At 42.0% G+C, this 72,089-nt stretch overlaps 3 protein-coding genes and 1 pseudogene across 4 annotated transcripts; all 4 read right to left on the minus strand.

The window, feature by feature from the left end:
- Nucleotides 1–11,338: 11,338 nt before the first annotated feature.
- Nucleotides 11,339–16,248, minus strand: LOC311123578 (annotated as a pseudogene). The gene is made up of 2 exons: nucleotides 15,776–16,248; nucleotides 11,339–12,362 (listed from the first exon to the last, which is right to left on the minus strand). The product of its transcript is annotated as an uncharacterized misc_RNA (transcript).
- A 4,971-nt stretch (nucleotides 16,249–21,219) lies between these two features.
- On the minus strand, nucleotides 21,220–27,835 carry LOC311123583 (uncharacterized protein; the record flags this gene model as incomplete). Its single annotated transcript, XM_084197821.1, has 2 exons — nucleotides 27,284–27,835; nucleotides 21,220–21,300 (listed from the first exon to the last, which is right to left on the minus strand). The coding sequence occupies exons 1-2, from the start codon at nucleotides 27,827–27,829 to the stop codon at nucleotides 21,220–21,222; spliced, it is 627 nt and encodes a 208-aa protein (XP_084053947.1). The 5' UTR covers nucleotides 27,830–27,835.
- Nucleotides 27,836–28,008: 173 nt separating this feature from the next.
- On the minus strand, nucleotides 28,009–43,942 carry LOC311123574 (uncharacterized protein; the record flags this gene model as incomplete). The annotated part of the gene is made up of 3 exons (XM_084197815.1): nucleotides 43,539–43,942; nucleotides 35,735–36,163; nucleotides 28,009–28,127 (listed from the first exon to the last, which is right to left on the minus strand). Exons 1-3 carry the CDS (start codon nucleotides 43,918–43,920, stop codon nucleotides 28,009–28,011), a joined length of 930 nt encoding a protein of 309 aa, XP_084053941.1. The 5' UTR covers nucleotides 43,921–43,942.
- Nucleotides 43,943–55,105: 11,163 nt separating this feature from the next.
- LOC311123575 (uncharacterized protein) lies at nucleotides 55,106–69,171 on the minus strand (the record flags this gene model as incomplete). The annotated part of the gene is made up of 2 exons (XM_084197816.1): nucleotides 55,106–56,077; nucleotides 68,544–69,171. 2 exons carry the CDS (start codon nucleotides 69,169–69,171, stop codon nucleotides 55,281–55,283), a joined length of 1,425 nt encoding a protein of 474 aa, XP_084053942.1. The 3' UTR covers nucleotides 55,106–55,280.
- Nucleotides 69,172–72,089: the final 2,918 nt, after the last annotated feature.

Here is a 72,089-nt window from a genome sequence, read left to right on the forward strand (position 1 = left end):
TGTGATGTTTGTAATTTGTTACTGACCTTTGCGAAAGCTATGATATTGAGATAGGTTGGAGTTGTGATGCCTGGAGACAACACTCAGATGCCGTTGTTGACTGTTCCTGATCTGGATGAAGATGGACAAGGGGGTCTGGATGGAGTATTGATGGATTAATATCCTTTTTGATTATTTGATCATTTTTCAAATATTTTTCAATATTAGTGTGATTTTAGTATGATGTTATAAATCAAAGGGGGGAAATGGGAAAATGTGATTCATACATCATTTATATATCATTTTTATATTCGTAGTTGATCTTGATGTTTAATTTGAAAGTGTTCGTTTTGCAAAAGATACTGTTTGGTCTTTTCTTTTCTTCCAGAAGCGTTTGGGGGAAAATGTAAAGATTGAAATACTCAAAGAAATGACAATATGAAAGGACAATGACTGGAGGAGATGGAACCAGGAAGGTGTGGAAGGGTTCCCATTCCATCATCAACAATACATTGGAAGAGGAGACTACGGAGGAGATGAAGTGTAGTGGACTACATTCCAGTGTCTGCAATGAAATATAGACATATTTGCATGTGTAAATACATAATTTGTGTCATATTCTTAGGTATTAATTTTTGTAGAATGATATTTGATGTTATTGGATACATGTGGGGATCTCAGATGTTTTTGTTTATTTCGTGGAAGCTTAGGGACATGGAGTCTAGGCAGGGATAGAGATAATCCACCGTAGGGTCCGATGGGTCGACCAGCCTGGGAGTGGACATTTTTTTTGGATAGTATTTTGTTTGCAGGGGCTTACATGTGTATTTAATTGCATCATAGTTTCAAATGCATTGATAAGGATTTATGAGTTTATCTGGAGTATCTAGGTGGTTGCCTGGGGCAGAGGAACCGTGAGAGAATTTTACTGTCTTGATTGATGGATGGATATTTGGAAAGAAGGCTGCCAGACAGTTTTTCGCTCTCACACTCCATAAAGATTTGTTCATATTTCATAGTAATGTATTCACACTCCATAAACAGTTGTTCATATTTCATAGAAAGGTATTTACACTCTAGAGAAAAATGTTTTTTGGTTTAATGTTAAAGATACTCAATAAGATAAATTGTTACTGGTCATAATCCTATTCTGTTTGTTTTCGAGACTTTTAGTTAGCCTCGAGGGGGGAATGTAGTGTATTAAGATTATGACTTTGTTAATGTTTTTAAGTGGAACCTGAGAGGATGTTTATTTAGTGTCAGAGGGAATTGTTTTAGTGTGACGCCACATAGGACAGAGGGAGTGTGTGTTGTAGACAGGGGATTGGACAGTAGAGGGAGCCACCCATATTTTGGGGAATATTATAAGTACTGGATGGAGACGAAGAAGAGCAGAGCAGACATTGTAATTTGGGAAACACTGCTCTCCGGGTGATCTAGACATCTGTACACTTATGCTGAAATCTTGTGATATGAATAAAACTTATGATCAAAGTTCAGTATGGGCGGACTCCTTTGTTACAGCATTATTAGCAACATTGACTCGACACTACACCAATCCAGGACATTTTTGTTGAAAATGAAAAATGTTGAAATCAACAATAGGATTCAACTACTGAAACAAACTAATGGATCAAAACAGATGAATCCCACCTTTCAAGCCTGCTGAAGGCGTGGTATCGTGGTAAACACCACCCTGGGCTTTACCAGGGGCATGCTTGAGGTGGTCTCCCACAGCTCTGCGTATGCCATTGTTAGGTTCTGACGGACAGAGTAAAACACTCAAACCAAGTTTATTCACCCACTGGGTCAAAAAGCTGAAAAGACCGTGTAGCTCAGTTGGTAGAGCATGGCGCTTGCAACGCCAGGGTTGTGGGTTCGTTTCCCATGGGGGGCCAGTATGAAAAAATGTATGCACTCACTAACTGTAAGTCACTCTGGATAAGAGTGTCTGCTAAATGACTAAAATGTACAAAAACAAAATGTACAAAAACACACAAACACATATACCACAATTGGTGGCTGACTAAGTACTTTTCCCCCCACTGTACCACCTCTAGACAGCCAATCCATCTCTGTTGCTAGACAGGACTTTAGAGGTGACTGTTCTTTCTCACTTCATGTGACCTGACCTCGGCCCAAATTCCTCCCTCCTCCCCAACTCACGGCTGTCCTACCTTATCTGTCGACTGAAACCAGACCGTGGCCCTTCTCCTCTCCAGAGGATACATGAGATTTAACAATAACATGTTCTGGCAGAATCTACACTTTTCTACATCTCACTCAGTAGATTTCCATACCTCCAGTACTAATATGTTAACATGAATAAGGTCATTTCAAGTTAGAATTCAACACCATGTTCTGTGGCCTTGCTGTTCCATTTCTTGACTGCCCCTGCAACACAGAAAGAAACACATTTTGTCATATTATATAAAACACAAAGCATCTGCGGCCTCATATCAAATGTATTTATAAAGCCCTTTTTACATCAGCAGATGTCACAAAGTGCTATACAGAAACCCAGCCTAAAACCCCAAACAGCAGCAATGCAGATATAGAAGCACGGTGGCTAGGAAAAACTCCCTAGAAAGGCAGAAACCTAGGAAGAAACCTAGAGAGGAACCAGGCTCTGAGGGGTGGCCAGTCCTCTTCTGGCTGTGTCGGGTGGAGATAAGAGTACATGGCCATTAAGGCCAGATCCTTCTTCAAGATGTTCAAATGTTCATAGATGACCAGCAGGGTCAAATAATAATCACAGTGGTTGTAGAGGGTGCAACAGGTCAGTACCTCAGGAGTTGAGCATTCTGAGGTCAAAACAGCAGGTGCGGTAGAGAGAGGGTTGAAATCAGCAGGTCCGGGACAAAGGATCACGTCTGGTGAACAGGTCAGGGTTCCATAGCCGCAGGCAGAAGAGTTGAAACTGGAGCGGCAGCACGACCAGGTGGACTGGGGACAGCAAGGAGTCATCAGGCCAGGTAGTCTTGAGGCATGGTCCTAGGGCTCAGGTCCTCAGAAAGAAAGAGAGAGAGGAGAATTAGAGGGATTATACTTAAAATCACACAGGACACCAGATAAGACCCCTCTCTGGCTGTAGAAGTGTTCTTCCTAACCAGTCCCTCAACACCTCTCTGGCTGTAGAAGTGTTCTTCCTAACCAGTCCCTCAACAGCTCTCTGGATGTAGAAGTGTTCTTCCTAACCAGTCCCTCAACACCTCTCTGGCTGTAGAAGTGTTCTTCCTAACCAGTCCCTCAACAGCTCTCTGGCTAAAGAACTGGGGAGGGGTCTTATCTGGTGTCCTGTGTGATCCATTCATCCTTCCATCCCTCCTCAGCCTTCCTCTCCTCTGAAGACCCAGTGAGGGTGGAGCTCAGTCAGAGAGCTGTTGAGGGACTGGTTAGGAAGAACACTTATTCTATCCAGCTCTGAGTCTGGTTTGATTATGTTCCTGCTATCTCTTACCTATCCAGCTCTGAGTCTGGTTTGATTATGTTCCTGCTATCTCTTACCTATCCAGCTCTGAGTCTGGTTTGATTATGTTCCTGCTATCTCTTACCTATCCAGCTCTGAGTCTGGTTTGATTATGTTCCTGCTATCTCTTACCTATCAAGCTCTGAGTCTGGTTTGATTATGTTCCTGCTATCTCTTACCTATCCAGCGCTGAGTCAGGTTTGATTATGTTCCTGCTATCTCTTACCTATCCAGCTCTGAGTCTGGTTTGATTATGTTCCTGCTATCTCTTACCTATCCAACGGCCTATCTACCTTGGGTTCAGACTATTGAGATGCACCCATATCCTTGGGTTCAGAATATTGAGATGCATCCTTAACCTTGGGTTCAGACTATTGAGATGCATCCATATCCTTGGGTTCAGACTATTGAGATGCATCCATATCCTTGGGTTCAGACTATTGAGATGCACCCATAACCTTGGGTTCAGACTATTGAGATGCATCCATAACCTTGGGTTCAGACTATTGAGATGCACCCATAACCTTGGGTTCAGACTATTGAGATGCACCCATATCCTTGGGTTCAGACTATTGAGATCCATCCATATCCTTATAGCTTCTGTACTGTACCTTGAATTTGAGCTTGGCTCTGTTGATGTCATTCAGAAACTGCAATGTGTCTATCATCATTAATTCAATTTAGACTTACAAATGACCAAACCCAGTCTCAGGCTTGGATAACTCTGGAGGCCCCTTGGGTTTCCACAGAGTTGGGTAAGAGCTCTCTGATATTAGATATTTTTCTCCCCCTGGCATCTAAAGACCCTTGATGCAGCTGGCCAGTTGATAGTAAAGTAGGATGAATGATGCAGCTGGCCAGTTGATAGTAAAGTAGAATGAATGATGCAGCTAGCCAGTTGATAGTAAAGTAGAATGAATGATGCAGCTGGCCAGTTGATAGTAAAGTAGAATGAATGATACAGCTGGCCAGTTGATAGTAAAGTAGGATGAATGATATATACAGCTGGCCAGTTGATAGTAAAGTAGGATGAATGATGCAGCTGGCCAGTTGATAGTAAAGTAGGATGAATGATAGATACAGCTGGCCAGTTGATAGTAAAGTAGAATGAATGATGCAGCTGGCCAGTTGATAGTAAAGTAGGATGAATGATGCAGCTGGCCAGTTGATAGTAAAGTAGAATGAATGATGCAGCTGGCCAGTTGATAGTAAAGTAGGATGAATGATATATACAGCTGGCCAGTTGATAGTAAAGTAGGATGAATGATGCAGCTGGCCAGTTGATAGTAAAGTAGGATGAATGATAGATACAGCTGGCAAGTTGATAGTAAAGTAGAATGAATGATGCAGCTGGCCAGTTGATAGTAAAGTAGGATGAATGATGCAGCTGGCCAGTTGATAGTAAAGTAGAATGAATGATGCAGCTGGCCAGTTGATAGTAAAGTAGGATGAATGATGCAGCTGGCCAGTTGATAGTAAATTAGGATGAATGATGCAGCTAGCCAGTTGATAGTAAAGTAGAATGAATGATGCAGCTAGCCAGTTGATAGTAAAGTAGGATACATGATAGATACAGCTGGCCAGTTGATAGTAAAGTAGGATGAATGATAGATACAGCTTGCCAGTTGATAGTAAAGTAGGATGAATGATGCAGCTGGCCAGTTGATAGTAAAGTAGAATGAATGATGCAGCTGGCCAGTTGATAGTAAAGTAGAATGAATGATGCAGCTGGCCAGTTGATAGTAAAGTAGGATACATGATAGATACAGCTGGCCAGTTGATAGTAAAGTAGTATGAATGATGCAGCTAGCCAGTTGATAGTAAAGTAGGATGAATAATAGATACATCTGGCCAGTTGATAGTAAAGTAGGATGGTAGGATGAATGATAGATACAGCTTGCCAGTTGATATTAAAGTAGGATGAATGATAGATACAGCTAGCCAGTTGATAGTAAAGTAGATTGAATGATAGATACAGCTAGCCAGTTGATAGTAAAGTAGGATGAATGATAGATACAGCTAGCCAGTTGATAGTAAAGTAGGATGAATGATAGATACAGCTAGCCAGTTGATAGTAAAGTAGGATGAATGATGCAGCTGGCCAGTTGATAGTAAAGTAGAATGAATGATGCAGCTGGCCAGTTGATAGTAAAGTAGAATGAATGATGCAGCTGGCCAGTTGATAGTAAAATAGAATGAATGATGCAGCTGGCCAGTTGATAGTAAAGTAGGATAAATGATAGATACAGCTGGCCAGTTGATAGTAAAGTAGTATGAATGATGCAGCTAGCCATTTGATAGTAAAGTAGGATGAATAATAGATACATCTGGCCAGTTGATAGTAAAGTAGGATGAATGATGCAGCTGGCCAGTTGATAGTAAAGTAGGATGAATGATAGATACAGCTTGTCAGTTGATAGTAAAGTAGGATGAATGATAGATACAGCTAGCCAGTTGATAGTAAAGTAGGATGAATGATAGATACAGCTAGCCAGTTGATAGTAAAGTAGGATGAATGATAGATACAGCTAGCCAGTTGATAGTAAAGTAGGATGAATGATAGATGCAGCTGGCCAGTTGATAGTAAAGAAGGATGAATGATACAGCTGGCTAGTTGATAGTAAAGTAGGATGAATGATAGATGCAGCTAGCCTGTTGATCAGTAAAGTAGGATGAATGATAGATACAGCTGGCCAGTTGATAGTAAAGTAGGATGAATGATGCAGCCAGTTGATTGTAAAGTAGGATGAATGATGCAGCTGGATAGTAAAGTAGGATGAATGATACAGCTGGCCAGTTGATAGTAAAGTAGGATGAATGATGCAGCCAGCCAGTTGATAGTAAAGTAGGATGAATGATGCAGCTGGATAGTAAAGTAGGATGAATGATACAGCTGGCCAGTTGATAGTAAAGTAGGATGAATGATGTAGCTGGCCAGTTGATAGTAAAGTAGAATGAATGATGCAGCTGGCCAGTTGATAGTAAAGTAGAATGAATGATGCAGCTGGCCAGTTGATAGTAAAGTAGAATGAATGATGCAGCTGGCCAGTTGATAGTAAAGTAGGATAAATGATAGATACAGCTGGCCAGTTGATAGTAAAGTAGTATGAATGATGCAGCTAGCCATTTGATAGTAAAGTAGGATGAATAATAGATACATCTGGCCAGTTGATAGTAAAGTAGGATGAATGATGCAGCTGGCCAGTTGATAGTAAAGTAGGATGAATGATAGATACAGCTTGTCAGTTGATAGTAAAGTAGGATGAATGATAGATACAGCTAGCCAGTTGATAGTAAAGTAGGATGAATGATAGATACAGCTAGCCAGTTGATAGTAAAGTAGGATGAATGATAGATACAGCTAGCCAGTTGATAGTAAAGTAGGATGAATGATAGATGCAGCTGGCCAGTTGATAGTAAAGAAGGATGAATGATACAGCTGGCTAGTTGATAGTAAAGTAGGATGAATGATAGATGCAGCTAGCCTGTTGATCAGTAAAGTAGGATGAATGATAGATACAGCTGGCCAGTTGATAGTAAAGTAGGATGAATGATGCAGCCAGTTGATTGTAAAGTAGGATGAATGATGCAGCTGGATAGTAAAGTAGGATGAATGATACAGCTGGCCAGTTGATAGTAAAGTAGGATGAATGATGCAGCCAGCCAGTTGATAGTAAAGTAGGATGAATGATGCAGCTGGATAGTAAAGTAGGATGAATGATACAGCTGGCCAGTTGATAGTAAAGTAGGATGAATGATGCAGCTGGCCAGTTGATAGCGAAGTAGGATGAATGATAGATGCAGCTGGCCAGTTGATAGTAAAGTAGGATGAATGATACAGCTAGCCAGTTGATAGTAAAGTAGGATGAATGATAGATACAGCTGGCCAGTTGATAGTAAAGTAGGATGAATGATAGATGCAGCTGGCCAGTTGATAGTAAAGTAGGATGAATGATAGATGCAGCTGGCCAGTTGATAGTAAAGTAGGATGAATGATAGATGCAGCTGGCCAGTTGATAGCGAAGTAGGATGAATGATACAGCTAGCTAGCGGCAAGAGCTAGCCAGGAGTTCATCTGAACATGTAGACTGAAATATAGACTAACCGGTGAACAACAGTGTGCACTTCGTCCACTACCAGTCCAATCAACCGCTCGCTGAAAAGGTTGCTTGAATAACTTTTCTACATACATCGCTTCATATATACGGTCCAGAGGAACCTATGGGTTCTGGGAGAGGTACGGTCCAGAGGAGCCTATGGGGTTCTGGGAGAGGTACGGTCCAGAGGAGCCTATGGGTTCTGGGAGAGGTACGGTCCAGAGGAGCCTATGGGTTCTGGGAGAGGTACGGTCCAGAGGAGCCTATGGGGTTCCGGGAGAGGTATGGTCCAGAGGAGCCTATGGGTTCTGGGAGAGGTACGGTCCAGAGGAGCCTATGGGTTCTGGGAGAGGTACGGTCCAGAGGAGCCTATGGGGTTCTGGGAGAGGTATGGTCCAGAGGAGCCTATGGGGTTCTGGGAGAGGTATGGTCCAGAGGAGCCTATGGGTTCTGGGAGAGGTATGGTCCAGAGGAGCCTATGGGATTCTGGGAGAGGTACGGTTTTTAGAATTTTTGGCAAATGTATAACAAATACAAACTGAAATATGAAATGTACATAAGCATTCAGACCCTTTACTCAGTACTTTGTTGAAGCACCTTTGGCAGCGATTACAGCCTCAAGTCTTCTTGGGTATGACGCTACATGCTTGGCACACCTGTATTTGGGGAGTTTCTCCCATTCTTCTCTGCAGATCCTCTCAAGCTCTGTCAGGTTGGATGGGGAGCGTCACTGCACAGCTATTTTCAGGTCTCTCAAGAGATGTTTGATCGGATTCAAGTCCGGACTCTGGCTGGGCTACTCATGGACATTCAGAGACTTGTCCCGAAGCCGCTCCTGCGTTGTCTTGGCTGTGTGCTTAGGGTCGTTGTCCTGCTGTCATGTGCCTTTTACTGAGGATTGGCTTCCGTCTGGCCACTCTACCATAAAGGCCTGATTGGTGGAGTACTGCAGAGATGGTTGTCCTTCTGGAAGGTTCTCCAATCTCCACAGAGGAACTCTGTCAGAGTGACCATTGTTTTCTTGGTGTCCTCCCTGACCAAGGCCCTTCTCCTCCGACTTCGTTTAACACTTTTTTGGTTACTACATGATTCCATATGTGTTATTTCATAGTTTTGACATCTTCACTATTATTCTACAATGTAAATAAAATAGTAAAAATAAAGAAAAACCCTTGAATGAATAGGTGTCCAAACTTTTGACTGGTACTGTACATTATGGAAAACATGTCTCACACTCAGTCATAGTTAGTAGAATAATGAATGCATTGGCAAGATTTTGGCACCGTCAACTTTTAGAAGGTTAGCAGGAAAGTTAATAATTTAAACCACCTAAATATACTCCCATTCACTGTATCACGTTTCAGGAGAAGACCCAGATGTTGACATTGTCGAAGTAACAAAAGGTTATTACGAAATCAGGGGGCAGGTAAACAACAGGTCAAAGGCAGGCAGAGATCAGTAATCCAGATCAGAGTCCAAAAAGTACAGAACGGCAGGCAGTGTTAGGGCAGGCAGAGGTCAATAATCCAGATCAGAGTCCAAAAAGTACAGAACGGCAGGCAATTCGCCCTTTATTATTATATATTTTTTTTTACAGTGGCAAAGGGTAAAGTCTACAAAACCTAGACCACTGTGTTTATTATAGATTCAAGTTTTGGAAACATAAAACTGTATTGAGATTAAATGTTTAATCGAGGAGAAAATGTGCAGAATGTCTCACTCGATCTCCATCTTCTCCCGCCACTGGGCTTCCTCTCATCACCATATTTGGTAGTGAGTGGAAACGTCAACCGGATGCTTAACATTTATACATCAGGTGAAATATCTGGCTCATTGTTCTATCTGTGGTGTGGTTGTGTTATTAAATGGTGGGCAGAAGCTGAAAAGAGTGAAGTTAATCGAGGAGGAGCAGATTTGTTTGTATTATGACAGCAAAATACTCTTATGATGACTATAACATTTGTTGGCACCTTCAATTCTTGCACATTTTCTCATAAAAAGTACACTGAAAAAAATATAAATGCAACATGCAACAATTTCAAAGATTTTACTGAGTTACAGTTAATATATATATAAGGAAATCAGTCAATTGAAATAAATGGATAAGGCCCTAATCTATGGATTTCACATGACTGGGGAGGGGTGCAGCTATGGGTGGGCCTGGGAGGGCATAGGTCCACCCACTGGGGAGCCAGGTCCAGCCAATCAGAATTAGTTTTTTCCACACAAAAGGACGTTATTACAGACAGAAATACTCCTCAGTTTCATCAGCTGTTCGGGCGGCTGATCTCAGACGATCCCTTAAGTGAACAAGCCGGATGTGGATGTCCTGGGCTGGTGTGGTTACACGTGGTCTGTGGGATCGGCTTATGGTAGAGAAATTGACATTAAATTCTCTGGCAACAGCTCTGGTGGACATTCCTGCAGTCAGCATGCCAATTGCACACTCCCTCAAGTAAGTACTGTTTCCTTCTCCTCTTCCAACATGACAGTTATCTCTCCCTCCTCCTTCACTCCAAGAACGGCATCCTCCTCTCTCTCTTCTTCTTCTTCTTTCACTGTGACATCCTCCTCTTCCTTCTCCTCTTTCACAACAATGTTCAGCCACAGACCCTCTTTCTCCATCCAGCAGACCTCCTCTTCTTTAGCAGGAGGGGAGTAGCTTAGTGAGCTCATGGTCGGGGATGCTAGCTAGCTAGTTAGCATTAGCCTAGTGTTACTTAGCCAGATAGGAGGATGTTAGCTAGCTTGTTAGCATTAGCCTAGTGTTCCTTAGCCAGATAGGAGGATGTTAGCTAGCTTGTTAGCATTAGCCTAGTGTTACTTAGCCAGATAGGAGGATGTTAGCTAGCTAGTTAGCATTAGCCTAGTGTTACTTAGCCAGATAGGAGGATGTTAGCTAGCTAGTTAGCATTAGCCTAGTGTTACTTAGCCAGATAGGAGGATGTTAGCTAGCTTGTTAGCATTAGCCTAGTGTTACTTAGCCAGATAGGAGGATGTTAGCTAGCTAGTTAGCATTAGCCTAGTGTTACTTAGCCAGATAGGAGGATGTTAGCTAGCTAGTTAGCATTAGCCTAGTGTTACTTAGCCAGATAGGAGGATGTTAGCTAGCTTGTTAGCATTAGCCTAGTGTTACTTAGCCAGATAGGAGGATGTTAGTTAGCTTGTTAGCATTAGCCTAGTGTTACTTAGCCAGATAGGAGGATGTTAGCTAGCTTGTTAGCATTAGCCTAGTGTTACTTAGCCAGATAGGAGGATGTTAGCTAGCTAGTTAGCATTAGCCTAGTGTTACTTAGCCAGATAGGAGGATGTTAGCTAGCTAGTTAGCATTAGCCTAGTGTTACTTAGCCAGATAGGAGGATGTTAGCTAGCTAGTTAGCATTAGCCTAGTGTTACTTAGCCAGATAGGAGGATGTTAGCTACCTTGTTAGCATTAGCCTAGTGTTACTTAGCCAGATAGGAGGATGTTAGCTAGCTTGTTAGCATTAGCCTAGTGTTACTTAGCCAGATAGGAGGATGTTAGCTAGCTTGTTAGCATTAGCCTAGTGTTACTTAGCCAGATAGGAGGATGTTAGCTAGCTTGTTAGCATTAGCCTAGTGTTACTTAGCCAGATAGGAGGATGTTAGCTAGCTTGTTAGCATTAGCCTAGTGTTACTTAGCCAGATAGGAGGATGTTAGCTAGCTTGTTAGCATTAGCCTAGTGTTCCTTAGCCAGATAGGAGGATGTTAGCTAGCTTGTTAGCGTTAGCCTAGTGTTACTTAGCCAGATAGGAAGATGTTAGCTAGCTTGTTAGCATTAGCCTAGTGTTACTTAGCCAGATAGGAGGATGTTAGCTAGCTTGTTAGCATTAGCCTAGTGTTACTTAGCCAGATAGGAGGATGTTAGCTAGCTTGTTAGCATTAGCCTAGTGTTACTTAGCCAGATAGGAGGATGTTAGCTAGCTTGTTAGCATTAGCCTAGTGTTCCTTAGCCAGATAGGAGGATGTTAGCTAGTTAAGATGAGCTACTAGCCTAGTGGTAGGCTATTCTAGCTATTCAGCCAGCTGATTAGTAACTTACATATGAAATAAATGGGGGAACTATCTATACAACATATATTTTCTTAAACACAGTGACTAATATACACCGAAATAATCTCAAGAGCTATAATGTTTTGGCTATGTTGTCTAGCAAGCTACCAAAGTCAAAAACATAAATCAGAACACAGCCTCTCTATTCTCTCATGGGATTTCAGGTCCTCTGACTGGGAAAATGTCTTTCCACAATGAGAGCAGTGGTATGTCTTCTCCTCCTGTGTTTTAGTATGTTGGTAGGGCTTTTCTCCTGTGTGTGTTCTCTCATGCTTTTTCAGGCCCCATGATCGGGTAAAACTCTTTTCACACTGGGAACATTGGTAGGGCTTTTCTCCTGTGTGTATTCTTTCATGCATTTTCAGGCTCCCTCGATGGGTAAAACTCTTTTCACACTGGGAACATTGGTAGGGCTTTTCTCCTGTGTGTGTCCTCTCATGCTCCTTCAGGCTCCCATACCACATAAAACTCTTTCCACAGTGGGAACAGTGATAAGGCTTCTCTCCTGTGTGTGTTCTCTCATGCCCAACCAGGGCCCCTAACTGAGTAAAACTCTTTCCACAGTGGGAGCAGTGGTAAGGCTTTTCTCCTGTATGTATTCTCCCGTGCATTTTCAGACTCCCTAAATGAGTAAAACTCTTTTCACAGTGGGAGCACTAATGTCGTCTCTCTGGTTTGGCCGTCTCTGGGTCTGGTTCCCCTGAAGGACTCTTCCCGCTGTCAGAGTGAGAGTCTGGTCTCTCTCCTGCCAAAGACAGACATATCATTTAGCTAAACAGCGACCTGAATGAAACCTCCACATGATAAAACCGTCTTCCTATGAGGTTTAATCCAGACTATATCCCACAATAGACTGAAGTCAATCTTCACAACACAATAAAAAATAAACTTGAGATGTAGAGCTTCAAATCTAATCTTGCTCTCATGGAATGTCATGTTTTAGGCTTATCAGAGCTCTATAATAATAGATAATGTCATGTTTTTAGGCTGAGCAGAGCACTATAATAATAGATCATGTTTATAAGCTGATCAGAGCTCTATAATAATATATCATGTTTTTAGGCTGATCAGAGCTCTATAATAATAGATCATGTCATGTTTATAGGCTGAACAGAGCTCTATAATAATAGATAATGTCATGTTTATAGGCTGAGCAGAGCTCTATAATAATAGATAATGTCATGTTTATAGGCTGAGCAGAGCTCTATAATAATAGATAATGTCATGTTTTAGGCTGATCAGAGCTCTATAATAATAGATAATGTCATGTTTTTAGGCTGATCAGAGCTCTATAATAATAGATAATGTCATGTTTATAGGCTGAGCAGAGCTCTTTAATAATAGATAATGTCATGTTTATAGGCTGATCAGAGCTCTATAATAATAGATAATGTCTTGTTTATAGGCTGATCAGAGCTCTATAATAATAGATAATGTCATGTACTCCTGAGTGGCGCAGTGGTCTAAGGCACTGCATCGCAGTGCTAACTGTGCCACTAGAGATCCTGGTTCGAATCCAGGCTCTGTCGCAGCCGGCCGCGACCGGGAGACTCATGGGCGGCGCACAATTGGCCCAGCGTCGTCCAGGGTAGGGGAGGGAATGACCGGCAGGGATGTAGCTCAGTTGATAGAGCATGGCGTTTGCAACGCCAGGGTTGTGGGTTCGATTCCCACGGGGGGCCAGTATAAAAAAATATGTATTCACTAACTGTAAGTCGCTCTGGATAAGAGCGTCTGCTAAATGACTAAAATGTAATGTAATGTCATGTTTTTAGGCTGAGCAGAGCTCTATAATAATAGATCATGTTTTTAGGCTGATCAGAGCTCTATAATAATAGATCATGTCATGTTTATAGGCTGAACAGAGCTCTATAATAATAGATAATGTCATGTTTATAGGCTGAGCAGAGCTCTATAATAATAGATAATGTCATGTTTATAGGCTGAGCAGAGCTCTATAATAATAGATAATGTCATGTTTTAGGCTGATCAGAGCTCTATAATAATAGATAATGTCATGTTTTTAGGCTGATCAGAGCTCTATAATAATAGATAATGTCATGTTTATAGGCTGAGCAGAGCTCTTTAATAATAGATAATGTCATGTTTATAGGCTGATCAGAGCTCTATAATAATAGATAATGTCTTGTTTATAGGCTGATCAGAGCTCTATAATAATAGATAATGTCATGTTTTAGGCTGAGCAGAGCTCTATAATAATAGATCATGTTTATAGGGTGAGCAGAGCTCTATTATAATAGATAATGTCATGTTTATAGGCTGAGCAGAGCTCTATAATAATAGATAATGTCATGTTTATAGGCTGATCAGAGCTCTATAATAATAGATCATGTTTATAGGCTGATCAGAGCTCTATAATAATAGATAATGTCATGTTTTTAGGCTGATAATAATACAGTGCATTCGGAAAGTATTCAGACCCCTTGACTTTTTCCACATTTTGTTACAGCCTTATTTTTAAATGCATTTTTTGATTTGTTTATTCTGATAAATCTAAACACAATATCCCATAATGACAAAGCAAAAACAGGTTGTTAGAAGGTTTTGCAAACTTATAAAAAAACAAACAAAAACAGAGATACCTTATTTACATAAGTATTCAGACCCTTTCTATGAGACTCGAAATTGAGCTCAGGTGCATCCTGCTTCCATTGATCATCCTTGAGATGTTTCTACAACTTGAAGGAATTGTCCGTAGAGCTCCGAGACAGGATAATGTCAAGGCACAGATCTGGGGAAGGTTACCAAAAAATGTCTGCAGCATTGAAGGTCCCCAAGAACAGAGTGGCCTCCATCATTCTTAAATGGAAGAAGTTTGGAACCACCAAGATTCTTCCTAGAGCTGGCCGCCTGGCCAAACTGAGCAATCGGGGAAGAAGGGCCTTGGTCAGGGAGGTGACCAAGAACCCGATGGTCACTCTGACTGAGCTCCTCTGTGGAGATGGAAGAACCTTCCAGAAGGACAACCATCTCTGCAGCATTCCACCAATCAGGCCTTTGCGGTAGAGTGGCCAGACAGAAGCCACTCCTCAGTCAAAGGCACATGACAGCCCGCTTGGAGTTTGCCAAAAGGCACCTTAAGGACTCTCAGACCATGAGAAACAAGATTGAACTCTTTGGCCTGAATGCCAAGCGTCATGTCTGGAGGAAACCTGGCACCATTCCTACGGCGAAACTTGGTGGTGGCAGTATCATGCTGTGGGGATGTTTTTCAGCGGCAGGGCCTGGGAGACTAGTCAGGATCGAGGGAAAGATGAACAGAACAAAGTACAGAGAGATCCTTGATGAAAACCTTCTCTAGAGCGCTCAGGACCTCAGACTGGGGCAAAGGTTCACCTTCCAGCAGGACAACGACCCTAAGCACACAGCCAAGACAACGCAGGAGTGGCTTTGGGGCAAGTCTCTGAATGTCCTTGAGTGGCCCAGCCAGAGCCCGGACTTGAACCCGATCTAATATCTCTGGAGAGACCTGAAAATAGCTGTGCAGCGACACTCCCCATCCAACCTGACAGAGCTTGAGAGGATCTGCAGAGAAGAATGGAGAAACTCCCCAAATACAGGTGTGCCAAGCTTGTAGCATCATACCCAAGAAGACTCGAGGCTGTAATCGCTGCCAAAGGTGCTTCAACAAAGTACTGAGTAAAGTGTCCACCAGGCTTTCACCTCATCAGCCTGGAAGCAGAGGCTACATACAGGGAAGATCTCAATTGGATCCTCCTGGGTGCAGAAGAGGTGGATTTGGGGCTCAAAAACAACACTTCTTTCCAGACAAAGTATTTAAGGTATTATTTTGGTTGCTTGTAACTTTTTATTTAAACCTTTTTTGGGAGTACATACCGGTGGGACAGCAGTGCTGATCATAGTTGCTCAGCGAAACTCAATTCTTTGCTTAGTCCAGAACGTATTTTGACATTATTAAGCTTGAAAAGGAGGATCTCCATATTGAACGTCTCCTGTAAGCCCAGATTCTGGTTCAAACGGTTCCTTCAGTCCATTATTAGGCTACTTAATATAGTTTTTACAATTTCTACATTAAAAAAGAACATAATCACATGTATCACTTCAGTTGAATGCCGTTTTAAAACCACGTCTCAGTTCAACAACAGTTAGTGATACTATTTTTAAGACAGCACTTACTGGTGTTAATTAGACCTTCAGTCTCTTCCTCCTCCTCCTTCAATGTGACAGTTATCTCTCCCTCCCTCTTCACTCCAAAAACGGCATCCTCTTCTTTCACTGTAACATCCTCCTCCTCTTTCACTCTGAACGCGTCTTCCTCTTCTTTCACTGTAACGTCTTTCACTTCTTCTTTCACGGTAACAGCTTCACCCTCTACTTCTTGTTTTACTGTGACATCCTCCTCATCCTTCTCCTCTTTCACGACAATGTTCGGCCAAAGACCCTCTTTCTCCGTCCAGCATACCTCCTCTTGTTTAGCAGGAGGATAGTAGCTTAGTGAGCTCATGGTCGGAGATGTTAGCATTAGCTAGCTATAGCAACATAAATATTACATTCAAGGGGTAACTAGCTAGCTATACGACATAAGGTGACAGGAGTGCTTTTAAAACACACTGGATAATATACACGAAAGCGTCTAAGAGCTTGAAGCTAACAAGCTACGGAGTTGGCTAACTAGCTGTTGTTGAAGAAGCGTTCCGTCCACTAGATTATACGTCACACTCTGACAGCATCGCCTGAAAGACGCACATCGCCATCTGCTGACAGGAGTGGGTAACGCAGTTGAGTTTATTTATTATTGTTTATGTCCAATACTTATAAATATATTATTCTCTCCTTTTGGAACCAATGGAATGGTACCTTTAAAAGGGGCAATCAGCAGCAAAAACAAGTTCTCCGCCACTGTTTCGGTGAAAAGCTCAGGGACAACCCTGGAGAAATGGAACCACTCAAATTCATAGACAGATGCAAGGATTGACCGTCCATGATATCACAATGATTGGTTTTAACCATGTTTTAAGGTTTTACAGTGTTTGTTTACATTTACTTTGTTTACAAACATTGGTATAAAACAAACTTATATTTTGGGTGCTGACGGGGTACGACAGTTGGACTAAGCTCATGAGGCATTTATAAATTATATTCTTCAAGAATCAAATGGCTATTATATCATTCATTTATAAGTCCACACATGGATGTAGCAACTGCAGATTGCCTCTTTTGGTATGAAGCTCACCTCAGATATTTGTAAGTATTGTATATTTTCCATAATGTGTGAGACCCAGGTGTGAACTGTAGAGTCTCCTGTGTTTTCTATGTCTGTGATGCAGGTTTTATGTGTATATGAAGCAATTGGGGCAATACGTCATTCAGGCACTTGTGAGTGCCAGTTGGTGTGTGTGTGTGTGTGTGTGTGTGTGTGTGTGTGTGTGTGTGTGTGTGTGTGTGTGTGTGTGTGTGTGTGTGTGTGTGTGAGTGATGTTGGGCTGAAGCTACTGACCCGGAAGTTGATGGAAAAGTTATTAATTTCCAGTGCAGCGTTGTAAGGCACTGCATCGCAGTGCTTGAGGCGTCACTACAGACCCGGGTTCGATCCCGGGGCTGTGTCGCAGCCGTCCGCGACCGGGAGACCCATGACGCGGCGCACAATTGGCCCAGCGTCGTCCGGATTAGGCCGGCCGGGATGTCGTTGTCCCATCGCGCTCTAGCGACTCCTGTGGCGGGCCGGGCGCATGCATGCTGACATGGTCGCCAGTTGTATGGCGTTTCCTCTGAAACATTGGTGCGGCTGGCTTCCGGGTTAAGCGAGCAGTGTGTCAAGAAGCAGTGTCGGCTTGGCGGGGGTCGTGTTTCAGAGGACGCATGGCTCTCGACCTTCGCCTCTCCCGAGTCCGTATGGGAGTTGCAGCGATGGGACAATACTGTTTTGTTTTTTTCTCCATTTAACTAAGTAGCTAACAATATTATATTGAGATGTATAAAGAGAAGCATGTGTTGATAAATGAACATTTTTAATGAGTGAGAATTTAAAACAAACTTAACATCTACTACACATCTGTATTTAGGCAATTTCTGATTCATTCAGTCAAACAGACAGATAATAAGCATTTAGGTCTAACACGTACAGTGCCTTGCAAAATTATTCATCCCGTTGGCGTTTTTCCTATTTTGTTGAATCACAACCTGTAATTTAAATGGATTTTTATTTGGATTTCATGTAATGGACATACACAAAATAGTCCAAATTGGTAAAGTGGAATGAAAAATATAACTTGTTTCAAATAATTCTAACAAATAAATAACGGAAAAGTGGTGCGTGCATATGTATTCACCCCCTTTGCTATGAAGCCCCTAAATAAGATCTGGTGCAACCAATTACCTTCATAAGTCACATCATTAGTTAAATAAAGTCCACCTGTGTGCAATCTAAGTGTAACATGATCTGTCACATGATCTCAGTATATATACACCTGTTCTGAAAGGCCCCAGAGTCTGCAACACCACTAAGCAAGGGGCACCACCTAGCAAGCGGCACCATGAAGACCAAGGAGCTCTCCAAACAGGTCAGGGACAAAGTTGTGGAGAAGTACAGATCAGGGTAAAGAATATGGCACCACAACAAACCTGCCAAGAGAGGGCCGCCCACCAAAACTCACGGACCAGGCAAGGAGGGCATTAATCAGAGAGGCAACAAAGAGACCAAAGATAACCCTGAAGGAGCTGCAAAGCTCCACAGTGGAGATTGAAGTATTTGTCCATAGGACCTCTTTAAGCCGTACACTCCAAGAGCTGGGCTTTACGGAAGAGTGGCCAGAAAAAAAACATTGCTTAAAGAAAAAAATAAGCAAACACGTTTGGTATTCGCCAAAAGACATGTGGGAGACTCCCCAAACATATGGAAGAAGGTACTCTGGTCAGATGACTAAAATGACTAAAATTGAGGTTTTTGTCCATCAAGGAAAACGCTATGTCTGGCGCAAACCCAACACCTCTCATCACCCCGAGAACACCATCCATTCATGTTTTTCATTGGCAGGGACTGGGAAACTGGTCAGAATTGAAGGAATGATGAATGGCGCTAAATACAGGGACATTCTTGAGGGAAACCTGTTTCAGTCTTCTAGAGATTTGAGACTGGGACGGAGGTTCAACTTCCAGCAGGACAATGACCCTAAGCATACTGCTAAAGCAACACTCGAGTGGTTTAAGGGGAAACATTTAAATGTCTTGGAATGGCCTAGTCAAAGCCCAGACCTCAATCCAATCGAGAATCTTTTGTCTTATTTCTTGTTTGTTTCACCCCAAAACTTATTTTGCATCTTCAAAGTGGTAGGCATGTTGTGCAAGTCAAATGATACAACCCCCCAAAAAATCAATTTGTATTCCAGGTTGTAAGGCAAAAAAAATAGGAAAAATGCCAAGGGGGGGTGAATACTTTCGCAAGCCACTGTAACAATAGATAGATGTATATAATATATATATATATATATATATATATATATATATATATATATATATATATATATAATGAACATTCACTAATGGCGTTCCACATGCTATTTATTTTCAGATTTATATTAAAAAATAAGTTGCATTAATAAAATGCTTTATACAATCAGCACCTCTTACATGTTGGAATAATACTTTTGGGAACATCCATGAGGTAGTGAGTGTTCTTCATGTCAAAAAATTGTCAACGTTATCAGAACAACGTAATAAAATTTTCATACACCTTTATCTTGAAGAGAAGAACTACACAAATTAACTCAATGAAACGCAACAACTACATTCATGAGATTAAGGTTAAAATCAAGAAATACACATTCCACTAATCTATTTTATTATTTAAATTTTTAAATATCAAAATCATCTAATGACCATCTGACGGTTCATACAGTACTTGTATTCTATCAATCCAAATTATTAATAAAAATAGTAAATTGATTTTAGACATTCTTGAGAGGAAACTAAAACAAAAGTAGGCCTATTTTTCATATAAACATGATTTCATTAATAAAAATAAACATAAAAAACATAAGTCAGAACAGTAGTTTTCATACATCTTTAGCTTGAAAACTAGTACACAAATGAAGTCAATGAAACAAAATAAATAATTAAAGAGGTTTCAAGGTTAAAATCAAGAAATACACATTGTATTCATCAATTTAATCATTTACATGTTTTAAATATCCAAATCATATAATGAACATCTGAGGGTTCATACAGTACTTGTATTCCATCAATCCAAATTAAACTTTTTAAAATTGTAATTTGATTTTAGACATGATCATGTCTCGAGAGGAAAAAACTCAAACAAAAGTAAAGTCTATTTCTGAGTAAGATTTCATATTTTTTACATTTTAGTCATTTTAGCAGATGCTTTTATCCAGAGCCTTACAGTTAGTGAGTCAATACATTTTCATACTGGCCCCCCGTGGGAAAAGAACCCACAACCCTGGCGTTGCAAGCGCCATAATCTACCAACTGAGCTACAGGGGACAATATCATAAACAATATGGTTTCATTTAAAAATAAATAAATAAGTCAGAACACAGCCTCTCTATTCTGTCATGTGATTTAAGGTCCTCTGTCCAGGAAAGTATGTTAAGATTTCTCTCCAGAGTGTATTTTCTTCTTATGTTTGTTCAGGCTTCCTAACTGGGTAAAACTCTTTTCACAATGGGAGCAGTGGTGCGGTTTCTCCCCTGTGTGCGTCCTCTCATGTGATTTTAGGTAATGTGATCGTGAAAATCTCTTTCCACACTGGGAACATTGGAAAGGCTTTTCTTCTGTGTGTATTATTTTATGGTTGTTCAGGCTCCCTAACTGGGTAAAACGCTTTCCACACTGGGCGCAGTGGTAAGGCTTTTCTCCAGAGTGTATTCTCTTATGTTTGTTCAGGCTCCCTAACTGGGTAAAACCCTTTCCACAATGGGAGCAGTGGTGTGGTTTATCCCCCGTGTGTGTCCTCTCATGTGATTTTAGTTCCTGTGATCGTGAAAATCTTTTTCCACACTGGGAACATTGGAAAGGCTTTTCGCCTGTGTGTTTCATCTCATGTTTTTTTAGGTTCCCTAACTGGGTAAAATCCTTTCCACACAGGGCACAATGGTGTGGTTTCTCCCCTGTGTGCGTCCTCTCATGTGATTTTAGGTGCTGTAAACCTGTACATCTCTTTCCACACTGGGAACATTGGAAAGGCTTTTCTCCTGTGTGTATTCCTTTATGCTTTTTCAGGCTCCCTAACTGGGAAAATCTCTTTCCACACTGGGAGCAGTGGTGTGGTTTCTCCCCAGTGTGTGTCCTACCATGTGATTTTAGGTGGTCTGATCGTGAAAATCTCTTTCCACACTGGGAACATTGGAAAGGCTTTTCTACTGTGTGTATTCCTTTATGCTTTTTCAGGTTCCCTAACTGGGTAAAACGCTTTCCACACTGGGCGCAGTGGTAAGGCTTTTCTCCAGAGTGTATTCTCTTATGCTTTTTCAGGTTCCCTAACAGGGTAAATCTCTTTCCACACTGGGAGCAGGGGTGTGGTTTCTCCCGTGTGTGTGTCCCCTCATGCTGTATAAGCTTCCATAACCACTTAAAACTCAAACTACACTGGGAGCAGTGGTGTCGTCTCACTGGTTTGGCCGTCTCTGGGTCTGGTTCCCCCGAAGAACTCTTCTTGCGTCTGTCAGAATGAGAGTCTGGTCTCTCTCCTGCCAAAGACAGAGTATTTAGTTAAACAGAGAGATATCTAAATGAAATCTCCTGCTCTTCTTCCTATGAAGTTTAATCCAGACTAGATCCCTCATTATAAAACCGTAAATGTGAATCCTGGATGCTGATTGGTTGATAGTCATGATTCATGGGTAATCCCTGTAAAATGGGTCTAGAATGGTACATAAGGGGTTAAGTTAAGATGGGGCTAGAATGGTACATAAGGGGTTAAGTTAAGATGGGGCTAGAATGGTACATAAGGGGTTAAGTTAAGATGGGTCTAGAATGGTACATAAGGGGTTAAGTTAAGATGGGGCTAGAATGGTACATAAGGGGGTTAATTTAAGATGGGTCTAGAATGGTACATAAGGGGTTAAGTGAAGATGGGGCTAGAATGGTACATACAGGGTTAAGTTAAGATGGGTCTAGAATGGTACATAAGGGGTTAAGTTAAGATGGGGCTAGAATGGTACATAAGGGGTTAAGTTAAGATGGGGCTAGAATGGTACATAAGGGGTTAAGTTAAGATGGGGCTAGAATGGTACATAAGGGGTTAAGTTAAGATGGGTCTTCAGTTGAACAGTGATTAGAACAGGTGATAGATCCAGTGATGTATTTGATCATGTGATCCAGCACCAGCCAAGCGAGCCTCCCTGTTTAGCGTGAATGAAGTGAGTTGGGAACAACAATGTAAATTGTCTTAGAAGTCAATTTCACATAAAAACGTTATTTACATTGTAGTCACTGGCCCCCCGTGGGAATCGAACCCACAACCCTGGCGTTGCAAACGCCATGCTCTACCAACTGAGCTATGTCTGAACTCTGAAAAATAACATGCTCGCTGTGGTAGAGGTTTTATTTTGAAAAGGCAATTTTCTGCATTTATCAGAATCAGCCATCAGTCCGTAAACAGGATTACTAGAAACATTTTATATAAATGCTTATTGTGTATAACGTTGGACGGAAACTGTTTATTTGTCTACGGAATGTCCCTTTATTTGTCATGACTGATTTCAAGATTTTTATAATTTTCATAATATTTGTACCTTTATACCATCAATATCAATGGCGGAGACGCATAGAGATGGCAGCCCTCTGCACTTACCACTAATTCCTTTTTTTGCTAAATTGGCCGTATTGTACATTCCTCCACGTTACTCCTTTTTTTTGTATCGTCATCAACAATTTTAGCTTCAAGACGCCCCAAAAATAAAGAAATAAAAAAAGTTTATTGTGCTGATTTATTGGCACATTGAACTGTAGTTTACAAACTCAGTGGAAAAAATAATGACGTCATATCTGAATTCTGCCATCTTTATATTTGCCATTGGAATCTGTCAATGCTTACCTGGATACATGCTTGCTTTACCATTAAACAGTCAAGGAACTGTGTGACAAACCCTTGACATTTTTTGTATAATAAATGGAAATGTTTGTTTTTTTGGAGACTTCAGAAATACGTTGAAACAGTCCACGTGTTGAATTTCATTTGATATAATTCCCCAGAATCTAAATAGTTCCAGAATCTGTAGAGTTCCAGAATCTGAATAGTTCCAGAATCTGAATAGTTCCAGAATCTGAATAGTTCCAGAATCTGAATAGTTCCAGAATCTGTATAGTTCCAGAATCTAAATAGTTCCAGAATCTGTATAGTTCCAGAATCTGTATAGTTCCAGAATCTGTATAGTTCCAGAATCTAAACAGTTCCAGAATCTAAATAGTTCCAGAATCTGTATAGTTCCAGAATCTAAATAGTTCCAGAATCTGTAGATTTCCAGAATCTAAATAGTTCCAGAATCTGTATAGTTCCAGAATCTGTATAGTTCCAGAATCTAAATAGTTCCAGAATCTAAATAGTTCCAGAATCTGTATAGTTCCAGAATCTGTATAGTTCCAGAATCTAAATAGTTCCAGAATCTGTATAGTTCCAGAATCTGTATAGTTCCAGAATCTGTATAGTTCCAGAATCTGTATAGTTCCAGAATCTAAACAGTTCCAGAATCTAAATAGTTCCAGAATCTGTATAGTTCCAGAATCTAAATAGTTCCAGAATCTGTATAGTTCCAGAATCTGTATAGTTCCAGAATCTGTATAGTTCCAGAATCTGTATAGTTCCAGAATCTGAATAGTTCCAGAATCTGAATAGTTCCAGAATCTGAATAGTTCCAGAATCCGAATAGTTCCAGAATCTGAATAGTTCCATTCCTGATATTACTGACAGTGTTTTATAATGGTTTCCCACCATGATATTGTGATATGCATTCCTGTCAGTCATTAACTTTGTATCTGTTGATTTGTGAATGCTGTACATGCTAGCTAGTGGCTGTACTTTTCTCTCGTCATTGGGCGTCATTGGGCTAGCATGGCTATTCATGTCCCCTTTTATTGTTCATTTGTACTTTACAGAGGAGTTGGTGCTAGAGGTCTGCATAGGTCTAACAGACCCGGAATTCCTAGATCCGACCCGGGATCCGGGTCCCAAATTCTGACTTTTGTCTTGGATCTGATATAATTGCCACGAGTCTGGGGTATGTGCAATTAAAATGTATTTACCGACTGGACCCCTCCTGATGACCGCGTGGAGCTTGTTATCTGTGTCAGACCATTGCAACACAATAAAACGTACAGCTTATGTCCAGCTGAAACTGGTTCCGGCTGCTCACGTCACGTGCGCCTGCTGCTGAGGAGAGAGAGGGAGCGAGTGAACGGAGCCTTGGCCTAGGTTACTGTTCATTGCGAAGATGGAGGCCTTTTTCATTTAACTAAACGACAGTTAGAGGAGAAAGATTATAGTGAAAAGAAGCCTGCAAGGGGAATGTTTTATTTTGTATTATTTATTTTTTTGTCATTTTAGCAGACGCTCTTATCCAGAGCGACTTACAGAGGAAGGCCCTCAAAGACTCCAGCCACCCTAGTCATAGACTGTTCTCTCTGCTACCGCACGGCAAGCGGTACCGGAGCGCCAAGTCTAGGTCCAAAAGGCTTCTCAACAGCTTCTACCCCCAAGCCATAAGACTCCTGAACAGCTAATCATGGCTACCCGGACTATTTGCACTGCCCCCCCACCCCATCCTTTTACGCTGCTGCTACTCTGTTAATTATTTATGCATAGTCACTTTAACTCTACCCACATGTACATTTACCTCAACTACCTCAACTAGCCGGTGCCCCCGCACATTGACTCTGCACCGGTACCCCCCTGTATATATAGCCTCCCTACTGTCACTTTATTTTATTGTATATATAGCCTCCCTACTGTCATTTTATTTTACTTCTGCTCTTTTTTTCTCAACACTGTTTTGTTGTTTTATTCTACTTTTTTATTTAAAATAAATGCACTGTTGGTTAAGGGCTGTAAGTAAGCATTTCACTGTAATGTCTGCACCTGTTGTATTCGGCGCATGTGGCCAATACAATTTGATTTGATGATTTGATTAGGGTTAAGTGCCTTGCTCAAGGGCACATCGACAGATTTTTCAATTCTTAGAAACGTTTTAGCTGAAAAAGATGAGAACGTTGTTCAACTCGCTATTCAGGTTTGATGCAATTTCTCAAATTCGTATTATTTATTTTTGTATTTATGATTCGTTTTATTATTATTATTGTTATTGTAGGTGTATTTAAGAATCTAAACCAGTTCTTTATGTATGTTTTGTTTCATTTTGTATAAATTATTTCGTTGGCTAAATTAATTTCGAACTGTCTTTTGGACCCGTAAATATCTCTACTTGGGATATTTATTTTTAAATAGATAACTATGTTTTTGATAGATTATATAGTATTTTTCTGACTAAAATGACATACTTAGACAAAGACAATTAAACTAAACATTTACTACAAACATTGACATTCCACCTGCTCAGACCCACATGTTCCCACCATATCCACCCATCCTGTTTGTCTCACAATCTGATTTTCTCTCCTTCCTCATCCTTTGAATATCTCCAGTGCTTGTAATATGTTATGCCATATGGCTTCAAATTGAACTATTCTGTTTCTCTCTGTAGCCCACATTTTGTTCAATATTTAGATAATAATGCATTTGATTCATCCACTGTCTTAACGATGGAGGGTCATTTGATTCATCCACTGTCTTAACGATGGAGGGTCATTTGACTCATCCACTGTCTTAACGATGGAGGGTCATTTGAATTCCAGTTAAGCAAAAGTTATTTCCAAACGATTGACGAGAAAAGTAGGGTCTAGCTCATTGGGTGTCTCACCGCACCCCCGTATGCCATGTCTTGAAATATGAAGACAGACGGATGAGAAGTTAATTTATATTGGAAAACTTCTGACAGACAACTATCTAACTCCGCCCATAACTTTTGGACATTATAGCGCTCCCAGAAGGCATGAATCATAGAGTCACTGTTCGTCTTTCACTTAAGATATGACTCTGTTGTGCTGTAAAATGTGATCCTTGCGACATGGGGCCGTGCATAATCATGCTGAAACATGAGGTGATGGCGGCGGATGAATGGCACGACAATGGGCCTCAAGATCTTTTCACGGTATCGCTGTGCATTCAAATTGCCATTGATAAAATGCAATTCCTTGACATCAGCAAACCTTCTCGCCCAAACGACACCATACACGCTGTCTGCCATCTTCCCGGTACAGTTGAAACCTGGAATTTATCCGTGAACAGCACACTTCTCCAGCGTGCCAGTGGCCAGTGAAGATGAGCTTTTGCCCACTGAAGTAGGTTACGACGCTGAACTGCAGTCAGGTCAAGACCCTGGTGAGGATGACGAGTACGCAGATGAGCTTCCCTGAGACGGTTTCTGACAGTTTGTGCAGACATTTTTTGGTTGTGCAAACCCACAGTTTCATCAGCTGTCCGGGTGGCTGGTCTCAGACGATCCCACAGGTGAAGAAGCTGGATGTGGAGGTCCTGGGCTGGCGTGGTTACGGTTGTATGCGGTTGTGAGGCCGGTTGGATGTACTGCCAAATTCTCTAAAACGACGTTGGAGGTTTATCGTAGAGAAATGAGCATTCAATTTTCTGGCCAAAAAAAAAGAAATACTACCGATTTCGTAGTAGTTCCATTCTGAAGAAAACCATTTTTTTGTTCATTCCGTTCTACTGAACTGACCAGCAAAATAAAGTTATGAACCGGTTCGAACCCCCAAAAAATGTGTATATAGTTTCTTTCGGTTACTTTTCAAACCTCTAAAATATACATATTTTATACATTTAGCTCGACATAACATTTCTTCACCAATCAGTGTGGATAGAGCAGCTTGCTATGGAGCAGGTAAGCTATTTCATCTGTATGGGAAAGTCGTTAAGAGCTAATTGTATTTTGCCGTAACAGCATGGTTTAACCCCAATGAAAGACACACAATGTGCTGCCAGTCACTATGGACAGACCAGTGTAGGCCGCGAGATGCGACTGAAACTTTGCAGGTGGGGAGAGAGCGAGAGAGGATGGAGGAAGCTTGGCTTGAAGTGCTGGGCATCTTGTTATTACATGTATTATCTGAATTAGGCCCACAGAATTATACCTACGGAGGAGCGGCTTCTAGATCCAATTCAACCCCATTTTGTAACACAAAATGTGATTAAATCCAAGAGGGGGGGTAGACTGTATGTGCCCTGAACAAATATAGACTTGGTCCATTAACGTTTTGTTGGCCGCCCCCCACTCTTTGTAAATTCAACAATTCCTACAGAACAACCTATTAAAGGGTAGACCTTAATTAGAATGGCCCTTTAAAACCACACATCGGTTCAACAACTGCAGAGTTTGTGCTCCTGTTTTTAAGATATTACTCACTGTTGTTAATCAGATCTCCAGTCTCTTCTTCTTCTTCCAATGTGACAGTAATCTCCCCCTCTTCCTTTATTCCAAAAATGTCTTCCTCTTCTTTCACTGCGACAGTCATCTCCTCCTCCTCCTCTTTCACTCCAAAAACTGCATCCTCCACTTTCTCGTCTTCCTCTTCTTTCACTGTAACATCCTCTTCCTCTTTCACTCTGAACGCGTCTTCCTCTTCTTTCACTGTAACATCCTCCTCCTCTTTCACTCTGAACGCGTCTTTCTCTTCTTTCACTGTAACATCCTCCTCCTCTTTCACTCTGAACGCGTCTTCCTCTTCTTTCACTGTAACATCCTCCTCCTCTTTCACTCTGAACGCGTCTTCCTCTTCTTTCACTGTAACATCCTCCTCCTCTTTCACTCTGAACGCGTCTTCCTCTTCTTTCACTGTAACATCCTCCTCCTCTTTCACTCTGAACGCGTCTTCCTCTTCTTTCACTGTAACATCCTCCTCCTCTTTCACTCTGAACGCGTCTTCCTCTTCTTTCACTGTAACATCCTCCTCCTCTTTCACTCTGAACGCGTCTTCCTCTTCTTTCACTGTAACGTCTTTCTCTTCTTCTTTCACGGTAACAGCTTCACCCTCTACTTGTTTTTGTATTGTAACATCCTCCTCTTCCTCCTCCTCTTTCACTAGAGCTTCTTTCTCCGTCCAGCAGACCTCCTCTTCTTTAGCAGGAGGAGAGTAGCTTAGTGAGCTCATGGTCGGGGATGTTAGCTAGTTAACTAGTTAGCATTAGTGACTAGGCTACTGCTAATTTACCCAGCCAGCTAGCTGACTAACAACGTAAATATTAAATTAAATGGGGTAACTAGCTAGTAGATACGACAAGTGTGTTTAAAACACAGTGGCTAATATACACCGAAAGCGTGAAAAGAGCTTCAATGTTTTTTGGCTATGAAGCTACGGAGGTGATTGACGAGCTGTTGTTGTTGAAGAAGCGTCCCGTCCACTAGATTATACGTCACACTGGCAGCATCGCCTGGCACACTGCCATCTGCTGGGTGGGGAGGGTAACACAGTACATTTGACATTTTTACATTTTAGTCATTTAGCGGACGCTCTTATCCAGAGCGACTTACAGGAGCAATTAGGGTTAAGTGCCTTGCTCAAGGGCACATTTACGTCATTTAGCAGACGCTCTTATCCAGAGCGACTCACCAATTGGTGCATTCACCCTATAGCCAGTGGGATAATCACTTTACAAATTACCAGTACTGAGTAGGTCCAAACTGCTCCTACATGGTGTACCAGTACTGAGTAGGTCCAAACTGCTCCTACATGGTGTAACAGTACTGAGTAGGTCCAACCTGCTCCTACATGGTGTACCAGTACTGAGTAGGTCCAAACTGCTCCTACATGGTGTACCAGTACTGAGTAGGTCCAAACTGCTCCTACATGGTGTACCAGTACTGAGTAGGTCCAAACTGCTCCTACATGGTGTACCAGTACTGAGTAGGTCCAAACTGCTCCTACATGGTGTACCAGTACTGAGTAGGTCCAAACTGCTCCTACATGGTGTACCAGTACTGAGTAGGTCCAAACTGCTCCTACACGGTGTACCAGTACTGAGTAGGTCCAAACTGCTCCTACATGGTGTACCAGTACTGAGTAGGTCCAAACTGCTCCTACATGGTGTACCAGTACTGAGTAGGTCCAAACTGCTCCTACATGGTGTAACAGTACTGAGTAGGTCCAAACTGCTCCTACATGGTGTACCAGTACTGAGTAGGTCCAAACTGCTCCTACATGGTGTACCAGTACTGAGTAGGTCCAAACTGCTCCTACATGGTGTACCAGTACTGAGTAGGTCCAAACTGCTCCTACATGGTGTACCAGTACTGAGTAGGTCCAAACTGCTCCTACATGGTGTACCAGTACTGAGTAGGTCCAAACTGCTCCTACACGGTGTACCAGTACTGAGTAGGTCCAAACTGCTCCTACACGGTGTACCAGTACTGAGTAGGTCCAACCTGCTCCTACATGGTGTACCAGTACTGAGTAGGTCCAACCTGCTCCTACATGGTGTACCAGTACTGAGTAGGTCCAACCTGCTCCTACATGGTGTACCAGTACTGAGTAGGTCCAAACTGCTCCTACATGGTGTAACAGTACTGTGTAGGTCCAAACTGTGTTGGACAAGTCTCTGAATGTCTTTGAATGGCCCAGCCAGAGCCCAGAAATGAACCTGATCTAACATCTCTGGAGAGACCTGAAAACAGCTGTGCAGCGACTCTCCCCATCCAACCTGACAGAGCTTGAGAGGATCTGCAGAGAAGAATGGGAGAAACTCCCCAAATACAGGTGTTCCAAGCTTGTAGGGTCATTTCCAAGAAGACTCAAGGCTGTAATCGCTGCCAAAGGTGCTTCAACAAAGTACTGAGTAAAGGATCTGAGTACTTATGTAAATGTGATATTTCCAGGTCTAACAAGCCACCGTCTTTCTATTATCAATTTCCCTATAAGCTGAAAGTCTGTTGTTAATTTATTTACTGTAAAATAGCATTGTATCTGGTCAAATACCATTTTTTCCAAAAGTTTACTAAGGTTTAGCAACAGGCTGATTGGTCGGCTATTTGAGCCAGTAAATGGGGCTTTACTATTCTTGGGTAGCGGAATGACTTTTGCTTCCCTCCAGGCCTGAGGGCACACACTTTTTTGTAAGCTTAGATTGAAGAGATGGCAAATAGGAGTTGCAGTACTATCCGCTATTATCCCCAGTAGCTTGTGGAGGATTCACCAGTAGCTGTGCCACTAGAGATCCTGGTTCGAATCCAGGCTCTGTCGTAGCCGACCGTGACCGGGAGACCCATGGGGCGGCGCACAATTGGCCCAGCGTCGTCCAGGGTAGAGGAGGGAATGGCCGGCAGGGATGTAGCTCAGTTGATAGAGCATGGTGTTTGCAACACCAGGGTTGTGGGTTCGATTCCCACTGGGGGTATGAAAAAATAAATAAATGTATGCACTAACTGTAAGTCGCTCTGGATAAGAGCGTCTGCTAAATGACTAAAATGTAAATGTGTAAGTTTGCCACTTGTTTGCTAAGAGTAGCCACTTCGCCCCTGTAGTTCTCTGCAAGCAAACAGTTAATACATTGAAAGTCCGGGCGGTCCACATTGTCCCGGAATAAAGCAAAATAAACACTGCTCCTGCAGCGTTGAAAACGTTCAATAGCGTCCTCCATTTGAGACGGCCGGCCAGCTAGGATTTCTGGGCTTCCTTGTCTCTCTCCTTACAGGGAATTCTAAAAAAAAATAACACACAAAAATGGCGAAAACTAAAAAGATGTGTCCTCCTTTAAATCCTCTTAGAGCGGTGAACCCGAAAGCATCGTCTTTGCACATGCTGCTGTTGGTAGCAGCATCGGCTAATGTTGGTAGCAGCATCGGCTAATGTTGGTAGCAGCATCGGCTAATGTTGGTAGCTATACAACGCAGTTTCAGCCAGGTCAGGTAGCAGGGAATACAGCCACAATTAGCGTGGGACACCTCCGCGGTCCCAGCCACTAAGGGCTAACCGCGCAGCGGGCTGTGTTCAAGCTGTTCGTGGAAAAACCCTGCTAGCTTGATAGCTACCAGCTAGGCTAGTAGCTAGCTACGGCAAACAACTTGAGACGTTTTGGCAGGATCCCGGGACAGATAGTAGCGGTCACAGCAACTGTGGCTAACAGCATTGCGGGATCCATAATCAAAAGGTATATAAAACAAATTGTATTTCATAGTTTTGATGTCTTCACTATTATTCTACAATGTAGAAAATAGTAACAAATAAAGAAAAACCCTTGAATGAGTAGGTGTGTACAAACTTTTGACAGGTACTGTAAGTATTCAGACCCTTTACTCAGTACTTTGTTGAAGCACCTTTGGCAGCGATTACAGCCTCTAGTTTTATTGGGTATGACGCTACAAGCTTACCTGTATTTGGGGAGTCCTTCTGGAAGGTTCTCCCATCTCCACAGAGGAACTCTGTCAGAGTGACCATCGGGTTCTTGGTCACCTCCCTGACCAAGGCCCTTCTCCCCCGATTGCTCAGTTTGACATTTCCTTCGACCTCATGGCTTGGTTTTTACTCTGACATGCACTGTCAACTGTGCAACATTACATAGACAGGTGTGTGCCTTTCCAAATCATGTCCAATCAATTGAATTTAACACAGATGGACTCTAATGAAGTCGTAGAAAAATCTCAAGGATTGTCAATGGAAACAGGAAGCACCTGAGTTCAATTTCGAGTCTCATAGCAAAGGGTCTGAATACTTATTATGTAAATAAGGTATTTCTGTTTTTAAAAATTTGAAGAAAAAAAAAACGTTTTGCTTTGTCATTATGGGATATTATGTGTAGATTAATGAGGAAAACCCCCAATTTAACCCGTTTTAGAATAAGGCTGTAATGTAACAACATGTTGGAAAAGGGTAGAGGACTGAATCCTTTCATTTACATTTACATTTGAGTCATTTAGCAGACACTCTTATCCAGAGCGACTTACAGTTAGTGAATACATATATATATATTTTTTATATACTGGCCCCCCGTGGGAAATGAACCCACAACCCTGGCGTTGCAAATGCCATGCTCTATCAACTGAGCTACATCCCTGCTGACCATTCCCTCCCCTACCCTGGACGACGCTGGGCCAATTGTGCGCCCGCCCATGAGTCTCCTGGTCGCGGCCAGCTGCGACAGAGCCTGGAATGCACTGTATGATGCAGGTTCTATGTGTCTATGATGCTGGTTCTCTGTGTCCATGATGCTGGTTTTCTGTGTCTATGATGCTTGTTTTCTGTTTCTATGATGCTGGTTTTCTGTGTCTATGATGCTGGTTTTCTGTGTCTATGATGCAGGGTTTTCTGTGTCTATGATGCTGGTTTTCTGTGTCTATGATGTCTATGATGCTGGTTTTCTGTGTCTATGATGCAGGGTTTTCTGTGTCTATGATGCTGGTTCTCTGTGTCTATGATGCTGGTTCTCTGTGTCTATGATGCTGGTTTTCTGTGTCTATGATGCTGGTTTTCTGTGTCTATGATGCTGGTTTGCTGTGTCTATGATGCTGGTTTGCTGTGTCTATGATGCAGGGTTTTTTGTGTCTATGATGCTGGTTCTCTGTGTCTATGATGCTGGTTTTCTGTGTCTATGATGCTGGTTTTCTGTGTCTATGATGCTGGTTTTCTGTGTCTATGATGTGTCTATGATGCAGGGTTTTCTGTGTCTATGATGCTGGTTCTCTGTGTCTATGATGCTGGTTCTCTGTGTCTATGATGCTGGTTTTCTGTGTCTATGATGCTTGTTTTCTGTTTCTATGATGCTGGTTTTCTGTGTCTATGATGCTGGTTTTCTGTGTCTATGATGCAGGGTTTTCTGTGTCTATGATGCTGGTTTTCTGTGTCTATGATGTCTATGATGCTGGTTTTCTGTGTCTATGATGCAGGGTTTTCTGTGTCTATGATGCTGGTTCTCTGTGTCTATGATGCTGGTTCTCTGTGTCTATGATGCTGGTTTTCTGTGTCTATGATGCTGGTTTTCTGTGTCTATGATGCTGGTTTGCTGTGTCTATGATGCTGGTTTGCTGTGTCTATGATGCAGGGTTTTTTGTGTCTATGATGCTGGTTCTCTGTGTCTATGATGCTGGTTTTCTGTGTCTATGATGCTGGTTTTCTGTGTCTATGATGCTGGTTTTCTGTGTCTATGATGTGTCTATGATGCAGGGTTTTCTGTGTCTATGATGCTGGTTCTCTGTGTCTATGATGCTGGTTCTCTGTGTCTATGATGCTGGTTTTCTGTGTCTATGATGCTGGTTTTCTGTGTCTATGATGCAGGGTTTTCTGTGTCTATGATGCTGGTTTTCTGTGTCTATGATGTCTATGATGCTGGTTTTCTGTGTCTATGATGCAGGGTTTTCTGTGTCTATGATGCTGGTTCTCTGTGTCTATGATGCTGGTTCTCTGTGTCTATGATGCTGGTTTTCTGTGTCTATGATTCTGGTTCTCTGTGTCCATGATGCTGGTTTTCTGTGTCTATGATGCTTGTTTTCTGTTTCTATGATGCTGGTTTTCTGTGTCTATGATGCTGGTTTTCTGTGTCTATGATGCAGGGTTTTCTGTGTCTATGATGCTGGTTTTCTGTGTCTATGATGTCTATGATGCTGGTTTTCTGTGTCTATGATGCAGGGTTTTCTGTGTCTATGATGCTGGTTCTCTGTGTCTATGATGCTGGTTCTCTGTGTCTATGATGCTGGTTTTCTGTGTCTATGATGCTGGTTTTCTGTGTCTATGATGCTGGTTTGCTGTGTCTATGATGCTGGTTTGCTGTGTCTATGATGCAGGGTTTTTTGTGTCTATGATGCTGGTTCTCTGTGTCTATGATGCTGGTTTTCTGTGTCTATGATGCTGGTTTTCTGTGTCTATGATGCTGGTTTTCTGTGTCTATGATGTGTCTATGATGCAGGGTTTTCTGTGTCTATGATGCTGGTTCTCTGTGTCTATGATGCTGGTTCTCTGTGTCTATGATGCTGGTTTTCTGTGTCTATGATGCTGGTTTTCTGTGTCTATGATGCTGGTTTGCTGTGTCTATGATGCTGGTTTGCTGTGTCTATGATGCAGGGTTTTTTGTGTCTATGATGCTGGTTCTCTGTGTCTATGATGCTGGTTTTCTGTGTATACAGTGCAATGGTGGAAATAAATAATTCAGGCACTTGTGATGTTGGGCTGAAGCTACTGAACCAGAAATTGATGGACCTAAAGCTGTTTTTCTTTTAACTAAATAGCCAACAATATTATACTGAGACGTACTAAATGTTGATTGATTAGTGAAGATTTTTAATGAGTGAGAATAAATGTTTTACATCTGTATTTAAGGCAATTTCTTATTCAGTCAGTCAGTCAAACAAACAGACAGACAGTATCAAAATAAGCATCTAGCTCTTTATAATATAATATAATATATAATATGCCATTTAGCAGACGCTTTTATCCAAAGAGACTTACAGTCGTGCGTGCATACATTTTTGTGTATGGGTGGTCCCGGGGATCGAACCCACTACCTTGGCGTTACAAGCACCGTGCTCTACCAGCTGAGCTACCATGTTGTTACATGCTCCTACATGTAACAACACATAGATGTATATAATGAACAGACTAGGTCTATACTGCTCCTACATGTAACAACACATAGATGTATATAATGAACAGACTAGGTCTATACTGCTCCTACATGGTGTAACAATACATCATATAGATGTATATAATGAACAGACTAGATCTATACTGCTCCTACATGGTGTAACAATACATCATGTAGATGTATATAATGAACAGACTAGGTCTATACTGCTCCTACATGGTGTAACAATACATCATATAGATGTATATAATGAACAGACTAGATCTATACTGCTCCTACATGGTGTAACAATACATCATATAGATGTATATAATGAACAGACTAGATCTATACTGCTCCTACATGGTGTAACAATACATCATATAGATGTATATAATGAACAGACTAGGTCTATACTGCTCCTACATGGTGTAACAATACATCATGTAGATGTATATAATGAACATTCATGAGGTAGTTTTCATCCATCTTTAGCTTGAAAACTAGAACACAGATGAAGTCAACGAAACACAATAACTAACTTAAAGAGGTTTCAAGGTTAAAATCAGGAAATACACATTGGATTCATCAATTTAATCATTTACATGTTTTAAATATCCAAATCATATAATGAACATCTGAGGGTTCATACAGTACTTGTATTCCATCAATCCAAAATAAACCTTTTAAAATTGTAATTTGATTTTAGACATGATCATGTCTCGAGAGGAAAAAACTCAAACAAAAGTAAGCCTATTTCTGAGTAAGATTTCATATTTTTTACATTTTAGTCATTTTAGAAGGTGCTCTTATCCAGAGTGACTTACAGTTAGTGAGTGCATACATTTTCATACTGGCCCCCCGTGGGAAAAGATCCCACAACCCTGGCGTTGCAAGCGCCATAATCTACCAACTGAGCTACAGGGGACTATATTATAAACAATATGATTTTGTTTAAAAATAAATATTCTGTAATGTGATTTAAGGTCCTTTGTCCAGGAAAGTATGTTAAGATTTCTCTCCAGAGTGTATTCTCTTCTTATGTTTGTTCAGGCTCCCTAACTGGGTAAAACGATTTCCACAATGAGAGCAGTGGTGTGGTTTCTCCCCTGTGTGTGTCCTCTCATGTGATTTTAGGTCCTGTGATCTTGAAAATCTTTTTCCACACTGGGTACATTGGAAAGGCTTTTCTCCTGTGTGTATTCTATTATGGTTGTTCAGGTTCCCTAACTGGATAAAACTCTTTCCACAATGGGAGCAGTGGTGTGGTTTATCCCCCGTGTGTGTCCTCTCATGTGATTTTAGGTCCTGTGATCTTGAAAATCTCTTTCCACACTGAGAACATTGGAAAGGCTTTTCTCCTGTGTGTTTCATCTCATGTTTTTTTAAGTTCCCTAACTGGGTAAAATCATTTCCACAGTGAGAGCAGTGGTGTGGTTTCTCCCCCGTGTGCGTCCTCTCATGTGATTTTAGGTGCTCTGATCGTGAAAATCTCTTTCCACACTGTGAACATTGGAAATACTTTTCTCCTGTGTGTATTCCTTTATGCTTTTTCAGGCTTCCTAACTGGGTAAATCTCTTTCCACACTGGGAGCAGTGGTGTGGTTTATCCCCTGTGTGTGTCCTCTCATGTGATATTAAGTGCTCTGATCGTGAAAATCTCTTTCCACACTGTGAACATTGGAAAGACTTTTCTCCTGTGTGTATTCCTTTATGCTTTGTCAGGTTCCCTAACAGGGTAAAACTCTTTCCACACTGGGAGCAGTAGTGTAGTTTCTCCCCTGTGTGTGTCCTCTCATGCTCTTTTAGCTTCCATAACCACTTAATACTCAAATTACACTGGGAGCAGTGGTGTCGTCTCACTGGTTTGGGCGTCTCTGGGTCTGGTTCCCCTGAAGGACTCTTCTTCCGTCTGTCAGAGTGAGAGTCTGGCCTCTCTCCTGCCAAAGACAGAGTATTTAGTTAAACAGAGAGACCTAAATGAAATCTCCTGCTCTTCCTATGAGATTTAATCCAGACTATATCCCTCATTATAAAACCATAAATGTGGTGCCTGGATGCTGTCCATTTGAATTATCCCTACACATCCACTGTCCACAGCCAGCCAGGTTTTTTCTAAACTAATCTCCACTAGAAAGAATCATCTAGACATTATTACCCCGTGTTTCTAGTCTAACAGTTGGTTTGTAACAGAGGGGATTTATATAATCCTTGCTATCTGCCTCTCCCACCTCTACAACTGAGCCATTTTGTTTGTAAAAAAAATATGTATACAACTTATTTGCTAAGTTGCCCGTATTGTACATTCCTCCACGTTACTCCTTTTTTAGTATCGTCATTAACTATTTTAGCTTCAAGACGCCCCAAAAATAAATAAGTAAAAAAAGTTTATTGTGCTTATTTATTGGCACATTGAACTGTAGTTTACAAACTCAGTGGAAAAAACAATGACGTCATATCTGAATTCTGCCATCTTTATGTTTGCCATTGGAATCTGTCAATGCTTACCTGGATACATGCTTGCTTTACCATTAAACAATTAAGGAACTGTGTGACAAACCCTTGACATTTTGAGTATAATACATTGAAATGTTGTTGTTTTTTGGAGACTTCAGAAATACGTTGAAACAGTCCACGTGTTGAATTTCATTTGATATAATTCCCTGAATCGGAATAGTTCCAGAATCTAAATAGTTCCAGAATCTAAATAGTTCCAGAATCTAAATAGTTCCAGAATCTGAATAGTTCCAGAATCTGAATAGTTCCATAATCTGTATAGTTCCAGAATCTAAATAGTTCCAGAATCGGAATAGTTCCAGAATCGGAATAGTTCCAGAATCTAAATAGTTCCAGAATCTAAATAGTTCCAGAATCTGTATAGTTCCAGAATCGGAATAGTTCCAGAATCGGAATAGTTCCAGAATATGAATAGTTCCAGAATATGAATAGTTCCAGAATCTAAATAGTTCCAGAATCTAAATAGTTCCAGAATCGGAATAGTTCCAGAATCTAAACAGTTCCAGAATCGGAATAGTTCCAGAATCTAACAGTTCCAGAATCGGAATAGTTCCAGAATCGGAATAGTTCCAGAATCTAAACAGTTCCAGAATCTGAATAGTTCCAGAATCTAAACAGTTCCAGAATCGGAATAGTTCCAGAATCGGAATAGTTCCAGAATATGAATAGTTCCAGAATCTAAATAGTTCCAGAATCTAAATAGTTCCAGAATCGGAATAGTTCCAGAATCGGAATAGTTCAAGAATCAGAATAGTTCCAGAATCGGAATAGTTCCAGAATCTGAATAGTTCCAGAATCTAAACAGTTCCAGAATCGGAATAGTTCCAGAATCGGAATAGTTCCAGAATTGGAATAGTTCCAGAATCGGAATAGTTCCAGAATATGAATAGTTCCAGAATCTTAATAGTTCCAGAATATGAATAGTTCCAGAATCTTAATAGTTCCAGAATCTAAATAGTTCCAGAATCGGAATAGTTCCAGAATCGGAATAGTTCAAGAATCGGAATAGTTCCAGAATCTAAATAGTTCCAGAATCGGAATAGTTCCAGAATCGGAATAGTTCCAGAATATGAATAGTTCCAGAATCGGAATAGTTCCAGAATCTAAATAGTTCCAGAATCGGAATAGTTCCAGAATCGGAATAGTTCCAGAATATGAATAGTTCCAGAATCGGAATAGTTCCATGCCTGACATTACTGTACATTTATTTTGTTGTTGTCAGTGCCCTTTTTAATGTTGCACACTTCCTTCTCCTTCTGCATTCCCCCTCATAAACATCCTTCCCCCTTACCTCTTCCCTGTCTACTGGACCCATGTGGAAGAGGTAAGTTACTGTAAAATAGTCCCATGGAATTTGTTAAAACACTTCTAATGAGTTTATATGGTCACTGACAGTGTTTTATAATGGTTTCCCACCATGATATTGTGATATTTATTCATTTCTGTCATAAACCAGTTCTTTATGATGCAAAAAGGGTTTTGATTCATTTTGTTGAACATTTTTCGTTGGCTAAATTAAGTTCGAACTGTCTTTTTAATTTTGTGCTATATTTAGTTAGAGATAGGTAAAAAATATGCCTGTTGTAAAATAAATAGCAGTAGCCTATTGCTGTCATTTGTTGGGTACGGTAGGCACTAACCTTTGTTGGTAATTTTCACAATATAAGCCTGTTCAAAACTTGTGTGAAGGTTTAAACCAGTTATTTAAATAGGCTATGCAACAAGTGTTTTGTTTTATTCTGTTGAGCCATTTTCTTTGGCCTTATTACGTTACTGTTGTGTTTGAATTGAATAATTCAATTTAATATAATTAACTAATTAACTGTTGTGTTTGAATTTAATAATTCAATTTAATAGAATGAACTAATTAACTGTTGTGTTTGAATTTAATAATTCAATTTAATAGAATGAACTAATTAACTGTTGTGTTTAAATGTAAAAATTAAATTTAATAGAATTACCAGTAGGCCTATGGGGTTACTCACACGTAAACCACGGAAACAGAAAAAGGCAGAGATGCTAAACTTAATTGAATGCCGCAATATAAAATAACCTGGTCATATTTTCCCCATAAACAATGGCTTGACTTAGGCCTTCGTTTGATATCACCCAAATAAAGTAAATAAACTTTTGTTAAGGTTTGGCTATTATTATTATTATTATTATATATTAGTATATTATTATTATTTATTGGGCTTAGCGTTCCAACTGACTCTGACAGTTGAACTTGAGGTGAGGAAGAGTGTTTCAGGCCTACCAGAGTTACTCCTTTAATATAACAATATAATGCTTTTAAAAAATATATATATATTCTTGATCGAAAATGTACGAATAAGCCTCCTTCTATACGCCTATATCGGTATAGCAGTAGTAGCCTATCTGAACTGGGCTAATTAGCCTCCTTCTATACGCCTATATCTGTAGAGCAGTAGTAGCCCATCTGAACTGTGCTAATTAGCCTCCTTCTATAGGCCTATATCTGTAGAGCAGTAGTAGCCCATCTGAACTGTGCTAATTAGCCTCCTTCTATACGCCTATATCTGTATAGCAGTAGTAGCCTATCTGAACTGGGCTAATTAGCCTCCTTCTATAGGCCTATATCTGTAGAGCGGTAGTAGCCTATCTGAACTGTGCTAATTAGCCTCCTTCTATACGCCTATATCTGTATAGCAGTAGTAGCCTATCTGAACTGGGCTAATTAGCCTCCTTCTATACACCTATATCTGTAGAGCAGTAGTAGCCTATCTGAACTGGGCTAATTAGCCTCCTTCTATACGCCTATATCTGTATAGCAGTAGTAGCCTATCTGAACTGGGCTAATTAGCCTCCTTCTATACACCTATATCTGTAGAGCAGTAGTAGCCTATCTGAACTGGGCTAATTAGCCTCCTTCTATAGGCCTATATCTGTTTAGCAGTAGTAGCCTATCTGAACTGGGCTAATTAGCCTCCTTCTATACGCCTATATCTGTAGAGCAGTAGTAGCCTATCTGAACTGTGCTAATTATCCTCCTTCTATAGGCCTATATCTGTAGAGCGGTAGTAGCCTATCTGAACTGGGCTAATTAGCCTCCTTCTATACGCCCATATCTGTAGAGCAGTAGTAGCCTATCTGAACTGGGCTAATTAGCCTCCTTCTATATGCCCATATCTGTAGAGCGGTAGTAGCCTATCTGAACTGGGCTAATTAGCCTCCTTCTATACGCCTATATCTGTAGAGCAGTAGTAGCCTATCTGAACTGTGCTAATTATCCTCCTTCTATAGGCCTATATCTGTAGAGCGGTAGTAGCCTATATGAACTGGGCTAATTAGCCTCCTTCTATACGCCTATATCTGTATAGCAGTAGTAGCCTATCTGAACTGTGAGGTGGACAATTGTTATTTTAGGAAAGTAAAAAAACGAATAAAACAATAGACTGTAAAGCTTTGAATATGCTACACATCGAAACAACAAATATATATGTTTTTCTAATTTGTTATAGGCTGTTTTTAAAAACACGTACAGTGGGGAGAACAAGCCGATTTTGCAGGTTTTCCTACTTACAAAGCATGTAGAAGTCTGTCATTTTTATCATAGGTACACTTCAACTGTGAGAGACGGAATCTAAAACAAAAATCCATAAAATCACATTGTATGATTTTTAAGTAATTCGTTTGCATTTTATTGCATGACATAAGTATTTGATCACCTACCACCCAGTAAGAATTCCGGCTCTCACAGACCTGTTCGTTTTTCTTTAAGAAGCCCTCCTGTTCTCCACTCATTACCTGTATTAACTGCACCTGTTTGAACTCGTTACCTGTATAACAGACACCTGTCCACACACTCAATCAAACAGACTCCAACCTCTCCACAATGGCCAAGACCAGAGAGCTGTGTAAGGACATCAGGGATAAAATTGTAGACCTGCACAAGGCTGGGATGGGCTACAGGACAATAGGCAAGCAGCTTGGTGAGAAGGCAACAACTGTTGGCGCAATTATTAGAAAATGGAAGAAGTTCAAGATGACGGTCAATCACCCTCGGTCTGGGGCTCCATGCAAGATCTCACCTCGTGGGGCATCAATGATCATGAGGAAGGTGAGGGATCAGCCCAGAACTACACGGCAGGACCTGGTCAATGACCTGAAGAGAGCTGGGACCACAGTCTCAAAGAAATCCATTAGTAACACACTACGCCGTCATGGATTAAAATCCTGCAGCGCACGCAAGATCCCCCTGCTCAAGCCAGCGCATGTCCAGGCCCGTCTGAAGTTTGCCAATGACCATCTGGATGATCTATTAAGTTCTGCTTTTATGATGTATCAAATACTTATGTCATGCAATAAAATGCAAATTAATTACTTAAAAATCATACAATGTGATTTTCTGGATTTTTGTTTTAGATTCCGTCTCTCACAGTTGAAGTGTACCTATGATAAAAACTACAGACCTCTACATGCTTTGTAAGTAGGAAAACCTGCAAAATCCCCTCTTTCTACTCTCTGATCTGAATGGGTCTCTCGGTTCCGAACCACCACGGGTCTGTTTGGGTCTGTTTCTCACGTGCCTTTTCGGAACGGTTCTTACTGTCCTCGGGTCCATTCAGAACGGGTCTCTGTTAATTTTTTTTAGTATTTATGCATATCGGGTCGGAAAGCCACGGATCCATTTCGGAACGGGTCCTACGTTTTGGACCCGTGAATCTCTCTACTTGGGATATTTTTTTAAATATATACTTTATGTTTTGGAAAGATGTTATTGTCTTTTTCTGACTACAACGACTTACTTAGACAAAGACAATAGACAACTTAACATTTACTACATTATTTCTACAAACATTAATGACATTCCACCTGCTCAGACCCACATGTTCCCACCATATCCACCCATCCTGTCTGTCTCACAATCAGATTTTCTCTCCTTCCTCATCCTTTGAATATCTCCATTGCTTGTAATATTTTATGCCATATGGCTTCAAATTGAATATTTTGTGTCTCTCTGTAGTCCACATTTTGTTCAATATTTAGAAAATAATGCATTTGATTCATCCACTGTCTTAACGATGGAGGGTCATTTGATTAATCCACTGTCTTAACGATGGAGGGTCATTTGACTCATCCACTGTCTTAACGATGGAGGGTCATTTGAATTCCAGTTAAGCAAAAGTTATTTCCAAATGATTGATGAGAAAAGTAGGGTCTAGCTCATTGGGTGTCTCACCGCACCCCCGTATGCCATGTCTTGAAATATGAAGACAGACGGATAAAAAGTTAATTTATATTGTAAAACTTCTGACAGACAACTATCTAACTCCGCCCATAACTTTTTGACTTTATAGCGCTCCCAGAAGGCATGAATCATGGAGTCACTGTTCGTCTTTCACTTAAGATATGACTCTGTTGTGCTGTAAAATGTGATCCTTGCGACATGGGGCCGTGCATAATCATGCTGAAACATGAGGTGATGGCGGCGGATGAATGGCACGACAATGGGCCTCAAGATCTTGTCACGGTATCGCTGTGCATTCAAATTGCCATTGATAAAGTGCAATTCCATCAGCAAACCTTCTCGCCCAAACGACACCATACACGCTGTCTGCCATCTTCCCGGTACAGTTGAAACCTGGAATTTATCCGTGAACAGCACACTTCTCCAGCGTGCCAGTGGCCAGTGAAGATTAGCTTTTGCCCACTGAAGAAGGTTACGACGCTGAACTGCAGTCAGGTCAAGACCCTGGTGAGGATGACGAGCACACAGATGAGCTTCCCTGAGACGGTTTCTGACAGTTTGTGCAGAAATTCTTTGGTTGTGCAAACCCACAGTTTCATCAGCTGTCCGGGTGGCTGGTCTCAGACGATCCCACAGGTGAAGAAGCTGGATGTGGAGGTCCTGGGCTGGCGTGGTTACGGTTGTATGCGGTTGAGAGGCTGGTTGGATGTACTGCCAAATTCTCTAAAACGACGTTGGAGGTGGTTTATCGTAGAGAAATGAGCATTCAATTTTCTGGCCAAAAAAAGAAATACTACCGATTTCGTAGTAGTTCCATTCTGAAGAAAACCATTTTTTTATTCATTCCGTTCTACTGAACTGACCAGCAAAATAAAGTTCTGAACCGGTTCGAACCCCCAACAAATGTGTATATATTTTATTTCGGTTACTTTTCAAACCTCTAAAATATACATATTTTTATACATTTAGCTCGACATAACATTTCTTCACCAATCAGTGTGGATAGAGCAGCTTGCTATGGAGCAGGTAAGCTATTTAATCTGTATGGGAAAGTCGTTAAGAGCTAATTGTATTTTGCCGTAACAGCACGGTTTAACCCCAATGAAAGACACACAATGTGTTGCCAGTCACTATGGACAGACCAGTGTAGGTCGCGAGATGCGACTGAAACTTTGCAGGGGGGAGAGACCGTTACGGTGGAAGTGCCCTCATCTAATCAAGGTATAATAGTGTTTAGTTTTTCATTAACTCACAACAACAACAAAATACTTTCCACTTTGACAGAGTATTTTGTGTAGATCGTTGACAAAAAAATACAATTAAATCCAATTTAACCCCATTTTGTAACACAAAATGTGATTAAATCCAAGAGGGGGGGTAGACTGTATGTGCCCTGAACAAATATAGACTTGGTCCATTAACGTTTTGTTGGCCGCCCCCCACTCTTTGTAGATTTAACAATTCCTACAGAACAACCGATTAAAGTGTAGACCTTAATTAGTTAATTAATTAGAATGGTCATTTAAAACCACACATCGGTTCAACAACTGCAGAGTTTATGCCCCTGTTTTTAAGACAGTACTTACTAGTGTTAATCAGATCTCCAGTCTCTTCTTCTTCTTCTTCTTCTTCTTCTTCTTCCAATGTGACAGTAATCTCCCCCTCCTCCTTCTTCACTCCAAAAACTGCATCCTCCACTTTCGCGTCTTCCTCCTCTTTCAATCTAAAAGCTTCTTCATCTTCGGTCAATTTAACGTCTTCCTCTTCTTTCACTGTAACGTCTTTCTCTTCTTCTTTCACGGTAACAGCTTCACCCTCTACTTGTTTTTGTATTGTAACATCCTCCTCTTCCTCCTCCTCTTTCACTAGAGCTTCTTTCTCCGTCCAGCAGACCTCCTCTTCTTTAGCAGGAGGAGAGTAACTTAGTGAGCTCATGGTTGGGATGTTAGCTAGATAGCCAGTTAGCATTAGTGACTAGGCTACTGCTAATTTACCCAGCCAGCTAGCTGACTAACAACAACGTAAATATTAAATTAAATGGGGTAACTAGCTAGTAGATAAGACAAGTGTGTTTAAAACACAGTGGCTAATATACACCGAAAGCGTTTAAAGAGCTTCAATGTTTTTTTGGCTATGAAGGTGGCTTACTAGCTGTTGTTGTTGAAGAAGCGTCCCGTCCACTAGATTATACGTCACACTGGCAACATCGCCTGGCACACTGCCATCTGCTGGGGGGGAAGGGTACATTTTACATTTTTACATTTTAGTCATTTAGCAGCCGCTCTTATCCAGAGTGACTTACAGTAAGAGAGTGCATACATTTTTTTTATTTATTTATCATACTGGCCCCTCGTGGGAATCGAACCCACAACCCTGGCATTGCAAGCGCCATGCTCTACCAACTGAGCTACAAGGGAAATGTTTATTTTACATCTGCATTTAGGACATCAGTCAAACAAACAGATAATATCCCAATAAGGCAGCTAGGTCCAACCTGCTCCTACATGGTGTACCAGTACTGAGTAGGTCCAAACTGCTCCTACATGGTGTACCAGTACTGAGTAGGTCCAAACTGCTCCTACATGGTGTAACAGTACTGAGTAGGTCCAAACTGCTCCTACATGGTGTACCAGTACTGAGTAGGTCCAAACTGCTCCTACATGGTGTACCAGTACTGTGTAGGTCCAAACTGTTTAGGACAAGTCTCTGAATTTCTTTGAATGGCCCAGCCAGAGCACAGAAATGAACCCGATCTAACATCTCTGGAGAGACCTGAAAATAGCTGTGCAGCGACGCTCCCCATCCAACCTGACAGAGCTTGAGAGGATCTGCAGAGAAGAATGTGAGAAACTCCCCAAATACAGGTGTGCCAAGCTTGTAGCGTCATACCCAAGAAGACTCAAGGCTGTAATCGCTGCCAAAGGTGCTTCAACAAAGGTCTCTCCAGAGATGGTGGCAGGTAGCTTAGTGGTTAAGAGCGTTGTGCCAGTAACCGAAAGGTCGCTGGTTCTAATCCCCGAGCCCACTAGGTGAAAAATCTGTCGATGTGCCCTTGAGCAAGGCACTTAACCCTAATTGCTCCTGTAAGTCGCTCTGGATAAGAGCGTCTGCTAAATGACCAATTATTATTATTATTAGATGTTCGATCAGGTTCAAGTCCGGGCTCTGGCTGGGCCACTCAAGGACATTCAGAGACCTGTCCTGAAGCCACTACTGCGTTGTCTTGGCTGTGTGCTTAGGGTCATTGTCCTGTTGGAAGGTGAACCTTCGCCCCAGTCTGAGATCCTAAGCGCTCTGGAGCAGGTTTTCATCAACAATCTCTCTGTACTTTGCTCTGTTCATCTTTGCCTCGATCCTGACTAGTCTCTCAGTCCCTGCCACTGAAAAACATCCCCACACTATGATGCTGCCACCACCGTGCTTCACCGTAGGGATGGTGCCTGGTTTCCCCCAGACGTGAAGCTTGGCATTCAGGCCAAATAGTTAAATCTTGGTTTCATCAGACCAGAGAATCTTGTTTCTCATGGTCTGAGAGTCCTTTAGGTGCATTTTGGCAAACTCCAAGCGGGCTGTCATGTGCCTTTTACTGAGGAATGGCTTCCGTCTGGCCACTCTACCATAAAGGCCTGATTGGTGGAGTGCTGCAGAGATTGTTCTACCATAAACCAAATTTTGCGAGTCCCAACTTTCCAAAACCAGTCAACCGTATCCAGAGGCAACAGAACCGTTCTCATTGTGGACAAACTCTTTATAAACGGAGACACAACTCCATAACACCATGTTTCTACTACATTTAACGTTACGGAAAAAACTACTGTCAATATCTGAACACTATGGAGTTGATAAGCGCACACACGCTTGATCTCTCTCTTTCTCTCTCCTCTCTCTCTCTCTCTCTCTCTCTCTCTCTCTCTCTCCGTCTCTTTCTCTCTCATCTCCCCCCTCTCTCTCCCTCTCTTCTCTCCGTCCCTCTCTCTCTCTCTCTCTCTCTCTCTCTCTCCTCTCCGTCCCCCTCTCTCTCTATTGTTGAGAACTTTTCTATAATTTAATATGTTTTCTGTTTGTCTATCTTTTGTATGTCTGTCTACATGTTTATCTATGTTTAGATATCAGAACAGGGACGCTGGGGAATTATAACATCTTGTACGGGATACATTGGTACTGTAGTGAAGCCGTTCTCTATAGTAATGCAATGTCTCTTTCATGATCACGTGAAACGTCAATTACTATGGAAATGCTTGGATGTGGGTTGTTTTTTATTTTTATGAAAATGATGTTTAATGTAGCTATGGTGCAACTACGATGTCGATACGATATGGATTACAGTTATCATCAGGCTATACTAACTCCATGCTTCACACATAGACACTCAACCATGCAAATTGTCTGGGTTATTATTTATTTTGGACATCACACCTTATAGTCTTATCCAGACATCATACACACTGTCACTAAATCACATCCAATATAACACACATCAACCTACTCAGATCCATAGGTCCTCTGTATATTATCAGACACACCCTCACTAAATCACATCCAATATAACACACATCAACCTACTCAGATCCATAGGTCCTCTGTATATTATCAGACACACCCTCACTAAATCACATCCAATATAACACACATCAACCTACTCAGATCCATAGGTCCTCTGTATATTATCATACACACCCTCACTAAATCACATCCAATATAACACACATCAACCTACTCAGATCCATAGGTCCTCTGTATATTATCATACACACCATCACTAAATCACATCCAATATCACACACATCAACCTACTCAGATCCATAGGTCCTCTGTATATTATCATACACACCCTCACTAAATCACATCCAATATAACACACATCAACCTACTCAGATCCATAGGTCCTCTGTATATTATCATACACACCATCACTAAATCACATCCAATATCACACACATCAACCTACTCAGATCCATAGGTCCTCTGTATATTATCATACACACCCTCACTAAATCACATCCAATATAACACACATCAACCTACTCAGATCCATAGGTCCTCTGTATATTATCATACACACCATCACTAAATCACATCCAATATCACACACATCAACCTACTCAGATCCATAGGTCCTCTGTATATTATCATACACACCCTCACTAAATCACATCCAATATAACACACATCAACCTACTCAGATCCATAGGTCCTCTGTATATTATCATACACATCCTCACTAAATCACATCCAATATAACACACATCAACCTACTCAGATCCATAGGTCCTCTGTATATTATCATACACCCCCTCACTAAATCACATCCAATATAACACACATCAACCTACTCAGATCCATAGGTCCTCTGTATATTATCATACACACCCTCACTAAATCACATCCAATATAACACACATCAACCTACTCAGATCCATAGGTCCTCTGTATATTATCATACACACCCTCACTAAATCACATCCAATATAACACACATCAACCTACTCAGATCCATAGGTCCTCTGTATATTATCATACACACCCTCACTAAATCACATCCAATATTACACACATCAACCTACTCAGATCTACTGCACATATAATATCTTGACTCCATTTTCTACCATCTGTGGCGTTGGGCTCACAGGCAAACGGGCAAACGGGGAATCAAACACAATGTTGCTAGGAGCTGTTTCTTGAATTCTAAACATCAGACATTTTGGAAATCTCTATTTTTCTGACCATCATAATACATCTTACGGCAGTAACTTTACAAGCACAAATGGTGGTAGATTTAGACTGAGAATAGTATCTAGTTATAGTAAGGGGTGAAATAAGTATAGGCAGGTATAATTGTAACGGCTTAGCAGATTACAAGAAAAGAAGATCAGTCTTTATGTAGCTAAAAGAAAAGGAATATAACATATAGTGTTTACAGGAAACTCACTCTACATCCTTAGATGAAGTTGCGTGGAAAAAGGAATGGGGTGGTGAAATTTTTTTCTGTCATGGACAAAGGAACTCAAAAGGTCTGATGATATTAATTAGCACCTAACTCTTACAGAACGTCCACGTGGACGATGATATTGGAAATCTGATAAAAGTCTACTGGAGGACAATTTTCTCTTAACTAAGAGAAAATAATTTATAACGTAATTTTTTCCAGTACAATATATGTTCAGCAAATCCCCCTTATTGTTTGGGATACCTTCAAATGTACCTTCAGAGGTCATTCAATTCAATATTCATCAATAATAAAAAATAAAAAGCAGTTTCTGTCTAAAGACTAACAAGGGAAAACACACGAACTAATAGTACAGGTAGATAGCAATAAAACACGATGCTACAGAGACACTGAATAGGTTAGAGGAAAAACCAAAAAGAACTGGAGGAACTTATTCCGGAACTATCTGATGTTATCTATTAGACAGAGATAAAGCAAACTGGACGGAATATGGAGAAAAATGCACCAAACTCTTCCTGAATCTCCAACACAGAAAAAATCATCTTCTCATCTTCTGAACGACGATTACGGTAAAGGAATTTCTTTCCAAATAATTTAAAAAAGGAAAATTAACAAATGCATAAAATGATCAGTGCGAAAGCCAAATGAGGAATAACGTTTAGAGGCTATTAAATCCTTTCTGTCTGGGAAAGCCCCAGGGCTTGATGGCACCAGGGCTTGATGGCACCAGGGCTAGATGGCACCAGGGCTTGATGGCACCAGGGCTAGATGGCACCAGGGCTAGATGGCACCAGGGCTTGATGGCACCAGGGCTTGATGGCACCAGGGCTTGATGGCACCAGGGCTAGATGGCACCAGGGCTTGATGGCACCAGGGCTTGATGGCACCAGGGCTTGATGGCACCAGGGCTTGATGGCACCAGGGCTAGATGGCACCAGGGCTAGATGGCACCAGGGCTTGATGGCACCAGGGCTTGATGGCACCAGGGCTTGATGGCACCAGGGCTTGATGGCACCAGGGCTAGATGGCCCCAGGGCTAGATGGCACCAGGGCTTGATGGCATACCGGTAGAGGTATATCAAGCCTTTTTATATACTCAAAGCTCCTTTATTAGCTTGTTTTAACTCCTATAGAAATGGTAGTCTGACAGGTACTCAGCAGGAAGGTCTGATTTCACTATTAATAAAACAAGATCCAGATGGCAAAAATAAAGATCCAGTCCACCAAAAAAAAACTGGAGGCCAAAAATACTAGCGAAATGCACATAGCACTCAGAATTAAAAAGGTTTTTACCCAGGTATTGTTCATCCCGATCAGACAGGTTTTTTACATGGACGATACATTGGAGATAATATACGACAACTACTAGAAATAATAGAACATCATGAAACATCTAAGAAGCCAGGCCTGGTATTCATAGCGGATTCTGAAAAGGCCTTTGATAAAGTAAAAACTGGATTTTATATATAAATGCCTGGATTTTTTTTTTCAATTTCAGTGAGCATCTTTTAAAATGGGTAAAAGTAATGTATAGGAACCCCAGGTGTAAAATAGTAAATAGTGGCTACTTCGTTTTGTACTGTCAAGAGGAGTTAAACAAGGGTGTCCGCTGTCACCATATCTTAAAGCGTACCTATTTATATAATGAAAAAAAAAACAATTAAAATAGTGTATGCACTCACTAACTGTAAGTCACTCTGGATAAGAGCGTCTGCTAAATGACTAAAATGTCAAATGTAAAATCTATTCATCGAAATGCTAGCTATTAAAATCGTTCCACAAGGTTCGATTTTGGGTCCGGTACTGTTCAGTTTATATATGTTACCCCTTGGCAGCATTATCAGAAAGCACAGCATTGGTTTTCACTGCTACTCAGACGATACACAACTTTACATTTCTGTGTCTCCAGAGTATTTTAGCTCCACAGATAAATTATTAGACTGTATGACTGATTTAAATACTTGGATGGTTCACAACTTCCTCCAGCTAAATCAAGACAAGACTGAGGTAATTATTGTTGGAGCCAAAGCACAGAGAATCTAACCACATGTTAATTCACAGGCATAAAAACACCAGGTTATTTTAGTTTCTGAACTCAATTTTGAATCACACATTAGGAATGTGACCAAAATAGATTTTTACCACCTGAGGAACATTGCCAAGGTGCGGCCGTTTCTCTCTCAGGCTGATACAGAGAGACTCATCCATGCTTTTATTACAAGCAGGCTTGACTACTGTAATGCTCTCCTGTCTGGTCTACCCAAGAAAGCCATTGGTCAACTGCAAAACATACAGAATGCTGCAGCACGGGTACTGACCAAGACCAGACGGAGAGCACACATTACACCGGTTTTAAGGTCTCTGCACTGGCTGCCTGTGAGTTTTAGAATTAATTTAAAGATGATTCTATTGGTTTTTAAATCAATCCACGATTGTGCACCCCAATACACGTCAGAAATGCTTTTGAGTTATGTACCCAGTAGGTCCCACAGGTCCTCTGGCACTGGCCTTTTTAACTATCCCAAAGCCCAGGACCAAGAGGCATGGAGAGGCAGCCTTTAGTTACTATGCCTCCCAGCCTCTGGAATAGCCAGAGAACCTGAGGGGGAACGAAACTGTGGACATATTTAAAAGAGATTTTAAGACACACCATTTTAGCTTTGCTTTTCCTCAGGGAGCTTTTTAGTCCTTCATTTTCTTTAGTTATTCTTTAGTTTTTTATCTTATGTTTGTGTAGTAAATATTTAATTTTAAAAAAAATTGTTCATTTTTTTTCTTCTGTAAAGCACATTGATTGAAATGTGCTGTATAAATACATATTGATTTGATGTGAATTTAGGTAATGTGATCCTGAAAATTTATTTCCACAATGGCAACAGGTTCTCTAACTGGGTAAAATTATTTCCACACTGGGAGCAATTGTGTGGTTTTTCCCCTGTGTGTGTAATTGTGTGGTTTTTTCCCCTGTGTGGGTCCTTTTATGTGATTTTAGGTCATATGATCGTGCATATCTCTTTCCACACAGGGTGCAATGGTAACGTTTCTCCCCTGTGTGCGTCCTCTCATGCGCCTTCATGTTATCTAACAACCTAAAGAATTTTCCACAATGGGAACAGGGGTAAGGCTTCTCTCCAGAGTGTATTCTCTTATGTTTGTTCAGGTTCCCTAACTTGGTAAAATCCTTTCCACACAGGGAGCAATGGTAAGGTTTCTCCCATGTGTGTGTCCTCTCATGCGACTTCAGGTTATCTGACAACCTAAAATTCTTTCCACAATGGGAACAGGAGTAAGGCTTCTCTCCAGAGTGTATTCTCTTATGTTTGTTCAGGTTCCCTAAATGGGAAAAAAGCTTTCCACACTGGGAGCAATTGTGTGGTTTTTCCCCTGTGTGTGTCCTCTCATGTGATTTTAGGTCATGTGATCGTGAGAATCTCTTTCCACACTGGGAGCAGTGGAAGGGCTTTTCTCCTGTGTGTTTCCTTTCATGCTCTTTTAGCTTCCATAACCACTTAAAACCCATATTACACTGGGAGCAGTGGTGTGGCATCGCTGGTTTGGACGTCTCTGGGTCTGGTTCCCCTGAAGGACTCTTACTGCTGTCAGAGGGAGAGTCTGGTCTCTCTCCTGCCAAAGACAAAACAGAGTATTTAGTTAAACAGAGAGACCTGAATGAAACCTCCATGATAAAACTGTTTTCCTATGAGGTTGAATCCAGACTAGATCCCTCATTATTTAACAAAATGTGGATCCTGGATGCTGATTGGTTGATAGCTGTTAGTTATTCACCTTAATCCCGGGTAATGCCTGTTAACAGTTCCATTTGAATTATTCCTACACATCCACTGTCCCACAGCCCTGCCAGGCAATTCATAAACTAATCTCCACTAGAAAGAATCATCAAGACATTATCACCCCATGCTTCCAGCCTAGCATTTGGTTTGTATGTAAAATAAAACATGTATAGAACTTATTTTGGTGATTTACTACTGAATATAAATATATGGAACATGTTTATTTATATGGAATCGCTTTAATTACTATAATGACACCTAGTGGCCAATTGTTGGTTTGCTACTAGAATGGTACATAAGGGGTTAAGTTAAGATGGGTCTAGAATGGTACATAAGGGGTTAATTTAAGATGGTGCTAGAATGGTACATAAGGGGTTAAGTTAAGATGGGGCTAGAATGGTACATAAGGGGTTAAGTTAAAATGGGGCTAGAATGGTACATAAGGGGTTAAGTTAAGATGGTGCTAGAATGGTACATAAGGGGTTAAGTTAAGATGGGTCTAGAATGGTACATAAGGGGTTAAGTTAAGATGGGTCTAGAATGGTACATAAGGGGTTAAGTTAAGATGGTGCTAGAATGGTACATAAGGGGTTAAGTTAAGATGGGTCTAGAATGGTACATAAGGGGTTAAGTGAAGATGGGTCTAGAATGGTACATAAGGGGTTAAGTTAAGATGGGTCTAGAATGATTTATACCTTTTCACTTCATGATTTATACCTTTGGATTTACCGTTTATTTCACCCTGATCATTTTAGTGCCCTTTTTGAGTTAGTTTTACCATCAATATCAACTGGGACCTGTTTTACCATCATTATCAATTGATCAACCAGTGTGTTTGGCTAGAAACTATGCCAACAGAATGAACAACCAGTGTGCTTGGTTAGAAACTAAACCAATAGCGACTTACAGGAGCAATTAGGGTTAAGTGCCTTGCTCAAGGGCACGTCGGCAGATTTTTCACCGTCTCGGCTCGGGGATTAGAACCAGCGACTACAATGTGCGAACCCCCCGCCCAATCACCCATCATGTTTTTTTGTTTGTATTGTGCATGAAGAAATATGGAAAGTAAATCGTTCACCAAGAAACAAGCGTTAGACGAGACTTTGGGGCGGCAGGTAGCTTAGTGGTTAAGAGCGTTGTGCCAGTAACCGAAAGGTTAGAAGGTTATGACACATAATCACTCATATACTGTAAATGTCTCCAAAGTGTGTAGTGACATTCTACTGCTTTTAGCTGAGTGTCCTGAACCCATAAAGCACTGGATTATCCTATACAGCTGAACCCATAACCATAAAGCACTGGATTATCCTATACAGCTGAACCCATAAAGCACTGGATTATCCTATACAGCTGAACCCATAACCATAAAGCACTGGATTATCCTATACAGCTGATCCCATAACCATAAAGCACTGGATTATCCTATACAGCTGAACCCATAACCATAAAGCACTGGATTATCCTATACAGCTGATCCCATAACCATAAAGCACTGGATTATCCTATACAGCTGAACCCATAACCATAAAGCACTGGATTATCCTATACAGCTGAACCCATAACCATAAAGCACTGGATTATCCTATACAGCTGAACCCATAACCATAAAGCACTGGATTATCCTATACAGCTGAACCCATAACCATAAAGCACTGGATTATCCTATACAGCTGAACCCATAACCATAATGGATTATCCTATACAGCTGAACCCATAACCATAAAGGAGGACCGCTGTAGAAGACAAAAATGTCAAGGTAGTGAAAAAACGGCCCAGAATGCCTTAGCCTCTAGCCACACCCACCAACTGGAGCAAACCAAAACGTACCTCATAGTCTGTTCAAGAACCTACAGTCATTTTTGGGGGGATAATAGTGTAGTTCTATTAGCTATGTTGACTATAACATTACTTTAGCTAATATGGTGACAACAATGTAGGCTGTGTGTAGCGGTTAGCGGTTATGATATGGTTTGGCTTGGAAAGGTTTTTCCGCCTGGTCATATACAGCTGATGTGTTGTGCATTGAAGTCCACAAGGTAAGGGAAGAGGTGAGAGGAGGAGAACGCGTAGATGTGAGAAGGACCTATACCATGAGCAAAGTGATCATGCTGTTTGTATGCGGCTGCTATGAAAGGGAACTGGTGATCATGCTGTTTGTATGTGGCTGCTATGAAAGGGATCATGCTGTTTGTATGTGGCTGCTATGAAAGGGATCATGCTGTTTGTATGTGGCTGCTATGAAAGGGATCATGCTGTTTGTATGTGGCTGCTATGAAAGGGATCATGCTGTTTGTATGCGGCTGCTATGAAAGTGAACTGTGTGTGCGGGTGATCAGGGGTGTGTTCATTCCGATGAGTCTGTTGAAAGATTCTCGTCTGCAACTGATGGACTAATGATTACACCCTGGATCAGCTAGATATAGACAAGTGTGTGCAAGGCGGTATGGAATGGTGTCACTGTCACCTTCAATTAAAAATTAGCAAAACTTCTAAAAACCATGTACAAATAATTTAATTTATTTTGAATACAGGTTGTAACAACCAAATTGTGGAATAAGTCAAGGGGTATGAATACCATCTGAAGGCACTAGAAAATGGACTAAAGAAGCAAACTGATTTAAATATAAAAGGTCAAAGGCTCTCAAAACCCTCTCCTTGTGTTCTGACTGACACTTTGTGTCATCTACCTTCCAGCCATCCATTCACCCAATCAGAAGAGCTCTCCTGATGTTCTGACTGACACGTTGTGTTATCAACCTTCCAGCCATCCACTCACCCAATCAGAAGAGCTCATTTCTGTAAGTACATAGATGTATATAATGAATGTCCACTAGTGGCTGACACGGTTTAAAAAATACTCATTTTATTTTTATTCAGATAAAAATGTTGCATTAAATCAAATGTGTTTTACAAATCAGCACCGGTGTTTTCTCTGATATGGTGGAATAATACTGATGGGAACATTCATGAGGTAGTGAATGTTTTTCATGTTAACAACTTATCAGATCATCATCACATGTGCATACAGCTTTAGCTTGGAGACTAGTACACAAATTAACTCAATGAAACCAAACAAACTACATTTCATGAGGTTTCAAGGTTAGAATCAAGAAATACACACAATATTCATCCAATTAACAATTTACATTTTAAAAATATCCAAATCATATAATAAACGTCTAAAAAAAGGTTCATACTTTTATCCAATATATCAAAATGTAGAATCAAAACAAAATACATATTTTAAAATTGTAATCTGATTTTAGACATAATATGTCTCCAGAGGAAATAACTAAAATAGCCTATTCTTGAGTAAGATTTCATCTAAACAATATGATTTAATGTGGCATAAAATAAGAGTCAACCACAGCCTCTCTATTCTGTCATGTGACTTCAAGTCTTCTGTCCGGGAAAACGTCTTTCCACAATTAGGTTCCCTGACTAAAACTCTTTCCAAACTGTGAGCTTTATCCTCCCCTGTGTGTGTGTGTGTATGTCCACGTGCCTTTTCAGGTTTCCTAACTGGGTTTAAACTCTTTCCACACTGGGAGCGATTGCATGATTTGGCCCCTGTGTGTCCTCGCATGATCTTATAGGTTCCCTAAATTGGTCAACTCCTTTCCACAGGGACCGTGGTAAGATGTGTGTGTCCTCTCATGCTCCTTAAGGTTATTTAACAACCTGAAATTCATTAGGCAATGGGAACATGGGTAAGGCTTCACTCCAGAGTGTATTCTATTCTTATGTTTGTTCAGGCTCCCTAAATGGGTAAAATCCTTTCCACACAGGGAGCAGTGGAAAGGTTTCTCCCCCGTGTGTGTCCTCTCATGTGATTTTTGGTCCTGTGAGCGTGAAAATCTCTTTCCACAATGTGCACAGGGGTAAGGCTTTTCTCCTGAGTGTATTCTATTATGTTTGTTCAGGCTCCCTAAATGGGTAAAATCCTTTCCACACATGGAGCAATGATAAGGTTTCTCCCCTGTGTGTGTCCTCTCGTGTTCCTTCAGCTTATCTAACAACCTAAAATTCTTTCCACAGTGGGAACAGTGGTAAGGCTTTTCTCCTGTGTGTATTCTATTATGTTTGTTCAGGCTCCATAACTGGGTAAAACACTTTCCACACTGGGAGCAGAGAAAAGGTTTCTCCCCTGTATGTGTCCTCTGATGTATTTTTAGGTTCTGTGATCTCGAAAATGTCTTTCCACACTGGGAGCAGTGGAAAGGCTTTTCTCCTGTGTGTTTCCTTTCATGCTCTTTTAGCTTCCATAACCACTTAAAACCCATATTACACTGGGAGCAGTGGTGTGGCATCGCTGGTTTGGACGTCTCTGGGTCTGGTTCCCCTGAAGGACTCTTACTGCTGTCAGAGTGAGAGTCTGGTCTCTCTCCTGCCAAAGACAGAGTATTTAGTTAAACAGAGAGACCTGAATGAAACCTCCACATGATACAACTGTCTTCCTATGAGGTTTAATCTAGACTAGATCCCTCATTATAAAACCGTACAGTTGGATCCTGGATGGCGATTGGTTAATAGCTGTTAGTTATTCACAATACTACCTGGGTAATGGCTGTTAACAGTTCCATTTGAATTATCCCACAGCCCTGCCAGGCAAGTCATCAACTAACCTCCACTGGAAAAAAGCATCTCAAAATTATTACCCCACGCTTCTAGTCTAGCATTTGATTTGTATAGAACTTATTCCGGTGATTTATTATTCAATAGAAATGTATAGAAAATGTATTTATTCATTAGTAATCTCCCTTTAATAGCTATAATGACAGCTAGTGGCCAATTGTTGGTTTGTTACTAGAATGGTACATCAGGGGATAATTATTAGGACATGTAAACACCTTATTCTGCGTTCCAGCTGTGTAATTGAGCTCCCTCTTTAGGGCGAGTGAAGTGAGTTAGGAACAACTAAATGTTTGCGTCTTAAAAGTTGTTTTCACATAACGTTATGTCTGAACTCACAAAAATAACATGGTCGCTGTGGCAGAAGTTTTTATTTTGAAAAGGCGATTTTCTGCATTTATCAGCGCCTTCAGGTAGACTGACTTCTGATGTGAACAGGATTATTAGAGCCATTTAGATATTTTGTCTAGGGATACACATTTCGATAAATTTTGATGCCAACTAACTGACCCTCATTAAGCGGTCAACAAACGGTTAAATTTTTTCCCAAACAGTACAATGCCATGACCAGCAGAAAATACTATCAGAGATCTGTATATTATGACAAGATGCTCAAGTCTCCGCCCTAACAATGGGAGTCGTCCCAATTGCGGGAAGGCAGGCGACAAGCTCAGGTCCAAAACCTCCACAAAACTATTACAGACTACAAAGGGAAGCACAGCCGCGAGCTGCCCAGTGACACAAGCCTACCAGACGAGCTAAACCACTTCTATGCTCGCTTCGAGGCAAGCAACACTGAAGCATGCATGAGAGCACCAGCTGTTCCGGATGACTATGTGATCACGCTCTCCGTAGCCGATGTGAGTAAGACTTTTAAGCAGGTCAACATTCACAAGGCCGCAGGGCCAGACGGATTACCAGGACGTGTACTCCGAGCATGTGCTGACCAACTGGCAAGTGTCTTCACTGACATTTTCAACATGTCCCTGACTGAGTCTGTAATACCAACATGTTTCAAGCAGACCACCATAGTCCCCGTGCCCAAGGACTCTAAGATAACCTGCCTAAATGACTACCGACCCGTAGCACTGACGTCTGTAGCCATGAAGTGCTTTGAAAGGCTGGTCATGGCTCACATCAACAGCATTATCCCAGAAACCCTAGACCCACTCCAATTTGCATACCGCCCCAACAGATCCACAGATGATGAAATCTCTATTGCACTCCACACTGCCCTTTCCCACCTGGACAAGAGGAACACCTACGTGAGAATGCTATTCATTGACTACAGCTCAGCATTCAACACCATAGTGCCCTCTAAGCTCATCACTAAGCTAAGGATCCTGGGACTAAACACCTCCCTCTGCAACTGGATCCTGGACTTCCTGACGGGCCGCCCCCAGGTGGTAAGGGTAGGTAACAACACATCTGCCACACTGATCCTCAACACGGGGGCCCCTCAGGGGTGCGTGCTCAGTCCCCTCCTGTACTCTCTGTTCACCCATGACTGCATGGCCAGGCACGACTCCAACACCATCATTAAGTTTGCCGACGACACAACAGTGGTAGGCCTGATCACCGACAACGATGAGACAGCCTATAGGGAGGAGGTCAGAGACCTGGCCGTGTGGTGCCAGGACAACAACCTCTCCCTCAACGTGACCAAGACAAAGGAGATGATTGTGGACTACAGGAAAAAAAAAGAGGACTGAGCACGCCCCCATTCTCATCGACGGGGCTGTAGTGGAACAGGTTGAGAGCTTCAAGTTCCTTGGTGTCCACATCACCAACGAACTATCATGGTCCAAACACACCAAGACAGTCGTGAAGAGGGCACGACAAAGCCTATTCCCCCTCAGGAGACTGAAAAGATTTGGCATGGGTCCTCAGATCCTCAAAAAATTCTACAGCTGCACCATCGAGAGCATCCTGACTGGTTGCATCACCGCCTGGTATGGCAACTGCTTGGCCTCTGACCGCAAGGCACTACAGAGGGTAGTGCATACGGCCCAGTACATCACTGGGGCCAAGCTTCCTGCCATCCAGGACCTCTATACCAGGCGGTGTCAGAGGAAGGCCCTCAAAATTGTCAAAGACTCCAGCCACCCTAGTCATAGACTGTTCTCTCTGCTACCGCACGGCAAGCGGTACCGGAGTGCCAAGTCTAGGTCCAAAAGACTTCTCAACAGCTTCTACCCCCAAGCCATAAGACTCCTGAACAGCTAATCATGGCTACCCGGACTATTTGCACTGCCCCCCCACCCCATCCTTTTTACGCTGCTGCTACTCTGTTAATTATTTATGCATAGTCACTTTAACTCTACCCACATGTACATATTACCTCAACTACCTCAACTAGCCGGTGCCCCCGCACATTGACTCTGCAACGGTACCCCCCTGTATACATAGCCTCCCTACTGTCACTTTATTTTACTTCTGCTCTTTTTTTTCTCAACACTTTTTTTGTCGTTGTTTTATTTTTACTTTTTTTGTTAAAAATAAATGCACTGTTGGTTAAGGGCTGTAAGTAAGCATTTCACTGTAATGTCTGCACCTGTTGTATTCGGCGCATGTGACCAATACAATTTGATTTGATTTGATTTGAAAATAAGCCTATAAAAAAACGCATTGGGCATATTTTGAGGAGAGTGAAACCTCTCACTACACTTCTTCCTCTCTGATACAATTGTGATGGAAAATGTTCTGTTTGTGCTTTTCTAATAACCAATTTCTGTGTTCATGCAAGTGACTGATTGAACAAATCCTCACTATCAGTATCTGCGATTTGGAATGAGTAGGTGTGTCCAAACTTTTGACTGGTACTGTATTCACTAACGGTCAAAAGTTTTAGAACACCTACTCATTCAAGGGTTTTTCTTTATTTTTACTATTTTCTACATTGTAGAATAATAGTGAAGACATCAAAACTATGAAATAACACATGGAATCATGTAGCAACCAAAAAAGTATTAAACACATTTCAGATTCTTCAAATAGCCACCCTTTGCCTTGATAACAGCATTCCACACTCTTGGTATTCTCTCAACCAGCTTCACCTGGAATGCTTTTCCAACAGTCATGAAGGAGTTCCCACATATGCTGAGCACTTGTTGGCTGCTTTTCCTTCACTCTGCGGTCCAACTCATCCCAAACCATCTCAATTGGGTTGAGGTCGGGGGATTGTGGAGGCCAGGTCATCTGATGCAGCACTCCATCACTCTCCTTCTTGGTAAAATAGCCCTTACACAGCCTGGAGGTGTGTTGGGTTATTGTCCTGTTGAAAAACAAATGATAGTCCCACTAAGCCCAAACCAGATGGGATGGCGTATCACTGCAGAATACTGTGGTAGACATGCTGGTTAAGTTGCCTTGAATTCTAAATAAATCACAAAGGCAAAGGGTGGCTATTTGAAGAATCTCAAATTTATTTTGATTTGTTTAACACTTTTTTGGTTACTACATGATTCCATGTGTGTTATTTCATAGTTTTGATGTCTTCACTATTATTCTACAATTGTTATGATGAGTTTCTCGGGTATCAAGTAATTAAGGATACAAGAATATTAACACTTAGCTGGGGAGTTCATTCAAATATTTAATAGGTACCATGGTTCGTTCTAACAAAAGGCACGTGCTTCGCCTCTAGCTATTCCAAACTACTGAACAAAGAAAATATCTCAGTTTATATACCCTCTGTTACACGTTTCTTCAACAACATCTGGCAACCCTCAATGGGCACTCCCTTCTTTGATGTTATTACCTTGTACCCCAAGTCAGTATATCATGTCCATCCATCATTCTAAGATAAACCTCAGTAATCTCCCTCGACAATAATGGAATCCTTGTTATTCAGACTGTGCGGCGCCCAGAATCCCTTATCTACTAACCTTTAACCTGGTTCACACAACACTATGAAATGACATCATAACAACAATGCAGAAAATAGTAAAAATAAAGACCCTTGAATGAGCAGGTGTTCTAATACTATTGACTGGGACTGTATATGAAGCTATATATATATATATATATAATTACACACAGTGCATTCTGAAAGTATTCAGACCCCTTGACTTGACATTTATATTTGAGTCATTTAGCAGATGCTCTTATCCAGAGAGACTTACAGTAGTGAGTCATTTAGCAGACGCTCTTATCCAGAGAGACTTACAGTAGTGAGTCATTTAGCAGAACGCTCTTATCCAGAGAGACTTACAGTAGTGAGTCATTTAGCAGACGCTCTTATCCAGAGAGACTTACAGTAGTGAGTCATTTAGCAGAACGCTCTTATCCAGAGAGACTTACAGTAGTGAGTCATTTAGCAGACGCTCTTATCCAGAGAGACTTACAGTAGTGAGTCATTTAGCAGACGCTCTTATCCAGAGAGACTTACAGTAGTGAGTCATTTAGCAGACGCTCTTATCCAGAGAGACTTACAGTAGTGAGTCATTTAGCAGACGCTCCTATCCAGAGAGACTTACAGTAGTGACAACCACAGATCACAGGCAGGAAGTACATTCTTCTTCTTCTTCCTTAGAGTAGCTATCAGTAGAGTCAGAGCTAGAAAGGGTGGGGGTCAGGAGGAGGAAGATTATTTAAGATACTGTTTGAAGGGTTTCAGATGTTTTGGGAAGATGGGCAGGGACTCTGCTGTCCTAGCTTCAGGGGGAAGCTGGTTCCACCATTGGGGTGCCAGGACAGAGAAGAGCTTTGACTGGGCTGAGCAGGAGCTGCACTCCCGTAGGGGTGGGAGGGCAAAGAGACCTGAGGTGGCAGAACGGAGTGCTTGTGTTGGGGTGTAGGGTTTGAACGTAGCCTGATGGTTGGGAGGGGCAGTTCCTCTTGCTGCTCCGTAGGTAAGCACCAGGGTCTTGTAGTGGATGAGCTTCAACTGGAAGCCAGTGGAGTGTGAGGAGGAGCGGGGTGACATGGGAGAACTTGGGAAGGTTGAAAAACCAGGCGGGCTGCTGCATTCTGGATAAGTGGCTTTAGCAGCAGATACAGAGGAAGAGAAGGTAGAGAGGGAGTGAAAGGATGATAGGTACTACGGAAGTTTAGTTTTCCTCCCTTTTCACTCAGCTGCCGCAGCCCTGTTCTGTAAGGAGGGGAGGGCCGAGCCGGCTTCCTGTTCTGTAAGCTCGCAATGAGTCACTCAGCCACGGAGCAGGAAGGGGAGGGCCGAGCCGGCTTCCTGTTCTGTAAGCTCACAATGAGTCACTCAGACACGGAGCAGGAGGGGAGGGCCGAGCCGGCTTCCTGTTCTGTAAGCTCACAATGAGTCACTCAGACACGGAGCAGGAGGGGAGGGCCGAGCCGGCTTCCTGTTCTGTAAGCTCACAATGAGTCACTCAGACACGGAGCAGGAGGGGAGGGCCGAGCCGGCTTCCTGTTCTGTAAGCTCGCAATGAGTCACTCAGACACGGAGCAGGAGGGGAGGGCCGAACCGGCTTCCTGTTCTGTAAGCTCGCAATGAGTCACTCAGACACGGAGCAGGAGGGGAGGGCCGAGCCGGCTTCCTGTTCTGTAAGCTCGCAATGTGTCACTCAGACACGGAGCAGGAGGGGAGGGCCGAGCCGGCCGGGAGGAAAGGGGACAGTGCCAGTCATTAGATGAAAGGGAGGAAAGTAGGGTCGAAGAGGCAGAATCAGGAGACAGGAGGGAGAAGGATTTAGCAGAAGGGAGAGATGATAGGATAGAAGAGGAGAGAGTAGTGGGAGAGAGAGAGTGAAGATTGTGATGGCACATGACCATCTGGGTAGGGGCTGAATGGTTAGGGTTGGAGGAAAGGGAGACAGAAAAGTGATCAGAGACCTGGAGAGGGGTTGCAGTGAGATTAGTAGGAGAACAGCCTCTATTAAAAGATTAGGTCAAGGATATTGCCTGCCTTGTGAGTTGGAGGGGACTGGGAAAAGGAGAGTTGGAAAAAAAAGAATTGTTGAAGTCGCCAAGTACGAGGAGCGGTGAGCCATCGTCAGGAAATGAGCTTATCAAGGTGTCCAGCTCATTGAGGAACTCTCCAAGGGAACCTTATATAATATGCCATTTAGCAGACGCTTTTATCCAAAGCGACTTACACAAAAAAATTAAATGTATGCACGCATGACTGTATGGGTGGTCCCGGGGATCGAACCCACTACCTTAGCGTTACAAGCGCCGTGCTCTACCAGCTGAGCTACAGAGGATCACCTTGTGGGTGATAGATGACATCAACGTTAAGCTTGAGTGGACAAGTGACAGCGACAGCATGGAATTCAAATGAGGTGATGGACAGGTGAGACAGGGAGAAAATAGAAAATCTCCACAGGAGAAATGAGTAGCCCTGTGCTACCACCACCACGACCAGATGCTCTCAGACGAGAAAACATAGTCAGATGAAGAAAGAGCAGCTGGAGTAACAGTGTTCTCTGGGCGGATCCCTGTCCATGTCTCTGTCAAGGCCAAAAAGTCAGTCTGAAGGGCAGCATAGGCTGAGATGAACACGGCAATCTTGAGATGAACTCGCCGTTCTCCCAGAAAATTGAATGTTCATTTCTCTACCATAAGCCGCCTCCAACGTCGTTTTTAGAGAATTTGGCAGTCCACTCAACTGGCCTCACAACCACATGTAACCACGCCAGCCCAGGACCTCCACATCCGGCTTCTTCACCTGCGGGATCGTCTGAGACCAACCACCCGGACAGCTGATGGAACTGATGAGTAAGCCCTTTTGTGGGGAAAACTGATTCTGTTTGGCAGTTCCTGGCTCCGAAGTGGGTGGGCCTATGCCCTCCCAGGTCCACTCATGGCTGCGCCCCTCTGCCCAGTCATGTGAAATCCATAGATTAGGGCCTAATGGATTTATTTGAATTGATTGATTTCCTTATATGAACTGTAACTCAGTAAATTCATTGAAATTATTGCATTTTGCATTTATAATTTTGTTCAGTATATGCCAACAGTGGGCAACAATGCCTCATTTATCATAACCATTACAGATAACAAATCCTAACTGTTAAATTGCCTCATATTCAGTCAAATGCCATTTAAGGATTAATTTATTGAAACTGTAATATCAACTGGTTATACTGCACCTGTACACAGCCCATCTGAAATGAGCCCACCCAACTACCTCATCCCTATATTGTTATTTATTTTGCTCATTTGCACCCCAGTATCTCTATTTGCACATCGTCTCTCGCACATCTATCACTCCAGTGTTAATACTAATTGTAATTATTTTGCACTATGGCCTATTTATTGCCTTACCTCCATAATTTACTACATTCGAACACTCTGTATATATATTTTCTGTTGTATTTTTGACTTTATGTTTTGTTTTACCCCATATGTAACTCTGTGTTGTTGTTTTTAAATCACACTGCTTTGCTTTATCTTGGCCAGGTTGCAGTTGTAAATGAGAACTTGTTCTCAACTGGCTTAACCTGGTTAAATAAAGGTGAAATAAAATAAAATATCGTGGAACACAATCATCAGAAAGGGTAGTAGCCTCATCAGTGTGGTGCTTGGCCTGTAGAAGCCTGTGGCTGTGCAACGGCATAGCCTTGTTTTGTTCATTTAGCAGACAAGAGGCCCTTATCACAGAGGCCCCTTATCACAGAGGCCCTTATCACAGAGGCCCCTCATCACAGAGGCCCTTATCACAGAGGCCCTTATCACAGAGGCCCTTATCACAGAGGCCCTCATCACAGAGGCCCTCATCACAGAGTCCCTTATCACAGAGGCCCTTATCACAGAGGCCCTTATCACAGAGGCCCTTATCACAGAGGCCCTTATCACAGAGGGCCTTATCACAGAGGGCCTTATCACAGAGGCCCTTATCACAGAGGCCCTTATCACAGAGGCCCTTATCACAGAGGCCCTTATCACAGAGGCCCTTATCACAGAGGCCCTTATCACAGAGGCCCTTATCACAGTCAAGACACCTATTTTATAGTAAAAAACAACATGTAACATAACACAATAAAATAGAACAGTTATTCTTAAAGATCATTTGAAATGGGGCTCAATTTGGCGAGTTGAAAGACACATTTTGAAGGGTTACAAACCAAAATCTGTCTTCTTTTTTGATATACAGACGTTCGATTGACTTTTTATATGCCTGTTCCTTGGAATTCTCTAAATGGAGTAACAATTCTACATTGAACACTGCATGGGGATGAATTAAGGTCACGACCTCTGTTTGGTGAGTAGGCCTAGGCTTCATGATTCTGATGAAAATACGCTCTCAGTCTTTAAATAAACTAATGGTTTTGCATATTTTCAGTGAGGAACCTGTCTATATGAGGGGGGGGGGGGGGGGGGGGTTTATAGCCATGGCTGACCAATTCTAAATCCACTAGCAGTTTGCAAAGTAGGGTCGTCACTAACGTTAGTTACCACAGCCACAAAGTCATGAACCCTGCCTGTTCCTACAATTTCGCTTCTTAATATCTAATTTTAAACCTTTAACCACACTGTTAACCTTATGACTAACCTTAAATTAAAAACAAAAAACAATGTTTTTTAATTATTCCTAAACTGCAGCTCATTGTTGGAACACATATAGTCCTACTTCAGTCAACCGGTCCATCTTTCCCCTCCCATCAGTTAGATATGTTATTATAGCAATTTATTTCTACAGGCGTACAGAGCATGCCTGTGTAGAGGGAGGAGCTGAGGGAGACATGGAGGGGAAAGGGAATTCTGGGAGCAGAACTGTGTGATGGCGGGAGGGAGGGAGGGAATTCTGGGAGCAGAACTGTGTGATGGAGGGAGGGAGGGAATTCTGGGAGCAGAACTCCTTCTAGACCTGTCTGCTGCCTTTGATGACTCATTGCGAGCTCACAGAACAGAGCTCCGGGCAGCGGAGCGGAAATGGAAGAAAACTAAACTCCCTGCCGACCTGGCATCTTTTCACTCCCTCCTCTCTACATTTTCTTCATCTGTTTCTGCTGCTAAGGCCACTTTCTACCACTCTAAATTCCAAGCATCTGCCTCTAACCCTAGGAAGCTCTTTGCCACATTTTCCTCCCTGCTGAATCCCCCCCCCCCCCCCCCCCCCCCTCTCTCTCTGTGGATAACTTCGTCAACCACTTTGAAAAGAAGGTTGACGACATTCAATCCTCGTTTGTTAAGTCTAATGACACTGCTGGTCCTACTCACACTGCCCCACCCTATGCTTTGACTTCTTTCTCCCCTCTCTCTCCAGATAAAATCCTGCGACTTGTGACTGCAGGCCGCCCAACAACCTGCCCGCTTGACCCCATCCCCTCCTCTCTTCTCCAGACCATCTCCGGTGACCTTCTCCCCTACCTCACCTCGCTGATCAACTCATCCTTGACCGCTGGCCATGTCCCTTCCGTCTTCAAGAGAGCGAGAGTTGCTCCCCTTCTCAAAAAACCAACACTCGATCCCACTGATGTCAACAACTACAGACCAGTATCCCTTCTTTCTTTTCTTTCCAAAACTATTGAGCGTGCCATCTTTAGCCAACTCTCTTGCTATCTCTCTCAGAATGACCTTCTTGATCCAAACCAGTCAGGTTTCAGGACTGGTCATTCAACTGAGACTGCTCTTCTCTGTGTCACGGAGGCTCTCCGCACTGCTAAAGCTAACTCTCTCTCCTCTGCTCTTGTCCTTCTAGACCTGTCTGCTGCCTTTGATACTGTGAACCATCAGATCCTCCTCTCCACCCTCTCCGAGCTGGGCATCTCCGGCGCGGCTCACTCCTGGATTGCGTCCTACCTGACCGGTCGCTCCTACCAAGTGGCGTGGCGAGAAGCTGTCTCCGCACCACGTGCTCTCACCACTGGTGTCCCCCAGGGCTCAGTTCTAGGCCCTCTCCTTTTCTCCCTATACACCAAGTCACTTGGCTCTGTCATATCCTCACATGGTCTCTCCTATCATTGCTACGCTGACGATACACAACTAATCTTCTCCTTTCCCCCTTCTGATAACTAGGTGGCGAATCGCATCTCTGCATGTCTGGCAGACATATCAGTATGGATGACGGATCACCACCTAAAGCTGAACCCTGGCAAGACGAAGCTGCTCTTCCTCCCGGGGAAGGACTGCCCGTTCCATGATCTCGCCATCACGGTTGACAACTCCACTGTGTCCTCCTCCCAGAGTGCGAAGAACCTAGGCGTGACCCTGGACAACACCCTGTCGTTCTCCGCCAACATCAAGGCGGTGACCCGCTCCTGCAGGTTCATGCTCTACAACATTCGGAGAGTACGACCCTGCCTTACACAGGAAGCGGCACAGGTCCTAATCCAGGCACTTGTCATCTCCCGTCTGGACTACTGCAACTCGCTGTTGGCTGGCCTCCCTGCCTGTGCCATTAAACCCCTACAACTCATCCAGAATGCCGCAGCCCGTCTGGTGTTCAACCTTCCCAAGTTCTCTCACGTCACCCCCCTCCTCCGCACACTCCACTGGCTTCCAGTTGAAGCTCGCATCCGTAACAAGACCACGGTGCTTGCCTATGGAGCAGTGAGGGGAACGGCACCTCCGTACCCCCCCCCCCCCCCAAAAAAAAAATAAAAAATAAAAAAAATAATAATAATAATAATTGTAAAGTGGTTATCCCACTGGCTATAGGGTGAATGCACCAATTTGTAAGTCGCTCTGGATAAGAGCGTCTGCTAAATGACGTAAATGTGCCCTTGAGCAAGGCACTTAACCCTAATTAATCCTGTAAGTCGCTCTGGATAAGAGCGTCTGCTAAATGACTAAAATATAATGTAAATGTAAATGGAGGGAATTCTGGGAGCAGAACTGTGTGATGGCGGGAGGGAGGGAGGGAGGGAGGGAATTCTGGGAGCAGAACTGTGTGATGGAGGGAGGGAATGTTGGCTGGGTGGGGTTAGGGGAACGGGACGAGAGGTTGGGGGAGGAGACATGTTGGCTGGGCGGGGTTGGGGGAATGGGATCGGAGGTTGGGGGAGGAGACATGTTAGTTGGGCGGGGTTGGGGGAATGGGGTGGGAGGTTGGGGAGGAGACATGTTGGCTGGGCGGGGTTAGGGGAACGGGATGAGAGGTTGGGGGAGGAGACATGTTGGCTGGGCGGGGTTGGGGGAATGGGATGGGAGGTTGGGGGAGGAGACATGTTAGTTGGGCGGGGTTGGGGGAATGGGGTGGGAGGTTGGGGGAGGAGACATGTTGGCTGGGCGGGGTTGGGGGAATGGGATGGGAGGTTGGGGGAGGAGACATGTTGGCTGGGCGGGGTTGGGGGAATGGGATGGGAGGTTGGGGGGGAGACATGTTGGCTGGGCGGGGTTGGGGGAATGGGATGGGAGGTTGGGGAGGAGACATGTTGGCTGGGCGGGGTTGGGGGAATGGGATGGGAGGTTGGGGGAGGAGTGCCACCAGTATATATTGAATGTATTCATGTATTATAAATTGAATGTATTATCACTTAAACATGAAATGATGATCAAGATGATCTTTGTAGTTATGAACCTTTTGGAATGTTTCTTAATTTATGTTCATTATTATTTTCCTTCTGATTGGCTCAAATCTACAATATGTAAAATTATTTATATGAATTTAAATATTGTACCTGTGACCTAATGGTTTCTTTATCAGATAATACATCTACACCAGTCAAATGTTGGTTTTTTATCTGATAATCATAGAAGGATGAAATAAAATGAATTTATTCATTAAAAATAACGTTTTTAATATGTAACCATTTTATGAAAGAAATAAAGCAGTCAAATCCATGTTATTGTGAATAACACACTCTTTTAGGGCTGTTTCCCGGAGCTCTGCTTGGCGTCATGCGTAAAAACAACCCATATTCGTGTTAATTGACAATAATCCACTGGTTCTCATCAGTGCTTGACTTGGGCAGGAGCTCGGCAGAACTGAGGACCGGCACCTGAAATGTTCTACTGCTTGAGTTCCTGCACCTCTTAGAAAATATTAGTTCAAAAGTATCGAATAGTTCCTAAATATAAAAACAGGACAGGCACCCAAAAATGAGTACTGGCACCTAAGTCAAGCACTGGTTCTCATGCCTTATTGCTTACATTCAATGACCTGTGGAGAGTTTTATTTTCTGAAATCAGACATGAGTTGGTTGTAATATGATATCGTAACATAATGTTGGTGGACCCCCTCTGTGGCTTTAACACTTCCTACAGAACAACATATAATCAAGTGTAAAATACCCTTTTAAACCACACATATAGTTCAACAATTGCCGAGTTTGGGCCCCTGTTTTTAAGAAGGTACTTACTGGTGTTAATCAGATCTCCCGTCTCTCCTTCTTCTTCCTCCAATGTGACAGTCATCTCCGCCTCCTCCTCCTTCATTCCAAAAACGGCATTCTCCTCTTCCTCTTCCTTCACAGTAACATCCTCCTCCTCTTTCACTCTGAAAGCTTCTTCCTCCTCTTCTTTCACTGCAACATCCTCCTCCGCTTTCACTCTGAACGCGTCTTCCTCTTCTTTCACTGTAACATCCTCCTCCTCTTTCACTCTGAACGCGTCTTCCTCTTCTTTCACTGTAACATCCTCCTCCTCTTTCACTCTGAACGCGTCTTCCTCTTCTTTCACTGTAACATCCTCCTCCTCTTTCACTCTGAACGCGTCTTCCTCTTCTTTCACTGTAACATCCTCCTCCTCTTTCACTCTGAACGCGTCTTCCTCTTCTTTCACTGTAACATCCTCCTCCTCTTTCACTCTGAACGCGTCTTCCTCTTCTTTCACTGTAACATCCTCCTCCTCTTTCACTCTGAACGCGTCTTCCTCTTCTTTCACTGTAACGTCTTTCTCTTCTTCTTTCACGGTAACAGCTTCACCCTCTACTTGTTTTTGTATTGTAACATCCTCTTCTCCCTCCTCCTTTTTCGATGTGACAGTCATCTCCTCCTCCTCTTCTTTCACTCCAAAAACTGCATCCTCCTCTTCTTTCACTGTAACATCCTCCTCCTCTTTCACTCTGAACGCGTCTTCCTCTTCTTTCACTGTAACATCCTCCTCCTCTTTCACTCTGAACGCGTCTTCCTCTTCTTTCACTGTAACATCCTCCTCCTCTTTCACTCTGAACGCGTCTTCCTCTTCTTTCACTGTAACGTCTTTCTCTTCTTCTTTCACGGTAACAGCTTCACCCTCTACTTGTTTTTGTATTGTAACATCCTCCTCTTCCTCCTCCTCTTTCACTAGAGCTTCTTTCTCCGTCCAGCAGACCTCCTCTTCTTTAGCAGGAGGAGAGTAGCTTAGTGAGCTCATGGTCGGGGATGTTAGCTAGCTAGGCTAGTGCTAACTTAACAAGCCAGCTAGCTGACTAATAACAACTTAATATTAAATTAAATAGGTTAACAAGTAGATACGACCGAAGTGTGTTTAAACACAGTAGCTAATATACACCGAAAGCGTCTAGAGCTTGAATCTTTCGGCTGTTGGCTAACAAGCTACGGGGGTGGTTGACTGTTGCCTCCCGTCCACTAGATTATACGTCACGCTTTCAGCATCGCCTGAAAGACACACATCGCCATCTGCTGACTGGAGTGGGTAACGCAGTTGAGGATCTTTTTTTTATTGACAAAGTATATTTTAAATGTATTTAATTATATAATACACAGGGATGTGCTGATTGATTAGTGCAGATTTTTAATGAGTAAGAATAAAAACAATTATACTACAGCACATCTGCATTTAAGGCAGTTTCATTAAGTCAAACAAAATCGAAATAAGTAACTATCTACTGTAGATCCATACTGATATATGTATATATAGATGTATATAATGAACAGACTAGGTCTATACTGCTCCTACATGGTGTAACAATACAGTGGGGGAAAAAGTATTTAGTCAGCCACCAATTGTGCAAGTTCTCCCACTTAAAAAGATGAGAGGCCTGTAATTTTCATCATAGGTACATGTCAACTATGACAGACAAATTGAGAAAACAAAATCCAGAAAATCACATTGTAGGATTTTGAATGAATTTATTTGCAAATTATGGTGGAAAATAAGTATTTGGTCACCTACAAACAAGCAAGATTTCTGGCTCTCACAGACCTGTAACTTCTTCTTTAAGAGGCTCCTCTGTCCTCCACTCATTGTCTGTATTAATGGCACCTGTTTGAAGTTGTTATCAGTATAAAAGACACCTGTCCACAACCTTAAACAGTCACACTCCAAACTCCACTATGGCCAAGACCAAAGAGCTGTCAACGGACACCAGAAACAAAATTGTAGACCTGCACCAGGCTGGGAAGACTGAATCTGCAATAGGTAAGCAGCTTGGTTTGAAGAAATCAACTGTGGGAGCAATTATTAGGAAATGGAAGACATACAAGACCACTGATAATCTCCCTCGATCTGGGGCTCCACGCAAGATCTCACCCCGTGGGGTCAAAATGATCACAAGAACGGTGAGCAAAAGCCCAGAACCACACGGGGGGACCTAGTGAATGACCTGCAGAGAGCTGGGACCAAAGTAACAAAGCCTACCATCAGTAACACACTACGCTGCCAGGGACTCAAATCCTGCACTTTCAGACGTGTCCCCCTGCTTAAGCCAGTACATGTCCAGGTCCGTCTGAAGTTTGCTAGAGTGCATTTGGATGATCCAGAAGAGGATTGGGAGAATGTCATATGGTCAGATGAAACCAAAATATAACTTTTTGGTAAAAACTCAACTCGTCGTGTTTGGAGGACAAAGAATGCTGAGTTAAATCCAAAGAACACCATACCTACTGTGAAGCATGGGGTGGAAACATCATGCCTTGGGCTGTTTTTCTGCAAAGGGACCAGGACGACTGATGCGTGTAAAGGAAAGAATGAATGGGGCCATGTATCGTGAGATTTTGAGTGAAAACCTCCTTCCATCAGCAAGGGCATTGAAGATGAAACGTGGCTGGGTCTTTCAGCATGACAATGATCACAAACACACCGCCCGGGGAACGAAGGAGTGGCTTCGTAAGAAGCATTTCAAGGTCCTGGAGTGGCCTAGCCAGTCTCCAGATCTCAACCCCATAGAAAATCTTTGGAGGGAGTTGAAAGTCTGTGTTGCCCAGCGACAGCCCCAAAACATCACTGCTCTAGAGGAGATCTGCATGGAGGAATGGGCCAAAATACCAGCAACAGTGTGTGAAAACCTTGTGAAGACATACAGAAAACATTTGACCTGTGTCATTGCCAACAAAGGGTATATAACAAAGTATTGAGAAACTTTTGTTATTGACCAAATACTTATTTTCCACCATAATTTGTAAATAAAAATAAATAAAAAAATTCTCTCATTTTGTCTGTCATAGTTGATGTGTACCTATGATGAAAATTACAGGCCTCTCATCTTTTTAAGTGGGAGAACTTGCACAATTGGTGGCTGACTAAATACTTTTTTCCCCACTGTACATCATGTAGATGTATATAATGAACAGACTAGGTCTATACTGCTCCTACATGGTGTAACAATACATCATATAGATGTATATAATGAACAGACTAGATCTGTACTGCTCCTACATGGTGTAACAATACATCATGTAGATGTATATAATGAACAGACTAGGTCTATACTGCTCCTACATGGTGTAACAATACATCATATAGATGTATATAATGAACAGACTAGGTCTATACTGCTCCTACATGGTGTAACAATACAGTGCATTCGGAAAGTATTCAGACCCATTGGCTTTTCCCACATTTTGTTACGTTACAGCCTTATTCTAAAATAGACTAAAATAAAATAAAAATCCTCATCAATATACACATAATGACGAAGCAAAAACACGTTTTTGTTGCTAATTTATATAAATAAAGAAATAATG

Source organism: Coregonus lavaretus (assembly GCF_964263955.1).
Source record: "Coregonus lavaretus genome assembly, contig: HAP1_SCAFFOLD_135, whole genome shotgun sequence".
NCBI classification, from domain to species: domain Eukaryota; kingdom Metazoa; phylum Chordata; class Actinopteri; order Salmoniformes; family Salmonidae; genus Coregonus; species Coregonus lavaretus.